Source organism: Cnephaeus nilssonii (genome assembly GCF_951640355.1).
Source record: "Cnephaeus nilssonii genome assembly, chromosome: 8".
Taxonomy (NCBI): domain Eukaryota; kingdom Metazoa; phylum Chordata; class Mammalia; order Chiroptera; family Vespertilionidae; genus Cnephaeus; species Cnephaeus nilssonii.
This window is the reverse complement of record NC_137079.1, coordinates 50210820-50282908: the sequence shown is the minus strand read 5'-3', so window position 1 is coordinate 50282908 and position 72089 is coordinate 50210820. Positions and strand designations below refer to the sequence as shown.

General features: G+C 37.3%; 1 protein-coding gene across 1 annotated transcript; it reads left to right on the top strand.

Annotated features, from left to right (window-relative positions):
- Positions 1–26170: 26170 nt before the first annotated feature.
- Positions 26171–26662, top strand: LOC307104563 (jun dimerization protein 2-like; the record flags this gene model as incomplete). Its single annotated transcript, XM_079779484.1, has 1 exon — positions 26171–26662. The coding sequence occupies one exon, from the start codon at positions 26171–26173 to the stop codon at positions 26660–26662; it is 492 nt and encodes a 163-aa protein (XP_079635610.1).
- Positions 26663–72089: the final 45427 nt, after the last annotated feature.

Below are 72089 nucleotides of genomic sequence, written 5' to 3'. Positions count from 1 at the left end.
CTTGATCTATATAAACATTGAGAAATGATTTTCACAAAGAATGTACTTAAATATCTGTCACTTATGGTACATATAGTATGACTGCTGTATGCAGACCAGTCTATACTAAAAAGTGTATAAATAGATATGGGAATATAGCCTCTGTTCTAGCAGAATGTTTTAATTCATGTATATGCAAGTTTTAATATATACAAAATATATTAGTTCTTATTTTGACATATAAATATTGAAACAAAACAAAAATGGAGTAATAAGTTATAAAATTTAGCATAATATGAAAACTAAAATAATTTGATATACTATCCATATACAAAGTAGTGCACTACTAATTTAGGGACATGACAGGAACAAGCCCACAGGAGAAAATGAAAAAAGTAAAATGATATGCCTCTTTTGAAAAGTCAAAAGAAATTATTCATTATTTAGAAGTGTGAATATTGACCAAGTAAAAGTTTAATCCAACAAACCATGTTTATATGTAATTAAGCCAATATTTATCTTCCAATATTCTCCCTTTCTAACTAAGTTCATCTTTTTCCCTCCTTTCCTGATGAACATAGAATGGCCACATCAGGTCAATCAGAGATTGAATTCAGTCACAATTCTATAAAGATATTTTATAATTCTTTCATCATAGTTTTCAAATATTTCAAAACATTTAATTCCCAATAATACTTTATAACTGAATACAAAGTTAGGTAAAACGTATCCTTTTTTTAAAAAAAGAATGAAACAGTGTGCACCAAAAGGTCGCCAGTTCCCTTTCAGGGCACATGCCCAGGTTGTGAGTTTTGTCTCTGGTCAGAGTGTGTACAGAAGGCAACCCATTGATGTTTCCCTTTCACACTGATGTTTCTCTCTCTCCCTCTTCCTTCCTCTCTTTTTAAAATCAATAAAAATATTTTTTGAAGAAGAATAAAATATTTGTTTCAATGCCCAGTACAATTCAGAGTACACAAGATGCATTTTGTGAACTTTAATCATTCAACAGATATTAATTGGACACACAGTGGTCCACATTTCATGCCAGATAATAGAAATAGACTTATGAAAAACACAGATATGGTTTCTATATTCATGAACCTATGCATTTGCATACCTTGAGGTATTAAATGAACAGTTCCAGGCAATATTTTTTCCAGTCTCATTAGCTTGCTTCAAGCACTCTACATTTTTATCAACACATAATATTGATTAATTAACATAGTTTACATAACAAAATAAATGTTAATATGTAGAAAGGAAATGTGAGTCAACTGAATAAATTATGATTGGGACATAGAGTTTTGGTTTAGTACTGGAGATCAACTACATGGAGCGTAGCATGATATGGCTGAAAGTTTTACAATAATTTACTAATTACTACAAATTTTGAAACTTAAGGTATTCTGATACATTAATGATTAAGCTTTTGCTTGTGGAGATATAGCCTAGTCCAGTTAATCATTCCAGAATCACAGAAGGGATAAGCAGTAAAACACATGAGTTTGAGTCATGTGTCAGGATTGGTGTATAAAATTTTGAACTATATAGTTATACTAGAGGCCCAGTGCAAAAAATTTGTCCACTGGGGGGTTGGTCCCTCAGCTCAGCCTGCACCCTCTTGCAGTCCGGGACCCCTTGGGGGATGTCCAGGATCCCTCACTCCTTAGCACCCACCTGCTTGTTGCTCCTTACCACTCAGCTCACTGCATCTGCCCCCTGGTGGGGAGGGACTGCTGGAGGGCTCCAGGGCATGTTAGGCATGTCTCACTCAGTCCTGATCTGCCAGACCTCAGCAGCAAGCTAACCTATCGGTTGGAGTGTCTGCCCCCTGGTGGTCAGTGCATGTCATAGCAAGCGGTTGAGTGGCCTTAGCATATCATTAGCTGCCGGGATTCTTATCCTAGCATTACAACAGGTTCAGCAATCTGGAGAAAGGCTGTGCATAGACTAAGAAGGAGTCCAAAGAGGAAAGATAGTTTTGAAAGGCATTGGGGGTCAGAGGAGCTTTAGCTAAAGAAGCTAAAGACTCTCCTTGTCTTAGGACCCCTTGCTTTTTATTAACACAATTTGTCCTAAGGCAAGGTGGAGATAATACACTTCAAAGGGTAGGGTACAGAAGCATTGTACAGAAACAGCTGTTCAGGTGTTTGGCCAACAGGAGGCAATAACATGTAGATTGAGATGCTCTGAGCTGTCTGGCAGTACACAATCATCCTATTCAGGTTTGGGGGAAGTGCCTATTAGCCGTTCCAACAGGTAATTAAATGTATTTTATTGATTTTGTACAGAGAGGAAGGGAGAGGGATAGAGAGTTAGAAACACCGATGAGAGAGAAACATCGATCAGCTGCCTCTTGCACACCCCCTACTGGGGATGCACCCGCAACCAAGGTACATGCCCTTGACTGGAATCGAACCTGGGACCCTTGAGTCCACAGGCCAATGCTCTATCCACTGAGCCAAACCAGTTAGGGCCCAACAGGTAATTACATATGTGACTCAGCCCTTGTTGAGCCTCCAAGTTTCATCAACCTTTTGATAAAACTCTTGTAATTATGACATGCTGGAATTGGTTCCTGGCAATTAGCATATTGCACTTTGATTGGTTGAACAGCCAACCAGCTGACCGGACACTTAGCATATTAGGCTTTTATTATATAGGATTACTTCAGTCAAGGTCATTGACTTCTGGGTTTAAAAAAAACTGTTGTTCACAATTATATACTTTTATATGTGTTTTTATTTTAAATTAACATATTTGATTATTTAACTAAAATAATTAAACTAATGAATTTATAATTTTGAAATAGATTTTTATAATTAAAACTCTGTAACTGATTTATACCTCTAGTCATGAGGTTGTAATAAGTACCAGACTAGTCCTTTAATCATAAACAACTAAATAACTAGGTTGAGGTGGGGGAAGCAAAAAGTAAAAGCTTTTACTCGTGGCACAACAGACAGCGCAGGACCATGACCTATGAGATAAGAATGCTACATGAGATAAGCTACATGATTACAGTGACTCTCTGCCAGAGACTTTTCTGAACCACAGCCTGCATGTGAGGACAGGTGCAGCACATAGAATATGTGAGACTTCTTAAGCTGAGATCAGAGTTTTCAATTATTAAGATGTCAAAACACTGCAAGACAAAGTACTGGAGAAGAGGCAGCTAACCAGAGACAAAGGTTTATAAATAAATAAGTGCCTTCCCTTGAGTGTTGGGCTAAATCTCATGCATTCCTACTCCTTGCATGAAAGTAGAGAGAAACAACAACTATTCAGAAAAGAACAACTGTTGGCATAAGAGCAAGTATCCCGGGATTGTGAGATAGTATCTCTGGAACTCCTAACAAGCTAGAATATAATTGTGTTGAAAATAATCAGAATGAAGAGGAACACTGGATATCCTAGAAAACAGTAAAGAACTCAAAAATCAGTAAAGACCACAGAAAGCTCTCAACACACGGCTAACCTAGACCAAAAGGAAACACTACAGACAAGTAAACATCACATATATAATGAACTCTAAAGTAATCCTCAAAAAGATAAACTAATTTTCAAGTAAATTGACTTTATCCTATGATAAAACTCAGCACTTCTGTCTCTCAACTGCATAATCTACACTAATAAAAGAGTAATATGCAAATTGACCGTACCTTTGAGACACCCACCAGCCTATCAGGAGTGAGTATGCAAATTAACCCAACAAAGATGGTGGGTTAATTTGCATATGCAGGTGCCAAGCAGCTGGGGGCAGGGCGGGACACTTGTGTCATCGCCATGGCGACCACGCAGGCATTCCGCACTGCCGCAGCCTCTCCAGGCCTCTGGGCAGCATGGGAAGGCAGAAAGGCGGCTCCGGGCCAGAGAGAAAAGGTGGCTCCAGACGGAGTGAAGGTGATGCTGGCAGCCAGGGGAAGGAAGGCCCATTCTTGCACGGATCTTCGTGCATCGGGCCTTTAGTATCCATAATATTTGGTGTACAATTTAAAATTATTAGACATAAAAAAGAAACAAGAACATGTGACACATAAAATGGAAACATTTTTCAAAAGTAACAGAGCCGGAAGTCAATAAAAGGTTAAAAGAGGAAGCAAGAATTCCAAAGCAGTTATTATTAAGATGATTAAAAGAAAAGATAAACATGTTGAGAGACAAGGATATCAGTAGATGGAACCTATAAAAAGTAATCAAAAGAGTATTCTGTGTAAAATATAAACTCTTTATTTATTTTAGTTTTTGAAAATCACTGTATGGGCCCTAGCTGGTTTGGCTCAGTGGATAGAGCATTAGCCTATGGAGTAAAGGATCAAGGTTGAATTCTGGTCAAGGGCACATGCCCGGGTTGTGAGCTCAATCCTCAGTAGGGGGCATACAGGAGGCAGCCAATCAATAATTCTCTCTCATCGTTGATGTTTCTATCTCTCTCTCTCTCCCTTTCTCTCTGATAGCAACAAAAATAAATCACTAGATGGGATTAATAGCATATTAGACAGTATATAAGAAAACAACTAACTTGATGGCAGAGAAACAGAAATTACAAAAAATGAAGCACAGTTTTGGAAAGAATGGAGGCAATGAACAGAACTTCATTGACTTATGGGAAAATATCATGTAATGACGTAATTTTAGCCACAGGATGATATGTAAGCAGAACAAATTTTCAGAAATTAATTGAAAATGTTCCAATTTTTTGACAACTCTAAAACCACATATTCAAGTAAGTCAACAATCCCCAAGAAGTATAAATATAAAGAAAATCACTCAATAGAAAATTATAATCAAAAGGCCAACAACCACCAGGCTGGTGTGGTACGGAGACTGAGCATCAACCTATGATCCAGGAGGTCACGGTTCAATTCCTGGTCAGGGCACATGCCCGGGTTGTGGGCTCGATCCCCAGTAGAGGGAATTTAGGAGGCAGCCGATCAATGATTCTCTGTAATTGATGTTTCTCTCTCCCTTTCCCTTCTTCTCTGAAATCAAGAAAAATATATTTTTTAAAAAGGCTGACACCAGCCAAAACCGGTTTGGCTCAGTGGATAGAGCGTCAGCCTGCGGACTGAAAGGTATCAGGTTCGATTCCGGTCAAGGGCATGTACCTTGCTTGCGGGCACATTCCCAGTAGGGGGTGTGCAGGAGGCAGCTGATTGATGTTTCTCTCTCGCCGATGTTTCTGGCTCTCTATCCCTCTCCCTTCCTCTCTGTAAAAAATCAATAAAATATATATTTTAAAAATAAATAAATAAATAAATAAAATAAAAAGGCTGACACCAATGATATAAATCACACCTTAAAAACAGAAGAATGAAAATATAGGTCATCAAGTTAACAATTACAAGAAACAAATTTTCATGGAAACTATATAAGCCAAAAGGAAGTGAAATGGTAATCTTAAGAAGCTGATAGAAAACAAAACAAAGATACAAAAAACTAGTCAACCTAGAATTATATTTCAAGTATAAATATTCTTCATATTAAAAGCAAACTATGTACATTTTCAGACAAATGATAATTACAAACATCTATTGTTAACTGTATGGTGCATTATACTGTTTAAAACGTTTCCTAGGTGTAAATACAAAGATTCAGACAAAACTGAGGCATACACAAAAATACGGAAAACACCAGAAATGATTAATATGTCAGTAGTATATAAATACTGTGTCCAGTTTTTATTTATGAAGACAATTAAGTGTGTACAATACAATATAAAATAATAATAAATGAAGAGCACAGGAGGAAACTTTTGGAAGTGATTGATATGTTTTTGCATAGATTGTGGTGATGGTTTCATAGGTTTATATTTATTTTCAAGCTCATCAAGTTGTATACAATAAATATGAACAGTTTTTGTATGCCAGTTGTACTTAATATAATGTCTTTTTAAATTTAAAATCTATGACAATAGCACAAAGGATGAGAACAAGCATTAGCTTCAAAGAATTGCTATGGAATAAGCATTAGCTTCAAAGAATTGCTATTGTAGAAATAAAACTTGACATTGAGTTTTAGGACATTATTGTAATTTCCTGTGCTATAAGACACAGAGGCTTATAGTATTGTTAATACAAGTTTGCATTTACTCTGCTGGTCAGAGTACTAGTAATTTCCCTTAATTATAAAAAGTCCTTATGTTTAGAGCATAATGTACATAAGGACAAAGCAAAATGTTAGCAATTAATCCTTAAGTGGGAAGCCATGGGGGTAGAATGCAGCGTCAATTATTCTACACTAATTCAAATCCCACAAAGGGGCACTATCATCGAGAGGCTCCAAATAACTGGCTTCAAACATAATTAAAATGAGTACAAGCTGTACTGCCTTTGGAGCCCAGTGTGAGCTGCATGAACCATTTGAGACGAATGCTTAGCCTAATCCCACACCAATTGTAAATCATGAACTTTTTCCTGTGAAACTCTATTAAACTGTGGCTTGCTTTTCTAGTGAGAAATTCTAGCATTATCATAATTAAATTATTAAAGAAATGGCATACTAGTATAAAGAAGATAAAAACATTTGTTGAGATTATCAATGATATGTTTTCCATAATAATCTCTCATTGGTGATGGTCTGAGACTTTTGATGAAAATTAGGGCTCATCAACTATCTCCCCTTAAGAAAATAGTTGGTTCTTCCTTATTTATGAGGTAACTTTTTTTAATTTCAGATTTCAAGAGTAGAACTTATTTACTCCGAACACACACTACAGATATGATTTCTTCAATTACTAACACAATATTTTACATATAAAGCTAAAATAAGATTTCTATGAAATTATGCCTGTATAAACATTATGTAATACTAGGGGCCCGGTGCATGAAATTCATGCCCTGGGGAGGGGTCCCTCAGCCCAGCCTGCCCCTTCTCACATACTGGGAGCCCTCAGGGGATGTCCTACTGATGGCTTAAGCCCGCTCCCCATTGGGAGCGGACCTAAGCCGCAGTCTGGCCTCCCTTTGCGGGACGCGACTGGGCTGATCAGGGGAAGGTGCCAGCCCCATCATCCCACTGCTGCAGCCACTGCCAGTCACCGCAGCCGCCAAGGTATTTTCATCAACACGGACTCCAGTCCTCTCACCATGAAAAAATGACAACTTTCTTTAGGCATTTTCAAGATTTGTCTTTCATAGGATATGACATTTCTTTATTTCTTTTTCTTTTTATCATCACCTGAGGATATGTTTCCATTGATTTTTTCCCCTTCCCTCCAATCCCAGGATTGGCCCTTTCCCAAGTCTAAAGCCTCTGCCCCAGGCTTTAGGCTTGGGAAGGGGACCCCCCCACACCCCTCTGATTGCAGGCTCGGCCCCTTCCCAAGCCTAAAGCCTCCACCCGATGGACGGCTGGGAGTGACCTGGGTGCCGAGAAGGTTCCTGGGACCCAGGTATGTATGCAAATTAACTGCCATCTTTGTTGGGTTAATTTGCATACTCACTCTGATTGGCTGTAGGCATAGCAGAGGTATGTCAATTTACATGTTTCTCTATTATTAGATAAGATGTAGATATATTATATGTGACAAATATTTTAATAAACAGAGGTAAAGATTGAGAGAATAGTATGCAGAAAGGACATATTTAAGTGTATGTTTGGTTACTTAAAAAATAATAAGAGAAAAATGAATCAAGAATATAATCATTGCTTTGTTTCTTTTTCTAAAATTTTTGGTCATTGTGTTAGACTTTTAGTGTACTGAAATGAAGTACTGCAAATTGGGTTGGTTATAACAACAGAAATTTTTATATCACAACTTTGTAGGTTAGATGTACAAAATCAAGGTATCAGCAAAGGTCATGCTATCTCTGAGAGTCCAAGAAATAATATTTCCCATGCTTTTCTTTTAGCTTCTGGTGGCTACTGGCAATGCTTGGCATTCCTCACCTTCTAATTTTATCATTCCTATTTCTTCCTCCATTTCACATGGTCATCTTTAATGAGTGTGTGTGTGTGTGTGTCTCCAGATTTTCCTCTTTTTGTAAGGACACCAATCATAATGGATTTAGGTCACACTCTAATCTAGTATGACTTCATCTTAACTTGATTACATCTGCAGAAACCCTATTTTCAAATAAGGTATCATTTAAGGTTCTTGTGGACATAAAATTTTTTTAGGGATAATATTCAACCAGGACAATTGTAAACAATAAAAAAACATAATTTCAATGACATCTCCCATTAAAATATCAATTTTCAACTGGTATGCCACAGAGACATATTGGTGTGCTGCAAGGATTGTTGAAAACATGAAATGCTTTACTATTTAGTCAGGGACACTGACCTCTTTTTCCTTAGATTTTCAAATAAAAAAAAAAAAAAGACAACAGGCAACACAATAGATGTTTGGTGTGAATGAATCAAAATTATACCTATTTTTCTTATTAAATTGGAAAAAAATATTTTTTGGTGTGCTACTGAATTTTAGTAATTACTTTTTGTGTACTATGAGACTAAAAAGGTTAAAAACTCACTGTTTTAGATAATCAATTTTATTCAATTATATAAAACTGAGTCATTTACTCATTTATTTAATTGTTCATTCACAAATACTGGAGAATACCCACAGAGTGATAGTCAATCTGGTAAGCTTCTGCTGATTAAAATAAAAATACAGAAAGAAACAAGAAAAAAAGGAAAGAGAAAATATAGTCAAAGATAAATAAGACAAATACACAATTTATTACTATTTTAAATCTTTAAAAGATCCTCTTTGGTTTTAAAAAATGGATCTCATGCAAGCTGCTAAACATTGGATGTTCCATGACAATAATGTGATTTCTACCAAGAAGGTGTCCCATGCAGGGTTCTCTCTCATTCCATATGAGTCACTTCATTCCCAAATGTTAGCTTCTTGGTTTCTGCCAGTGAAAAAGGAGCAAGGAGAGCAATAACATTCCAATCCTAGTGATACCTGACGATTTGCTGACTTTATGATTGTATTGGGCTAGAAAAACAAGATTACTCAAAATTGTTTCTAAAACATAACACCAAACGTGGGTACTACAGACTATATATACACAAAAAAAGGGGGGGGGACAATAAAAAAGAAATAAAGCAATATCAAACTCTATCACCTACTAAGTTTTCAACTTCAAGTTCTAATATGGAATTATCTAGAGCTAATAAGGCTATTTCTAACTCTTCATATAATGATTGTCTAAATACTAGTATACTGTGAAAATCATTGTATTTGAATGATCTGCAATGACCACTAAACACAGGCATTTTTTGGCCTAAGACTACAAATTTATTGTTTCAGAATCTTTGCTGATAACTATAAGAATTTGTATTTAAGTTACTTCTCTAACAGATTCTCACTATAAGTTTAAGAACTACTGCTATAGCCTATAAATAACATTACTACAAAATAAAATAAATTCTCCAACAAGACATGTTTTAGCATGAAAAATGAAAAGGGGCAAAGGAGATTAAGAAAGAGCAATTAAAATAGTGTTTGAACAACTGCAACCTATATTCATCTCCAGCTTTATATATACCTTTCTCATATATAAATGCAAAAGGAGATTAATCCTGTATATAAATATTGTTAAATAACAAGTAGAAAAGTATCAGCTAGTCTCAGACTAATAAAACAATAAATCCTACAAATCAATTTGGGAAAAGTGAAAATCATGCTCTGACAATTGGGATAAAATTTATTATTGAGTTGCTCTGCATCATAGGTAAGAATATGTCCCTGAGGGGCTATGACTGCTTAATATTGAGATACTACAATATCATCTCATGATACCCTAGGCGTGAGCCCAGGAAATGACTCCACTTCTAAATAAAGGCCCATTGGTACAGACAACCCTTTCTTTCTTTATTATTTAAACAAGGGCACAGCAGTTTTCTATTTATGAATTGGTTTGTGATAATACTTTACAAGATATATAATATAAATATCAGTCTTTTAAATTAATTATATAATGTATTTACAAATTCTGTAATAGTAAATTTTATTTACTGGTAGTTATCAACTGTTTTGCCCTTGATCTCTTCCATTGCATTTTTTTCTACAAATACATTTTTAAAAATGCAAGAGTTTGTAACATAAACAAACGGTCAGATCTGGGTGATATTAATTCTTCTCAAAGGATAAGGCTTCTTGAGGGAATTAATATTTAGAGATGAGGATGGACAGAACAAATGAGAGATAAGTAACTAGAAAATGACATAGTTATTTATTAGACCCAATGACTGCCTTCCTTTTTTGAGTTGAATATCCTCAAAAAATTTAAATGGATAATATATTCTGTTTACAAACAAGCTTGAACCTTCTACTTCAAATTTATGAGCCATCAAGTTCTCTCCACATACCTTTGTGCCCAGAATTTTTTTATTCATGATGAATTATGAAAATAATTTTAATAAATCATTATATAGGCTGTTAGGATCAGAATACATGACAGGTTTGGTACATAAAATATAATTCAAGAAATTTAATCTACTTTAAGCTAAATGATTACAATCACTTCCTGATTTATATGTGGGGTTTTACTGTGGTCTACAGAATTGAAAAGATATTAAACTATATCAAATATTAAATGATGTTAGGTAATATTTAAATATATTTAATGATATTTATAAAATGTTATTTCAAAACAGTAACCCAGATTTTTGTATTATTAGTATATTTTCTTCCAAGAAAAGCTTTTATACAAGTACTAGAGGCCTGTTGCATGAAAATTCGTGCAATAGGCCTTCCTTCCCCTGGCTGCCGGCACCAGTTTTCCTCCAGCACCCGGGACCCAGGCCTTCCCTCTGGCTGCAATGGAGAAGCCAAGTCTCGAGGCCTCTCTGCCCCAGCCACAACGGAGAAGCCAAGGCTCTTCAGTCTTCACTCTTCAATCTTCAGTCTTCACTTGGGCCAGAGCCTTCGGTCTTCACTCTACGCCTGCATATGCAAATTAACCTGCCATCTTTGTTGGGTTAATTTGCATTCTCACTCCTGATTGACTGGTGGGCATCGCGGAGGTATGGTCAATTTGCATATTTCTCTTTTATTAGTGTAGATAATGTAAGCAATTACAAATGTGTTACTATTTTGTTGGATAGATTAAAGGAAGGAAGGAAATTGCTAATCTCTGCCTCCCTTGAGACATACTGTTCAGTAATTCAGGATCGGAGAAAAACAATTTGAAAACTAACACTCTAAAATAAAATTAAATACAGATTGTAAATATGTATTATGAGTGTCTTGTTATACTATAAAAATATGTATGAATGTATGTCTTTCGGAAATATATAACTGTATAGTACCATAAGTCCTTATAAGGTTAGGGTATTTGATCAGATTTATTATTATAAAACCAAAATTTTGTCATACCAAACCTCCCCATGAGTTCAGGTCACAAAAATGTATATTACTATAAATTCACAGATAAGAATATCAAAGCAGAGTTTTACTCTGCCCCTAACATGCACTCTGAATCCCTGGTGTGCCAGATTGGGCTGAGTTGAAGGTTTCTCTTGTTTAGGCTCAAGGCCAGCTTTAGCGCTTTCTTCTCCTTTTGCCAGTAGCACCACATCAATGTGAGAGTAACTGCAACTTTAGTTGCAAAGGGCCATGTGCTCAATGACAGCTCTAAAGGAAATCAGAAGAGGAATTGGAGACTCACCTTTAGCTCAGAGAATGGCAGACCTAATCTAACCACTGTAGGTTTTCTAAATAAGAATAGCTTTCAAGGAATACCTGGTTATAGGCATGATCTTTTTAAAGAGAATATCCATTTGGGAACAAGAGAGTAAAAGAAATACACTTTGACAAGGACCCATAAATGTCACACCTAAAGTTCAAACCTTGAATTTCATTTACTCTAAATAACATTTCTTTTGTTGGGAATGATGTTGAGGTGGGACTATGATGGTGAGGAGTTCCCTAAAAGCATATTATTACCACACAAAACACTGCTTCACAGATTATACAATTTAATTTTTTATTTTAGTATATCTGCAAGTTCAAGATTATAAACCATATTTTCATATAAGAAATAGGCAGATAAGCAGCTTGCTTAAATTTCATAACACTGGCCTTAAAATAAGTTTTATTCTCTGAAAAAATAAATAGTTTAAGTAGAAAATGTAATTTTAAGTCTTCACTTTGTTTTATATCTTTTTTATTATGATTAGAGTTAAATATAAAATGCATACTGAAAAAATGCATAAATAAAAGCATATGGCTCAATAAACTTTCAGGACATGAACCACAACCAATATCAAGAAATAGAACAACTTCAAAATAGCCAGCCACCCTCATGCCTCCTTTTCATCAACCTAACACATCTGCCCAAATTTATACAGCCATAGATTAGTCTGCCTGACCTTGAACATTGAGATTGATACAGTTTGTATTTACGTCTGGCTATTTTTCTCAAATTATATTTTTAAAACATAGCTCTGTATATGATTATAGCAGTATTTTATTCATTTCATTCCTGTACAGCAGCAATTTTCAACCTTTTATTATCTCACTAGAGGCCCGGTGCATGAAATTCATGCACAGGGGGAGGGGGCTTCCTTCAGCCCGGCCTGCAATCTCTTGCAATCCAGGACCGCTGGCTCCTAACCGCTCGCCTGTCTGCCTGATTGCCCCTAACCACTCTGCCTGCCTGCCTCATCACCCCTAACCACTTTCCTGCTTACCTGATTGCCCCTAACTGCTCACCTGCCTGCCTGATCACCCCTAACCACCTCTGCCTTGGCCTCCGCCACCACGGCTTCATCAGGAAGGACATCTGGCTGTCTGGTCTAATTAGCGTATTACGCTTTTACTATTATAGATGACACACATAGACTAATTACAAAATTCAGCGACACACCAAAACATATATATTTTTTGCCAATCTGACATAAAAAATAGGTATACTTTTTATTGATTTACAAAAAAATTTAATAATAAAAATTACTTTCCCTTTTTGCTGCAAAATAACTTTTTAAAAATCAGGTGCCTAATGGGGGATAAGGACACATATGTAATACCTTAAACAATAAAGAAAAAAATAAAAATAGGGATTTTTAAGCATCTATGCCTTTCATGGGAGAATTATGTGTAATAATACTCAATAGAAGAAGCATAGAATACAATTGATATAATTGATACAATTGTATACAATTGATATAACCCAATTTCAAATTAAGAATATAAAGAAAGCACTTGAATATTATTTTTTAAATGATTACAAAATTTATAAATTCATTCCTTCAATATTTTCAGCTTTATTGAGGTATAGTTGACAAATAAAATTGGAATCTATAAAAAAAAAAAAAATCAGGTGCCTAGCCCTGGCCCATGTGCCTCAGTTGGTTGGGAACCATTCTGTGCACCAAAGGATTGCCTGCTCGATTTCCGGTCAAGGGCACTTATCTTGGTTGCAGGCTCAATCCCTGGTAGGGGGACTGTAGGAGGCAGCCCATCGATTTCACACTCTCACATCGATGATTCTCTTTCTCCCTCTCCCTTCTTCTCTATCAAAAACTCAATAAAATATTCTTTGAAAAAAATCAGGTGCCTATACTTGTTTAAAAGAATTTCTGGTACCAAGAATTAATCAGATACAAACTTATTATGTGATGTGACCAGTAAGATGCAACTCAATTATATGCCCTATATGTTTATGAGACAGGGCGACTACTGTTGTGTTGGCTGTTGTCACTTTTTGATTTGGCAATATAAGGGAAAAGTCAGTGCCCTTGACATAATAGTCAGATATTGCATTTTTTAAAAATTATTGTGGCACACCAGTTGAAAGTCACGGCTATGAAGTATTCCATTAAAGAATACAACATAGTTAATTCATTAGTCCTCTGCTGATGGAAACATATATTATTTGCAGTCTGAATAATATAAATAATGCAAAATTTGTAGTTCATCTTTTGCTAAATACATGTATATATTCTGTTGCAAATATGTCTAGGAGTGCAATATGGATTTCATAGGTTATACGTATGTTTAACTTTCATAGATAATGTAAAACCAATTTCCAAGCAATTGTAGCAATATGCACATTCCCACCAGCTCTACTCATAGCTTACATAGCCCTGATTCAGTAAGATTGGAACAGTTATCCTAAAATTTGTGTATGAATCAGTTCATGGTAATGTATTTAACATGCAGTGTCCATCCCAACAAATCAAATCAATGTTATTGGGAAAATGCCAAATAATCTGCACTTTTAAAACAAAATTTCATAAGCTTCTGAGGAATGTGATTTGAGAAAAGTGTACAAAAACTCTAAGTTAAAAAGTTTTGAAATTAGTGTGCTACATCAGAAATCTAGAACCCGAGATACATTATAAATATTTAAATAAAGACATAATCCTACCAATTTCCCCACCAATATAAAATTTAGGATATTACTATGGAGGTACTTCTATAGATTAGTGGGTCTCCTTGATCACGAAGAGTGGGTTCAATAGGGAAACTAAATAAATTTATAGATTCACCAGAATCTAGAACCTCATGGTTCTTCTTTCAAAAAAGACCATGAGACTTGGTATCTGTCTCAATGGCTCATATGTGATTATGATTTTATCTAAAATCTTTACTCTTCTGCATTAATTTTTTTTTTGCTCTGTTTGCAATTTGTTTCCTTGAGGGCTGTGGCAGAGACATTTAGTCACTATTCAAGGTTTATCTCATGTTCTGAACTCTTTTAAGTAAATCAGTACCTTAAGATGGCAGTGTGCCTCCTCTGTTCCCCTCTCTTTCTTCTGTAGCATCCTTGAAGGCCACTTGTTCCAGATGGTGGAACACAAGCTAGCAGACCCTATGGAAGCATAAAGTGCTGGGGAAGAAGACCCCGCCAACAATGAGCGTGCAAAATCAGTGTAGAATTCACTTTAAATAGTGGTTGGGACAAAAGCAAAAATCTGATATATACTAACTAGAGGCCCAGTGCACAAATTCATGCACAGGTGGGGTACGGCCAACCCAGCCCCAATCAGGGTGGATCGCGGCTGGGCCTGTTGAGAGGAGGAGATGGCCAGATGTTGACCAGCCGGCTCACCCTGATCGGGGCGATCAGGGCTGGGCCAGCTGGGGGAAGGGGCCATGGGTGATTGGCTGGAGGGCCCTGCCCCCAATTGGGGTTGGGGGGCCAATTGGGGGCAGGGCCAGCCATGGGGAGGGGCTGTGGGCAGTGGGCCTGCTGGCCTCACCCCCAAATGGGGTGGAGGTGCCAATGTGGGGCCAGTGGCCAGGGGGAGGGGCTACAGGAGGTTGACTGGCCAGCCCTGCCCTCTACTGGGGTGGGGGGTTGTGATCAGGGGCGGGTGGGGGGAGTAGCTGTGGGCCTATCATGGTGGGGTGGGCTGATGGGGGTGGGGTTGGCCAGGGGGCATTTGGCCAGTGGCCCAGCTCTTGATCGGGGTGGGAGAATCTGATCAGGGGCAGGCCAGCAGGGGGAAGGGACTGTGAGGTTGGCCTGTGGCGCCACCCCCTAATGGCTGGGTTCGCTGGCCTCAGTGGGCATCATAGCAACCGGTTGTTATGGTTGTTATGGCCGTTATGGTCACTGGCTTTTTATTTAAATAGATGACTTAGCATTAAGTTTATAGGTGTGAGAAACTGTTATAGAAAATAAGAAATGTGTTCATATAAATTATGTGAGAGCAAAATATTCTTATTTTGCTGCTTATGTTATCTTATGTTAATCAAAACCCCAATTAACTTTTAACTATAAGGGAAGATATTGAAAAAAATAAAGTTAGTAGTATGTATTGATTGTTATTGGTATACTTAGCAAATATTACAAGACAATGATGGGATCATGAAAGAACTGGCTAGCCTGTAATAGGTTGCAGAATTTGTGTGCCTTGCAGAGTTGCAAATGCTGTTTTTAGTAAAGGATGAGTTGAGAAAGTCTTTAATTGGCAATGATTGATCTAATCTGAATGGTCCATGTAATACATTAGTTTAAGGCACAAATAAGCACCCAATATTAAAATAAGTATTGTCAATACTTTGATAAAATATCTGGCTCTGGCTCTGTTACTACAAAGGTGCCACAGAATCAAATATGAAACTGGAGAACAGGTGGTAAGATCCTTGTATTTCCTATTCCTATCAAGTATCACATTTTTAATTTTCAGTTGTATAGTCAGAGACATCCTTTTAAATTTTTTCAAAAATGTTGCAATTTTTGGAGATAAAACTTTTACAAGACCATTTCTCATATCTAATTCTGCCACTTCTCATGTCTGGCAGCATGAGAAGATGTCCCTCAAGATTTATGTCCTCCTGGTGTCAATGTCCTACATAATCCCCAAATCTGTAAAGATGATGAGTTTTACTCCATGATTAGGTTATGTTAGAGGGCACAGTTGGTCCAAGATAGGAAGATTATCTGGGTTGGCCTCATCAAATTACATAAGTCATTTGAAGTCAGAGTGTTGTTCCTGGCTAGAGGAAAAAATGGAAATCAGATAGACAAACTCCAGCTGGCCTGAAAGAAAGCAAACATCCATGCTGTGAACTGCCAATGGAGAGGGATGCCCTTTAGAAACTGAGACTGATCTCAGCACACAGCAAAAAAAAAGGGTAACTTCTATCCCACAATGGCAAAGAAACGAACTTTCCAACAATCTGAATGAAATTGGAAGAGTTATTTTGCTACTTAGTAAAATTTAAAGCACTAAACTAAAATAGATGTCATATTATATGTGAATATAAGCTTGATTTAAGACAAATAAATGCCCACATAATAGTATAAATGACATATTAATGGATTTTATCTGATCACTAAGAAGATGGTGTCTTTTATCGCAAGTAGAATCTCTCAGCTTTCATAGACCCTAAGTATTTTAATGGGATGGGGAGTTTTCTTTCAAAGGTGAATATTCTATCATGGTGTACAATAAAAACATTCTGAGCTGGAAAACACTATTATGGACACTCATCACTTTAAAATATATATGTATTATTTTAAAAATAGATTGTAGAGGAGATAGTCAAATTATTTTACATATGTATTAATACACACATAATTTTTAATATGTAAATTTTTGCATACAGATACGTATACACACACAAAGTTATATGAAAGAGTTTTCTGTAGTTGTACAATGGAATGAAGAAATATTGGGAAAAATTTAATAATGTCATTGCATTATCCCAGAAATAATGATGATCTATACATACATAAGCATGTTTATGAGATTGTGTATGTTTTACCTATGTAAAGTCCCTAGGAAAGCATTTAATTAATGATTTATTCTGAATAAAGTCCTCACCAGTAATTAAGAACAATGAAATCCCTCTTTTATTATTATTTTTAAATTTTTAAAAATTTACTTTAGAGAGAGGAAGGGAGAGGGATAGAGAGATAGAAAGATAAATGGTCTGCCTCCTGCACACCCACTACTGGGGATCCAGCCCACAACTCAGTCATGTGCCCTAACCAAGAATCAAAACGTGACCTCCTGGTTCTTAGGTCGATGCTCAACCACTGAGCCATGCCGGCTGGGCTGAAATTCCTCTTTTAATGATTTATATATTGGTAAAACAGACTGTCCTTAATTTTTATTTTACCAGAAGTTAGAATAACAAGGCAGTGGATGAGTTGCTTGTTTGTTTGTTTGTTTTTGACTGCTAATAGCATACTTTCTAGGTACACAGAACATTAAACACTTGATAACTATTTTTACAGACTATACAGATTAGTTTTTTAAAGACAGAAGATAAAATAAGTTAAAAAGCTCTTTCTTGCTATAGCTTATATGCCTGATTTAAAATAAACATTTTAGTAGTGAAGTTGTCTTCAATAAGTGTGCATTGAATTATGTGACATGCTAATTTATTAGAAACAAGAATCTAAAGTTGTGTCTCAGGCACCTACCTGGAGGCTCTCTTACAAACCTGAGTTATGTATAAGCAGCATTGATCACTTTTGATTTGAAGGAAATCTAGAAAGACAAACAAAAATATCTGGTGAGATATTCTGTGAGAATAAATGCAACATTCACATTTCATTTTATATAATAACGCGAGTGAAGACTAGCTACTTTATATGTATACATCTGTGTGTATGTATATATACCAGGTAGGAATTAACGATAATGATTTTCACAAAATTAACTGGAATTCATTATCAGAAAAAAAAATTCATCTCCGCAGGATAGTATCTAATTTCCTGGGAAGAATTTATAGTCAAATTGTGTTATTAGCACCAGGATATGCTGACACTGGATTATCTGTGCATTTTTATGCCAAAGATAGACATGCCTCCAAGTAGCAAATGCTGATATGTCTGGATACTCAATGTTTTCTGTTCTTTTATCTATGCAGGCTCCATATTTATATCTAAGTCCCTAGGATATATGATCATTTACTCTCTAATATGGGGCATTTGTAAATGTGGCTCAGGCAGATGCTTGAGAACTACTCAAATCAGAGCTTGTCTTTTCTTGTTAGTCTTTGGAAAAATACATGCATACCATGTGAATTAGAACATGCAAGACTACTTAAGAGAGAGACACATGACCATAGCCCTGACATTGAACAAACTGGCCGACATGTGAGTGGCATTCCAAAGGCTAACTAGCCAGCCAACCACCACACATGAACAGCATCATTCACCATGATCAGTTATTATTTCATAAACAATGATAGCTTTAAATCATAAAGGACTGTAATTTAACAATTGATTTTCTGTTCCCCAAAATATACACTGCTCCTGCAACTGTGCCCAAATGGAGATATTTCTGAATTAAAATAGAAGAATAAGTAACACAAATATACAGACAACACTGTCTAAGACAAAATTTCTGATTTAAAGAAACACTAACAAAAAACAAAAAATAAATAAAATAAGACTCTAAGTCATAAAGTACATATAAAGTTAAAAATGTGAGATAATGTAAAAACTAAAGATAAGTAACTATTCAAATTACATTAACCAATGTTACTTAATAAATTTAATTAAAGATAAATATATAAAAATAAGTATGCAATGGTTATTCTGATAAGGGAGAGTCCTCTAATACATTATTTCAGAAGATGAAAGAAAAGAAATGCTAGGTCACAAAGGACTCAAAAATAGGCAAAAATGGTGGAAATGGTGAAGATTCTGTGAAGCCAAATATTTGTTGATATACTATAATTCTGAAAATGTCCAATAAGAGAATATTTAAAAGTTAATTGTCCATTAAAGGGCACTGGATTATAGAGCCAGGATAATGAAGGATTTTTTAAATGATTAGGATATTAGTGTTTTCAGTACTTTATCTGATGCAGAACTCCTGCATAAATTATTGATAAGTCAAAAGTGCTAGAGTGTTTCAGAAATATTTTGTTGAATAGCTCTTTGTTATTGTTGTTTGTTTGTCTTTTAATGTTCTGTGATTAGTAATTGTTAAAACCAAGACATTGGATCCAAAATGGAGTTGCTTATGCTAATCCCTAAGTCATTAAACTTTTGTCACATTTTCTCTTTTTTTTTTTTAATTACTGAAAATGCCTCAGAGCTATACAGGTGAAATGGAAGTTAGAATAAACTGTAGAGCAAATATAAATTCGATAATTAAAATGACTGAGACCTGGGTTTAAATCCTGAGTTTACCACTTTCTAAATGGAAGTATTAGGTAGATATTACATAACCTTTACTAGCATAAGTTTTCTTATTTATGAAGCGTTTACCTCTAAGCTCTTCCATTAAAAGTAATCAATAACTGTGTGCTATGCTTTCATGTACACTAAGGGGAAGCCACAACAGCTGGTCAAGGGATCCATGGTTTAAGTAGGTTGAATTCAGTTTCAGCAGTGGGAAAATGGTTAAAAACTTTAAGTTCAGATTTTTTCAGTTTTGAAGGGAGCCATAAGAGATAAGGTAAAAATGCCTCAGGAACAATCACTAATGAGGCTTTTATAGTAGATAGAGTTTCTCAGTAAATATTTTAATCAGAACTGAGCTTTAGGAAACTTTATCTGGCAATGGGGGAGCAGATGGATAGACACAGGATGGAGAAAATTAAAATGAATTTGTCATTGTTAAGTAATTAGTGATGAGACTACATTTCATATAGTTGAAAAATTTGGGAGCAATTCGTAAATCAGTCAGGGAAGTTCATAGGTAGTTGGGCACTCTTATTGAAAGGCTAGTAAGGAATGGACTGAACTAACAGAAGATTCATTATGCAATAAATATTACTTCATAATCACTATTGTTAGACTCTAAGAATGCAAAGAGAGGGATTTATTTACTGAAACTCTCTTCATACCCTCCCTATTTCTAAAAATTAAATTTAGGGTAATATTGTCTAAATTGGCCGATGGCACAAACCCAGAGAGAATAAATAATAAATCAAATACGGCAAGTTGACAAAATTTTCTTAAAAGCCTGAAATTTAGTAAAACACGTAGTTTAAAAACCGTGCAATTATTAGGTGGAAATAATATGGCTTAAAAGCAGTCTATACTAAGCACAACTTAAGGGCTCACCATTATGATCTGACTGCCAAAACAACAAAAACCTTTTTTAAAACCTTATAGCTACATAGAAAATACTTTTCTTTGATTTGCCCAGAAAAACAAGCAAAATATGAGCAAAGTATATTGTGTGTCTATGTGTCTATGTGTGTCAGAGAGAAGGAGAGACAGAGAGAGAGACAAGGAGAGAGAGACAGAGAGAGAGATTATCTTCAGTATGGTTCTTAGATTTCAATTGAAATGCTATACACAGTTCTGAGAGTCATGATTTAACAAGAACATGGTTAAGCTGGATTTCTTCCAAACAGTAGCCATTAGGGTAGAGAGAGGAAAGCAAGCCTTGTTATGGAAGTTCTAACAGTAAATTCTCTTTAAGCAGGATAAGATTTCAGACAAATACAATTTTAAAGATATTTAAAAGACTCCCGTGACAACCAGGATTTAGTATTTACCTGGGGCTCTGAAGAGTAGATTTATTAGAAAACAGTTGTGGGTGTAATGTCATAAGAGCTTTATAATAATTAGAACTGTCACCTTGATCTAGATCGCTTCAGAAGGTCACCTCCAGGGTGAGGATGGTGAAATACTGATTACTGAGTTGCTGAACGGATAATGAGTAGCAACTTTGAGGAATGTTAAAAGCATGGGAGGATAAGCTAGTGTAGATGATCTTTAGCTTTCCTTTCCTTCCTGTAAATTTATGGTTTTGTAGAAATGGAATGCTTTTGAAATCAACAAGGTAATTGAAATGAACAGTATTTGGTTTATTTTACAACTACTTACGTTACACAGTGTGTGAATCTCATCATTTGAGCATAAATAGAAAAGGTTTCTGTGGCTTTAAAAATAGGCCCTGGAGAACTTTTCTTTGGATATTAATTAGAGATGCCCGGATATTCTCCTCTGATTTAACATGGTTAGATAATTTTTAACACCTTAAAGTGTGATGTATTGGATGGGCTCTGTCAACTTGGTCAAATTAATTATTAGCATTACCTAGAGACCAACAGGGAAAACATTCTGGGCTCAGGTTAAACTCCGCGTCAGAGCAAGACAGAAATACATTCTTATATCTGGCCCGGCAGGCGTGGAGATGCTCAGTTGACTATTTCCAGACAAGGTGAAGTGTCTCATCTGTGAAAACAGTGCTTACCTGCAGGCTCTTGACGACGGCCAAGTGAAGGGAACTGCAGGATGTTAACTTCTCTCCCTGAAACAGGAGAACCCTGAACACCTGCTCGTCTAATCGCGTCTCCTGCAACACTGGCAACCGTCCACAAGGAACATAAAGCTCTGTTTTCACACTTGTGCTGCAGCTGTATTGATAAATTACGCATATTCTTTGTGCGTGTGCATGCTTGAACTTGGCCTATGAATTTCTTATTTACTTACCCTGCCAATTAATTTTATTCTTTAACTCAAATTTTGCTTTAAGATCAATATTAAAATAAATGATATGATTCTGTTCTATTATGTAGGTGTTATATAGAATTCTATTTTATGAAGTATTATAATTTAACTAGAGGCCTGATGCACGAAATTAGTGCAAAGGCCTCAGCCCTCCCAGCCCTGGCTTCACTGAAATGTCGTCCGGAAGGATGTCCGGTTGGACATCCAGTCTAATTAGCATATTACACTTTTATTATAGAAGATTACATTTTCCACTATTAGCGGACAAGTACTTTTTTTGAAGTTTACTTCTACAAACAGTATCACACATCTACTGGAATAAATATTTAACAGATTCCTTAGAAAATAAACTTAAAAGAAAAATGCAAATATATGTAAATATTTTCAAAGTTAGTAGATATTGCCAATTTACTCTCTAATGTCTTTCTTTCTCAGTGGCAGTTACCAGACTTCCTCAAATGCTTGACATTAGATAGGAAATCCAGTTTAATGTATAAACTACTAAAATTGCTAACAAGAATCTCTGGATTTTTATTGATTTAAGAGATAATTTTTAAATTTATCTTTGAGTAGGATGTTTAATCTAGTTTTTGGAAGCTTAATCTATATTTTAAAATTTACATCTTCCTTTTTTGAAAAGAGGAAGGGAGAGGGATAGAGAGCCAGAAACATTGATGAGAGAGAAACATCTATCAGCCGCCTCCTGCACACCTTCTACTGTGGATGTGCCCGCAACCAAGGTACATGCCCCTGACCTTAATCGAACCTGGGACCCTTCAGTCTGCAGGCCAATGCTCTATTCACTGAGCCAAAAACGGTTAGGGCTAGATCTACCTTTTTATTTCAATATTATTTTTAACAAGAATCAGAATTGATAAAATTCTTCTTCAATATCTAATTTGATCATTATAGTGACTTAGACATTTAGTTCTATAACGTTTAACTGACAATGTTGAAATATATTTGTATTAATTTATTAAATTCTATATAGTCATACTTTGTTATTTTCTCATATACAATAGAATTTGAATGGATTATATTTTATATACAAATATTTCAACTATTTCCATTAGTTATATTTTTCTGTTTTATTTTTTCTTCTGTTTTCCCTGACTAGCTTCATGTTTATAATAGCACTATAAAGTAGTTTTATTTAATATGTTTATTTGTTATATTACCTTAATATATTTAATTGAGAGAATTACCTATTATTTGAAGAAGTATTAAAATGTGTCAATAAAACTGCAAAACCTAATACATTTATTTTAAGTACCAGGATCAGTATGTGAGGGGAGGTAGGGGTTCTGTCTTCAAATTGAATTTCTTTAATGGTTTTTCACTATTAAGTTTTGTCTTTTTGACTATTGATACCCTTCCCCACTTTTGTTTGACAATTTTTGCTCACATTTATATTTCCTTTTCCCCCCTGTTTATTCTGTAACTGCTATAGCTGTGCAATCACATTCAATATATAGGACTTTTAATTTTGTTTAAATATTTTACATTTTTAATTATGACTTCTGTTACTCAAGATTTATTTTAGATTATATATGCTTATTTCTAAATTTATAGTTTTATTATACTTTTACTGTACTTGCCTGTTTTTCTATTTAACATTTTTACCCTCAGGGAATATAATTTGTATAACAATTATTTTCCCTTGCATTCTCCTAAAATAGTTTCAAGACTGCACTAGATTTATATTTGTTACAATCTTAATAAGTTCAAAAAATAATCGCTTGTTACATAAAGATTTTTTTTTAATTATCTTTATTATTGAAAGTATTACAGATGCCCCCTCTCCCATTAACACCCTACTTCCCACACCTGCCCCCTCCTAGGCCTTCACCATCCTATTGTCTGTGTCCATGGGTTATGCATATATGCATACAAGTTCTTTGATTAATCTCTTCTTGCTCCCCCCACCACTTCCCTCAGAGAATCATTAGTCTGTTCCATGTTTCCATATCTCTGAATCTATTTTGTTTGTCCATTTATATTGTTCATTAGATTCTACATAGAAGTGAGATCATATGTTATTTGTCTTTCTCTGACTAGCTTATTTAGCTTAGCATAATACTCTCCAGATTCCTCCAAAGGGTAAGAGTTCCTTCTTTTTTCCTTTTTTAAAGAGTCAGTTACTCAGCATAGCCAACTCTTTTTTTTTTAAGCTTTTACTATTTTTTTTATATTAATTTAAGAGAGAAGAAGAGGGAAGAGAAGAGAGATAGAAACATCAATGATGAAAGAGAATCATTGAACTGCTGCCTCCTGCATACCCCATACTGGGGATTGAGCTGGCAACCCAGGCATATGTTCTGACCAGGAATCAAACAAAGACCTCCTGGTCCATGGCTCAATGCTCAACCACTGAGCTACACCAACTGGGGGAGATCTTTCTTTTTTATACCTGCATAGTATTCCACTGTGTAAATATACCACAGCTTTTTTATCCACTCATCAACTGATGGGCACTTGGGCTGTTTTCAGATCTTAGCTATTGTAAATAACACTGCTATGAATATAGGGGTGCATATATCCTTTCTGATTGGTGTTTCAGGATTCTTAGGTTATATTCCTGGAAGTGGGATCACTGGGTTAAATGCCAATTCCATTTTTAATTTTTTGAGGAAACTCCACACTTTTTTTTTGTAATGATTGTACCAGTCTGCATTCCCCCCAGCAGTGTACTAGGGTTCCTTTTTCTCCACACACAGCAATTGGCCAGCAATTGCTGTGTGTTGATTTATTGACGTTAGCCATTCTGGCAGGTGTGAGGTGGTACCTCATTGTTGTTTTAATTTGCAACTCTCTGATGATTAGTGACGTTGAGCATTTTTTCATGTCTCCTGGATATTTGTATATCCTCTTTGGAGAAGTGTCTATTTAGGGCCTCTGCCCATTTTTTAATTGGGTTGTTTGTCTTTCTTTTGTTTAATTGTATGAGTATTTCATATATTTTGGAAATTAACCCCTTGTCAGATGTAACATTTGCTAATATGTTCTCCCATACAGTGGGTTCCCTTTTCATTTTGATGCTGGTTTCTTTTGCTACACAGAAGCTTTTTAATGCAGTCTAATTTGTTTATTTTTTCCTTTGTTTCTCTTGCTCTGGGAGTTGTATCTAAAAATTCTGCTACATGAGATGCCTAATTTTTTTGCTGCCTACGTTTTCTAGGATTTTTATGGTTTCACAGCTTACATATGAGTCTTTTATCCATTTTGCGTTTATTCTTATGTATGGTGTAAGTTGGTGGTCTAGTGTCATTTTTTTGCATGTACCTGTCCAATTTTCCCAACACCATTTATTGAAGAGAATATCTCTGCTTCAAAGTATGCTCTTGCCTCCTTTGTCAAATTAATTGATCATAGTGGCTTGGGTCAATTTCTGGGTTCTCTGTTCTGTTCCATTGATCTATATGCCTGTTCTTGTGCCAGTATCAGGCTGTTTTGAGCACAGGGGCTTTGTACTATAAGTTGATATCTGGTATTGTGATCCCTCCAACTTTGTTCTTCTTTTTCAAGATTGCTGAAGCTATTCGGGATCTTTTTTGGTTTCACATAAATTTTTGAAGTGTTTGTTCTAAAAATGTGAAATATGCCATTGGTAGTTTAGTAGGGATTGCATTGAATCTATAGATTACTTTGGGTACTACGGATCCATTTAATGATGTTAATTCTACCAATCCATAAACACAGTATATTTTTTATTTGTTTATATATGCTCTAGCTCTTTTATCAACATCCTGTAGTTTTCGGAATATGGGTCTTTTACCTTCTTGGTTAAGTTTATTTCTAAGTATCTTATTTTTTTGGTTGCTATGGTAAATAAGATTTATTTTTTAGTTTGTCTTTCTAAGATTTTGTAATCCTATATGATAAAAACTCAGGGACCCTAACAGCATAACGACCAGAATGACCAGAGACCAGAACCACCACAGCCCCTCGCCAGGCTGGCCCTGCACCCCAACAAGTGGTTAGGGGCAATCAGGCAGGCAGACAAGTGGTTAGGGGTGATCAGGTAGGCAGGTGAGCAGTTAGGGGCAATCAGGTAGGCAGACAAGTGGTTAGGGGCAATCAGGTAGGCAGGCGAGTGGTTAGGGGTGATGAGACAGACAGTCAGAGCCCCGCAATCGATTGCCTCAAAGAGGGAGACCCAGGCTACAGCCTGCAGGAGGGATGCTTGGCGGCTGCGACAGGAGGCGCTGGCAGCTGAGGATGCTGTGGGTGGGGCTGGTGCCACTGCGGCTCCTGAGCGGGTATGGTGCCTGCAGCCTGGCCCAGGCCTCAGGGTTGCAGCATCCCCCCCACGACTTCTGCAGGGCTGGACTGCCACTCCTCCTGCTATGATGCCTGGGCAGATCCCGGACCCTTCCATGACTGCGGGCTCTCTGCCAGGGCTCAGTCCCCTGACCGGACTCCCCAGCTCGGCCCTGACTGCAGAGGAGCTGAAATACGCTGACATCCACAACATTGGGGCCACGATCACCCCTTTGCACTTCCTGGAGGTGAAACTGGGCAAGAGGCCTCAACCTGTGAAAAGTGAGCTAGAGGAGGAAGAGGAGCGGAGGAAAGGGCGCCGGGAAAAGAACAAAGTGGTGGCAGCTCCATGCCGGAACTGGAAGAAGGAGCGGAAGGAGTGTCTGCAGCGGGAACCTGAGTGGCTGGAGCTCATGAGTGCGGAGCTGAAAACCCAGATGAAGGAGCTGAAGCAGGAGCGGCAGCAGCTCATCCTGATGCTCAATGGGCATCGCCCCACCTGCATCGTCAGGACCGACAGCATTAAGACCCCCGATTCAGAAGGCATCCCACTGCTGGAGCCGCTGGAGAAGAAGTGACCATGGGCCGGGGGGAAGAGGAGGAGGAGGAGGGGGTCCCAGAGGGCTCTTCCTTGCTGCATGAAAAACTCTTCAATGAGGCTCAGCACAGCCAGCATCAGCCAGGCTTTTTTTGTGAAACTCAGATCAGCCACACCAGGGGAAGAAACCCAGGCTGATGAAACCCAGGACCAAGCGCTGAGACCAAAGTAGTCCTGAGGGGGGCCTGTTCTGCCTGGGGCCAGGCTTGCAGGAGGCAGGACAGAGACTCTGGGATGGAGAGACGCCCAACCAGGCAGCTGTGGGCACTTCTCCAGCCTCTCTGCCAGGGCGCCCACCCAAAGGACCTCTGAGCAGCCAGGAAAAGCCATGAGTTGCAACCAAAATTAGGCTGAGTATGGAACTCAGAGTGAAACTGCAATCTGCCTGCCCCCAGCCCTGATCCTGACCCTGACCCTGATCCTGATACAAGGCTGGAGAAGGGCACAGTGCCAGGCCCTGCTGTACCCACCCACTGTGGTCCAGCTCTGTCCTGCCCAGAGTGGCATCCTCACCGGCCCTGCGGGAGGTGCTGTGGGCATGAGGCACAGGCGCCCTTCCAAAGCACATACTCACTGAACGTTACAGACTGGCTGTCCTGGCAGGGCTTTCAATTGCACATGTTTTTTATACTTTCTTTCTTTTTTTTTTTAAAATATTTTTTACCAAAAAATAGATTTTATACAAGCAATATATAAATGGATTTCTATAATCACTCGATGTGATACAGTATAAATATGCTATGCTTTGTTTGTTACGAACAGATATTCAGTAGTTATGGCCGTTGGGTGTAACTGCTAAGTACTGTAGTCTCTGGGTGTTGGTGGTGGCAGGGGTGGGGTGTGGTGCATTTCTATCCTGGTAAACCCTTCATAGTACTCAGTTCTGTATCGCTCAGTAAACATTACTCTTACTTAAAAAAAAAAAAAAAGAAAGAAAGAAAAGAAAAAGAAAGAAAGAAAGAAAGAAAGAAAGAAAGAAAGAAAGAAAGAAAGAAAGAAAGAGGGAGTCCTAGGCCAGCCAAGCCATTGCACCCCATGCCTGTCGCCTGCAGAGGGAGGCTTCCCGTGGCAGGGGAGAGGGGGGCAGCGCTACACAGATGGCAAGCAGTGGCAGTGGCGGGGGTGGAGGGGGGGGAGCCAGCTGCCTGCAGCTGGGGGAAAGAAAGCCCCGATAGGCCCTGATCTCAGGCCAGGCCTAGCGACCCTACCCGAGGGGTCCAGGATTGTGAGAGGGTGCAGGCCAGGCGAGGGACCCGCCCCCCACCCCAAGTGCACAAACTTTTGTGTACCAGGCCTCTAGTTGTTGTATAAAAATGCCATCCATTTCTGGGTGTTAATTTTGTATCCCGCTACCTTGCCAAATTAATGTATTAAATCTAGTATTTTTGCATGGAGTGTTTAAGATTTTCTATGTACAATATCATGTCATCTGTGAATAATGACATTTTTACATTCTCCTTTCCAATTTGGATGCCTTTAATTTTTCTTGTTGTCTGATCACTATGGCTAGGACTATTACATAAATATTTTTTATTGATTTTTTTTTTTTTTTTTTTTTTTTTTTTTTTTTTTTTTTTACAGAGAGGAAGGGAGCGGGATAGAGAGTTAGAAACATCAATGAGAGAGAAACATCGATCAGCTGCCTCCTGCACACTCCCTACTGGGGATGTGTCCACAACCAAGGTACATTCCCTTGACTGGAATCGAACCTGGGACCTTTCAGTCCACAGGCCAATGCTCTATCCACTGAGCCAAACCGGTTAGGGCATATATTTAATAAAACTTATATTGCTATGTTAACTGTTGCTTGAATTTATTTTTAATATACAGAATATATATTTCTAAATTTTATGATTGTTGATCTATTTCCATTTATTCTTACCATTTTATTTCTGCTTTTTTATTCATTAATTTTCCATCTTGTTTTCTTCTTCTTGTTTTTCATCTCCTAATTCATTTCTACTTTCTAAGATATGCGTTGTCTTTTTCTTTTTATTCTATGGAAGTTTGTTGTTTTCCAAGTCCATAGTCTCCACTTTGTCTTATTTCTCAGCCATCAACTCTTAACATACATCTGGTTCCTATAACCCCATAGTTATTTCATATCAACATACTTGCTATAGATTTAATGTTGATTTTCCCCAAAATTCATATGTAGAAATTGTAACTCCCACTGTGATTGTATTAGGAAGCTTTGACAGATGATTAGATCATTAGGTAGAGACCTCATTAATTTGATTATTGTCTTTATAAAACAGACCCTAGAAAGCTCCTTTGTCCCTTCCATGATGTAAGAACATGATGAAAATCATCAGTCTGCAACCCAGAACAAGGCTCTCACCAGAACTCAATAATTTTAGTACCCTTATCTTGGACATCGAGCCTCCAGAACTGTGATAAAAAAAAATCTCTGTTGTTTATAAGCCACGAGTCTATGTAACTTTGTGATAGCAGCCTGAACTAAATCAACACTATTTTATGATGTAGATGCATTGTAATTTATTCAGTTGTTCTCTCTAATAGGAATTTTCTTAATGGGATAGTAGAACAAGTATTCTTATGTTACATGTTTCCTTAATGTTACTATCCATTTGGATAGGATAAGTTACACAGATTGAATTTTCTCCCTTAATCCTCAAAAGTCCATTTGGTAGCTAAGTTTATAATATTTACCCTATAGCCGTGGGACCAAAGAGACAGGGAAGTTGTGTCTTTTGCATAGTCATGTAGTTCTTCCTCTCCAATTATTTATCAGTGAATGAATAAGAGAATTAATACAACTGATATTTTAAATATTACATATTAATACAGGGTGTCCCAAAAATGTATAAACACTGTGAATAATTATTAATTCCAATGGGTTAGAAACATCAGTTGAGTTATCAGCTGTTAATGAGTGTATACATTTCGGGGGGACAACCCTGCATATTCACTTTTCTTCTCTCTTATGTTACACATCATAGTTCTCAGATACATTACTTGTTCCATTGTAACTGATTTCCAAATCAGAGGTTCCCTACAGGTGTGCCACTGTCAGGAGTAGAGTACACATACATCTCACATCATTGATTCCCCTTAATACCTTGAGGCCCCAGCGAGATCTTTTCAGGGTACAAAAATGCCTCATCTTCTAGTGTACGGTATAAATGCTATTATTTCAGTGTATCTTAATATGACAACATTTAGGAAATTATTTTAGTGATCTGATAAATTTACAAGATTTATGTAGCTGGTGGAAAGTGATACAAATCAGCATAACCATATTTTTTTGGTTAGCCACCTAAATCTGCATGAATTTCCAAACAGTAATATTTTTAAAAGAATATCCCAACCAAATGCACAGTATATTATTTCTAAGAGATTCCCTAACTTTGATTTATCCATCCTTCGATATAGGCTACACTGAGCTAAGTTGGCATTTAATACATTGTTTCACAGAATGGATTTTGACCCTAATTTTTTTAAGATCTACTGTCTATAAATGTGATAGGATGTAATACTGAATGTGTGAAATAGGGAGGGAGCTGAGATCATAAAGACGAGAAAAGTTGTCATAGAACAATTTAAAATAATACACTTCCTGTCCATGGTTTCATTTTGGCCTTCTAAAAGCCATGATGACAGAGCTTTTCTTATTCTCTTCATCACCATAGGTGGGGGGAAAAATGGAGAGAGTCTTGAGTGCCTTTATATGTTAAACATGCAATGATAATCAAAAAAATAAAATGGAATAAGCAGTGCTAAAAGAGTGACTTAAAATAGAATCAGGAGGCTATTGAGTGAGTAGAACCTACTTGCATCTTGGGCCTCAGTTCTCAGAGCTGCTATTAAGTTGCTAAACCTGTTGGTAAATTCAGTTTAAGGCTGAGCCATTAATATCCTGGAACTGCTGTGTGAACATATGTGGACTTTACCTCCTCCTTGTAATATTCACCCCCCCTCATTTTTATATTGGAACTAACCAACTCCTATTAGCCTAGCCAGCAATTCTTTACTAGAATATGCATGAAAAAAAAATGTGCTTTGTGGTTTTGCCTATAAACCCTGCCTTTCTTCATTCTCTCTGGAGCACAGTTTAGGTTGCAACCTGAATCTGTATCTTGTAGATTACAACTCTTTTTGCTCAAATTCATACTTTTTGTTCTTCACTACAGCCTAAACCTTTTATTTGATTAATAGGCAGCAAGCAAGGATCAATATTTCTTTTGGAAGTCTATGACCTTTATGCAAATTTATGTATTTCTAAACAATACCAAAATGAAACACTGTTGGAAGATGATTCTTCTTAGGCTCCACATATTTTATATCTTTTAAGAAGAGACACAGATAAATTAGTTCCTGCTTATCTTTTCAGGAATATCTATATAACAAATAGCCTTGGAAGAGAGAGAGCTTGCCTTTTGCATGAGCAAATGGAAGGCATATTTACTGTCAAGTATAAAAATATAGATTCCATAAGCTCAGTTTTTCTGGTTGTTGTTGTTTTTTTTCATATTTATTGATTTTGAGAGAGAGAGAGAGAGAGAGAGAGAGAGAGAGAGAGAACAAAACATTGATTTGTTGTTCCACTCATTTATGCAATCTTTGGCTGATTCTTGTATGTGCCCTGACTGAGATCAAGGGTCTAACCAACTGAGCTACTTGGTCAGGGCCAGGTTTCTTCTTTAATGCAATTGATTTTGCAGGTGTCACCTTGGCCTCTTTCTCATCACCCTGAGGAAATGGGCTTGGAAAACAGGCACAAGAAAATGCTGGTATTCTGTAACCACTGTTGTTCTGAGTGACAAAATGTTTTGTCCCTGGCACAATTGTCTCATGCCTTCATCCAATATATGTGAAACTATAGCAGACTAACTTGCTAGCTTGCAAATAGGATAAAGCCTCAGATCTTTTGACAAACACTAAATGAAATGGAGTTGATTTATTTATAGACATAATTATATCTATATATATCTATATCTATATATATCTATATATATATAGATATAGATATATAAACAGGGAATATGCTAATTAGCCGGGCATCACGTCGGCTCAGAAGGAGCTGCACACAGATGGGAGGGAGGGGACTGCGTGCGCCCCAGCCCCAGCAGCCGTGGGGAGGCTGGGGCTAGGGGCGGGCCAGAGTGGAGACACAACACACGGAGAGGCTGGGGCTGGGGGAGGGCCGGATCAGAGACACAACACATGGAGAGGCTGGGGCTGGGGGAGGGCTGGATCAGAGACACAACACACAGGAGCGCCTGCTCCCACTCCAGTGGACACAACGCAGCGGCTGGCACTACGTGGGTCAGGCGCAGGTCCCGGCCCCCCACTAGGTGCCTCCTCGCATAGCGGGAGGCGGGGCACCTCCTCACGAAATTTCAATCATGCACCGGGCCTCTAGTAATCATATAAAATGTATTTATGGATGAAAATACACTGCTTTTTTTTTTTTAGATGTTTCTGAGTATATTCAAAGATATAAAATAGTTGAGGAACATACCTTCTTACAAAATGTCTATTCCAAGTTTCAAGATAAAAATGCTAGTGGGAAAAATCTTTAACTGGATTATTTTATAGTGTCTTCTAACATACTGCTGTGTTTATAATTGTCTTTTAACATAACATGAACCTACAAATCCTTGTAACCCCATTATTTAGTTTGCTACCTAAATACTTTAAATAGTTAAAAACTAAAGCATTTTATACATTTATTCTGTGCCTCTATGTTTTAGGTATAGTTTTCTTTGATCTTATAATGAAATTCCTTAGTTACAAAATCCCAGATTGAATGGTAGGAGAGTGATGGAAAGTAATAGAACCTACTTACATAGTCTCCAATATATGTACATGAAAATAGCAGAGCACAAATAAATGGGGCACATCCAAACTAATAGCCTAAAGAATTCATTTAAGGGAGTATTTCCACCCCAGTGGTTAGTACCATAAAAACCAACTCAAATAGCTCTGAACTTTTCAGAGGCAATAGAGGAAAAAGTGCAAAGTTCAAATGAGAACATGTTTGATATTAGCTCTTAAAAATTGATTTAAAAATCTTTCTCCCCATTATGGTTTTAAAAATTGTTACTGTACCACGAAAACAATCACAATCACTGCAATATGTTTGAAGAAACTATTGATTAGAATTTTATATATTTATTATGGTGTTATTTGAGAAATGGTACTTGATTCAGCACTCACATTTTTTCTTTTTCTTTTTCTAAATATATATTTTATTGATTTCAGAGAGGAAAGGAGAGGGAGAGACCTATAGAAAAATCAATGATAAGAGAGAATCATTGATCGGCTGTCTCCTGTATGCTCCCCACTGGGATGGAGCCCAGGCATGTGCCCTGACCAGGAATTGAACCATGACCTCCTGGTTCATGGGTTGAGCTCTACCACTGAACCACACTGGTCAGGTTCTTTTTTTTTTTTAATTTATCTTTATTGTTGAAAGTATTACAGATGTCCTCTTTTTTTTCCTTTCCATTGACTTCTTCCTCCCCACTCCTGCCCCCTCCCCAGGCCTTCACCACACCATTGTCTGTGTCCATGGGTTATGCATATATGCATATAAGGCATATAAGTTATTTAGTTCATCTCTTCCGGCTCCCCTGCACCCTCTTCCTTCTGGGAATTCTCAGTCTGATGCATGTTTCCATGTCTCTGGCTCTATTTTGTTTGTCAGTTTATTTTGTTCATTAGATTCCACATATCAGTGAGATCATGTGATACTTGTCTTTTTCTGACTGGCTTATTTCATTTAGCATGATATTCTCCAGGTCCTTCCATGTTGTCTCAAAGGATAAGAGATCCTTTTTGTCTTTTAAAGCTGCATAGTATTCCATGGTGTAAATGTACCACAGCTTTTTTATCTACTCATGGGCACTTGGACTGTTTCCCTATAATAGTATATTTGGTTCACTAGAAAATGTTATATTTTTCACTTGTTTGATTTGAATAATGCATATGGCCAGTCAAAATCTTCAGGGCTACTAGTTGTAAGTGAAAGTAAAAATAAACAGTACTCTTCACAAGTGAAATAGTTTTAGCTTTTTCTTAATCTTTCATGTTAATAAAAGTGAAATCATGTACATCTGAATGTATCATAGATACCTTTAATAAATAGTTTGTTTTTCCTATGATGACATAAGCAAATTGTCTTTTTCTTAAGTGTGGTAGAATACTACCTCAATTTTAAATATCCATAATTTATGCTTCCAACATGGCAGGTTCGTTTGAAAATCAATACATACATCTATAAGTATATGTGTTCCTAAATGCAAATACATCACATTGCATAAATCAATTTAAATTATACTTTTATATTTTTTAACTAGAGGCCCGGTGCACTAAATTTGTGCACGGAGGGGGGTTGTCCCTCAGCCCAGCCTGTACCCTCTCCAATATGGGACCCCTCGAGGGATGTCCGACTGCCCATTTAGGCCCGATCCTGGTGGGCAGTCGGATCCCTAAACAGGCAGTCGGACATCCCTCTCACAATCCAGGACTGCTGGCTCCCAACTGCTTGCCTGCCTGCCTTCCTGATTGCCCCTAACCGCTTCTGCCTGCCAGCCTGGTCACCCCCTAACCACTCTGCTGCCAGCCTGTTTGCCCCCAACTTCCCTCCTCTGCCGGCCTAGTCACCCCTAACTGCCCTCTCCTGCAGGGTTGATCACCTCCAACTGCCCTCCCTTGCAGGCTGGGTGCCTCCCAACTGCCTTCTCCTGCTGGCCATCTTGTGGTGGCCATCTTGTGTCCACATGGGGGCAGGATCTTTGACCACATGGGGGCAGCTATATTGTATGTTGCAGTGATGATCAATCTGCATATTACTCTTTTATTAGATAGGACAGAGGCCTGGTACAGGGGTGGGAGCCAGCTGGTTTGCCCTGAAGTGTGTCCCGGATCAGGTGGGGGTTCCCTTGGGGCATGGGGCGGCCTGAGCGAGGGGCCTGTGGTGGTTTGCAGGCCGGCCACACCCCCTGGCAACCCAAGCGGAGGCCCTGGTATCTGGAATTTATTTTCCTTCTACAATTGAAACTTTGTAGCCTGGAGCGGAGCAAAGCCTGGGGCTCCCTCCGAGGCTGGCAGCCATTTGTGTTGGGGTTATAATTGAAACTTTGTTGCCTTAAGCGGGTGGGCCCGGCCAGGGTGTGCAGAAAGCTTTGCTTCCCCTGTTGCCGGCAGCAACCCTGGCCTGCTCTCTCAAGCTCCATTCTGCCGCCATTTGTTTGAATTTGTTTACCTTCTATAATTGAAACTTTGTAGCTTGAGTGGAGGCTTAGGCCTGGCAAGGGCAGGCGGAAAGCTTGGCTTCCTCTGTTACCTAGGAAACCTTGCTCTCTGTGGCTGTAGCCATCTTGGTTTGGGTTAATTTGCATGCTCGCTCTGATTTGATGGTGGGTGTGGCTTGTGGGCGTGGCTTGTGGGTGTGTTGGAGGTATGGTCAATTTGCATATTTGTCTATTATTAGATAGGATGTAAGTAAAATGTTATACCATGTAATGATTTAAGAATTAGTTATTTATGAAATAAAATAATGACCTCACTCTGTACAGTATGTTAACTTTTTAGGCTGCCTTAAGAAAGTACCACAAATGGGGTAGCTGCCCTAACTGGTTTGGCTCAGTGGATAGAGCATCGGCCTGTGGACAGAAGGGTCCCAGGTTCGATTCCAGTCAAGGGCATGTACCTTAGTTTCACCACATCCCCAGGAGGGTGTGTGCAGAAGGTGGCTAATCGATGTTTCTCTCTCATCAATGTTTCTAACTCTCTATCTCTTTCCCTTCCTCTGTAAAAAATCAATAAAATATATATATTTTTAAATGGGGTAGCTTAAACATCAGAAATTTATTATCTCACAATTACATAAGTTAGAAGTCCAAAATCAAGATGTCTGTGAGGGAAGGTTTGAATCTATGTCTTTCTCCCTGAAAGCCCAATTTTCCTTATATTTCTTCATACAATCTCCCATCTATGACTGGCTCAAAGTATAGTTCCCTCCTTTTTATTGGGATACCAGTCATATTGGATTAGGACTCACCATAATGAACGTATTTTAAATTGATTATCTCTGTAAAGAACCAATCTTTAAATAAAGTTACATTCTACGGTCCTGGGGATTATGTCTTTAGCGGAAACAAAATTCAACTCATAATAGCCAGTTTGAACCATATAATTCTGGAAAATCAAGACTAATATATAAGTCTAATACAAGCTATCATAAATTAGTGCTGAAGTGAATTATGTGATTTTTACTCATGAGCAAACTGACACTTTAAGAAATAGTGAATTATAATAATTTTTAAGACATCAACTCAATAATATTATGAGATTTTTTGCATTGTAAATATAACATGAGCTTGTTCCTTAATTTTATTTTTTTATTTTAAAAATAATCACAAAGCTCACAACTAGATGGCTTTACCAGTGAATTCTACCAAACATATGTTGTCAAGAGTAATGGACACCAATTCTCCTCAAATTCCTCCAAAAAACTGAAAAGCACAGAACTTTCCAAACTCAATCTATGAGGCCAGCATTGCCCTAATACAAAAGCTATAAAAATAAATGCAATAAATTAAAACTATAGACCATTAGCCCCAATAAACATATGTGCAAAAATACTCAACAAAATATTACCAAACAAAATTTAATAGCACATTGAAAGGATTATATACCATAATCATATGGGATTTATTCCTGGAGTGCAAAGATGGCTCAACATATTAAAATCAATCAATGTGATTCATTACATTAACAGAATGAGGGGAAACACAAACTTCTGAGTATATACTACAGAGAATTAAAATAAGGGCCCCCCTGTCCCCCCAAAATAAATAAATATATATATATATATATATATATATATATATATATATATATATATATATATATACTAGAGGTAATTCATGCACTCAGGGGGTTTCCTTAGCCCGGTCTGTGCTCCCACAGTTAAAGAGCCCTTGGGGGATGTCCAACTGCTGGCTTAGGGGGAGTGGGCCTAAGCTGTCAGTCAGATATCCTTAGCCCTGCCGTGGAGGCAAGAGAGGCTCCCGCCACTGCCACTGCGCTCGCAAGCCGTGAGCCCTGCTGAACGGCGCTCCCCCTGTGGGAGTGTACTGACCACCAGGGGGCAGCTCCTGCACTGAGCATCTGCCCCCTGGTGGTCAGTAAACATGATGTGACCAGTCATTCTGCCATTTGGTCAATTTGCATATTAGCCTTTTATTCTATAGGACTAGAAGCCCAGTGCACGAATTCATGCACCAGTGGGGTCCCTCGGCCTGGCCTGTGGGATTGGGCTGAAACCGATTCTCAGACATCCCCTGAGGGGTCCAGGATTGTGAGAGGGTCAGTCCAGGCCGAGGGACCCCACTGATGCACGATCGGGTCCAGGGAGGGACTCGGAAGGTTGGCCAGCTGGGATGAGACCACGGGCGGGCTTCAGGGCATGTCCAGCCCATCTCGCTCAGTCCTGATCAACCGGACCCCAGCAGCAAGCTAACCTACAGGTTGGAGCGTCTTCCCCCTGGTGGTCAGTGCACATCATAGTGACTGGTCGACCGGTCGACTTTCTGCCCCCTGGTGGTCAGTGCATGCCATAGAGAGCAGTTGAGCAGCCTTAGCATATCATTAGCATATTATACTTTGATTGGTTGAATGGACAACCAGACACTTAGCATACTAGGCTTTTATTAAATAAGATGACATTGTATGAGGACACACCATATTCATAGAGCATTCTTCACAATAGCTAATAAGTGAAAGCAACCCAAATTTCTGTCTATTAACAAATGAGTAAACAAAATATGATATATACACAATGGAATATTACTCAGTGTTCTAAAGAAAGAAAAGTCTGACAGATGCTACAACATGGATGAAACTTGAGGACATTATGTTAAGTAAAATGAGTCAATCACAAAAATAAAAATACTGTATCATTCCATTTATATGGAGTTCCTAGAATAGTCAAATTGCACAAGAATATAAATGTATTTACTGTCAATAAAATGTATAATTAAAATGGCTAATGTGGCAAATACATGTGCACTTTATCATAATGATAAAAAAACATAAAAATTATTTAATAGTAGAAATATTCTAAGCAGTAGTGCTTTGATATAAATATCAATACTGTAGTTGAATTTTACATATTCAAAAATTTATTTTATAATAAAGTCCCATTTAATGTTAAAGAGAGACAACACATTATTTTTCTAATTGCTAATATTAGCAAAATACATATTATATTTGATATTAAATGAAATATGACAGTCCTAGTTATAAAAAAATCCAATATGAAGTTTCTTTTAAAAATATATTGGGGGACTAACCATATTCTATTTTAATGCAATTAATCAAGAAAAAATAAACTGAAAACCCTACATCTGCTAGACTTGTCTTATGCTTAAACTTAAACTATCTTATTAGCATATCTTTAGAAAACAATGATATCTTAAAATAGGAAAAAAACCTATGGATATATCTTTATTTTTTTTAATTATTTATACATATATGTTTTTATATTTATAATCATAAATATTCTCAAGATAATATTTAAAAGTTACCAGTAAATTAGGCACAATAGAAACACAATAACTACTTTTATTAACATTAATAATACAATCAATAAATTTATATTTCTCACTGTAAACTTGCATTAAATTGTTAGGACTACCATTTCAGAGGATGACATATTGTGTAGCTTAAATGACAGAAATTTATTTTCTCACATTTCTTCAGGCTAGAAGTCAGAGATCAAAGTGTAGGAAAGGTTGACTGCTCCGAAGGTTGTGAAGGATCTGTTGCAGGCCTCTTCATTGGCTTGTAGATGATCATCTTCTCCCTGTGTCATCATATCATATTCTGTGTCTCTGTCCAAATTGCCTTTTCTTATAAGCACCCAGTCATATTGGATTAGGACACACCATAATGACCTCATTTTAATCTAATTACCTCTCTAAGGACTGTCTCCAAATACAGTCATATTCTGAGATATTGAGACAATCTTATCTAATAAAAGAGTAATATGCAAATTGACCATCACTCCAACACAAGATGGCGCCCCATGTGGTTAAAGATGGCTGCCCCCATGTGGACACAAGATGGCCTCCACAAGATGGCTGGCAGGAGAGGACAATTGTGGGCAATCATGCCAGCAGGGGAGGGCAGTTGGGAGGCTCCTGGCCTGCAAGGGAGGGCAGTTGGGGGTGACCAGGCCTGGAGGGGAGGGCATTTGGAAGGGACCAGGCTGGCAAGAAAGGGCAGTTAGGGGTTACCGGGCCAGCAGGGGGGGCAGTTGGGGGCAATCGGGCCAGTAGGGGAGTAGTTAGGCATAGATCAGGCTGGCAGGGGAGTGGTTACAGGGTTATCAGGTTGGCAGGCAGAAGCGGTTAGGGGCAATTAAGCAGGCAGGCAGGCGAGCGGTTGGAAGCCAGCAGTCCTGGATTGTGAGAGGAATGTATGACTGCCCGTTTAGGCCCGATCCTAACAGGATCGGGCCTAAACGGGCAGTTGGAAATCCCTCGAGGGGTTCCAGATTAAAGAGGGTGCAGACTGGGCTTAGGGACACCCTTCCCCATGCACGAATTTCATGCACCAGGCCTCTAGTCCTATATAATAAAAGGCCAGCTATCATAAGCGTAATAACCGGAATGACTGCTTGACCAGTTGCTATGAGGTAGGAGGTCGGCAAGGGGAACCGGGTGGCTGTTGGCAGCGGATGGGTGGGACCAGGGCTGGAGAGGGGAACCAGGTAGCTGGCGGCAGTGGCAGGGCGGGACTGGGGACTGGTGAGCAGCGGAAGATGGGCCTGATTGCAGGCTAGACCTAGAGACTCTACCCACACACAATTTCATGTGCTGGGCCTCTAGTGTCATATAACTTTCTAAGGTTACATATTTCAATACATGAAAAACATGAATGTCAAAAAATGGAGGGTTTTAGTAAGGTATGATCACAAGAAACTTCTTAAATTATTATAATTATTATTACTGTTGCTATTTTTATTATGACTATTAAATTTTTTATTAAAAAATTGACTAAGAGTTGTCTGCTTATATATGGAGGATTACCAAATGAAAATCATACCAGCATGTTTTATATTAGATGTGTTGTATATTTTTCTTTTGATTCTATATTGAAATAAAGATGATTTTATATATTTCACTAGTGGCCCAGTGCACGAATTTGTGCACATTGAAAGGTAATTAATTATAAGAAATATTTTAATACCGCTATTTGCCCTTTCTCTATAATAGCAGTGTCAACCAAATTTACTATGGAAAATGACAGATTGAAACACACACGTGCAATTGGCGCCTGTGAGAGCTTTATATGTATCATGCATGCACAAGTCAACTTAGCCTTTTATATATATAGATAAACCTGCTTAATTAGACCTGCTTTCTAATTTAGATAAACTTTTTCCAGCCCAGTGAAGCACCCTAACTTCATTTTCAGGTAATTGTCAGCAACACAGCAGTAAATATCAACATGAAGCAGATTATTATTGTAGATCATGCAGGAAGAACAAAGGGTAAAATATTTAACTGCAGTAGTGTCTGACTATATTCTATGCAGTGAGAAAACCTGAAGTCATTTTTTAAGGTCCACCATTTCTTACTTCTTTTCAGTTGGGAAAAGTTTCTAAGCTTTCTAAATTTCCATTTTCCGGCTAATGAAAAGAAAATAGGATTCCACCAAGTCTCCTATCTACCTACTCCAGGACTTCCATGAGGATCAAATAAGATGAGGCACTGGAAAAGGCTTCACAGGCATTTGATTAAAGTGTAAAATGTTTGTACCTGGCTATAAAGCAAATTGTGTTCCTGGGCTGAAGAAACTCCAAGGAGGCTAGTCTCTACGGAGAGGAAGCCGGGCATTGCTATGTGATGTCATTACCTGGCACCCACAGCCACTCTTACCAGCCTGGGCTGGGCTGGGCTGGGCTATGGGCCGCATTTTATGCCATGGGGTCTTGGCAGCATTGCCTGCGATTTGGTGGGGTGTTGCTCCGGGGTGGAGGCGGGGTTTGTGTTCCACTTGGAGGAACTTGAGTATTTCTCTGTAAATGGCCAGTGCGCCTCATAGCAGCTCCTGCATTGAGCATCTGCCCCTCGTGGTCAATGCATGTCATAGTGATTGGTCAGATGGTCGGACACTTAGCATATTAGCTTTTTATATAGAGAGATTGCTTTTAATTGATTAAAAAATTATTAAGCTCATACTCTGAATAATTAGAAATACTAGAGCAATAGCAAATACTTACATGGAACATACCATGTTCTGGGCAATTTTCCTAACTATTCAATATCCATGTTTTATAGATTAAGGGTTTGTGTTTTTTTTAAGAAGAAATAATCTGACATGGAGGTGTACATCTCTGAGTATCAGGCCCAAAAGAGCAGGATTATTACTAGCTTCTATACATGTAGAGGTACAGGAGATATCTGTAAGGCAAATCAGCCTTGTCCAGAAGTGTGAACTATTTCAATTAACACCTCTTTTGCTTTATATAATAACTTGAAATACAAATCCACCAGTGTGCTCTTATCCCTTCAAATAAGTCACTAAAGAACATGTTCCTGGAAGGGTCATTAACATTAACACCCACTAATCTTAAGAAATGTAATGTCAGCACAGGGCCTGTACCAGATTGTACCTATAATTTGGAATAAAGTCAGTGCTAATATCTTGGAGACATACTTATTGTTTCATTTACTTTTTCATCTATTTTTTTTTAATTTTTCTCATACAAGAACTTATTTCTATAGTGTTAAACCCCAGTTGTAACATAATCCACATGATTGCAGGACTAGGTAATAACCTATCATTACATATTTTTTGCAATTTAGCTAACAGAATGGAGGCAGAGACAGAAGTTGTTATAAATATAAACTATATTTTTGAACTACCCTTTAAAAAAGTGTTACAGCCATAGAGTATGGGTTCCAGAACTGTCAGTAGTAAAATTTCTTTACAATATTAACTGCCATATTTGACTCTAAGAAATATAATCTTTCACAACAGAATCCTAATAATAGACCACACAAAGCTCAATGTTCAATATGTCTAATTATCTGCAATTATAATTTGAAGGCTTTGGCAGGATTATTAATTTAAGCTGAATTAAAATATAATATACAGTAGCAACACTTAACCTAGTAAGTTTCAAAGAAGTCAATGTCACAATTCAGTAACCTTCTTTAAAGATAATTATTTCCCATTATGTTCTAGAATGGCCAATTAGAGGATATTTTAACAAACATTAAAAGGTCAAAAATCATAGGAATTTTACTGTCATATCCTTCTTTTCTTAACAACGCTAACTTTAAAACTTCACGCAAATAAGAATATCTCCTCATAAATAAATAAATAACACTACAAAATATTTTAAAATGTTCTTTCTTAGTTATATTGAAAGAGGAGATGTGTGTATTTGTATGTGTTTATTGATGTTTTTCCTTGCTTATTTCTTCTGTGATATAAGTTGACTGAAACATTGCATGAGATTTAATACTGTTAACATAAAAAAAAAAAAAAAACATTGAAACCTGTTAAGAATTTTTGTGAGTTTATTTGAGCCAAACTGTTGACATACCCCGGGAAGCAGAACCTCAACAAATTGAGATAATGCTTCAGAGAATGGAGGGTTACATTTGTATTTATACATTGCAATCAAAGGAAAGGGATATAGTGGGTTACATGAAATCCATTGGTGACAAACTAGAAAGGCGGGAGAAAGCAAAGTGGAGAAACCCCTGGGATTGGATAAAAAAAAAAATGATAGACACATACTTAGGGGGGGGTGCAGGAACAATTAACATGATAATGAAGGAATTTGTGGTATCTGTCCTGGCACCCAGCACATTTGATTTTGCCCCAGGGGGTCCAGAAAAAGGAAAGTTACAAGTAACCCAGACATTTCAAAGGATATGTTATTATAGATGCAAAAAGACAGATAGGTTCAGTTAAGGTAAAGGCTGACCTTGTCAGTGAAGATACCGGCCTAGGACATAACTGCCCACCATAACTGCTTTTGGTTAAAGTTTAATTTCATACCATCCTGTGTGGTTACTTTAGGTCTCTGAGTTTGCAAGACTGCCATGCAGGCCTCCCCTGAGCTTGTCAGGTTAGCATGTGGCCCCTTTCATCCACACATCCCCCTTTTGGTCATAAATCAATCCAAAGGATGCACTGATGACCAACTTTTTGATTGGATAATGGAGTCCCACAGTGCTAGGAAGGCTCATTCCTAAGATGTCTCAGTGTCAGCATGTCTTGCTGAATAGGTGGACCACTGGGGATGGGGCAAGACCATAACTTTAGATGGCTTTTGAGGTTGAATCATTATTATTCGAAAAAGGGCAGGTAAATGGGAGGCAGTCAGATCCTATATGTCCTTGTTAAAAGTATTCTGGTTCATTTCTAATTTTGGAGCTACCATGATCTGAGCCTTTTTGCTGTTTGTCAAGTTTTGTTTTTCTGCATCTAGTATAAATTTACATACCAGGAATAAAAGTAACAATACTAAACCAGTAACATTGATTAGGAACAGAAAATGTCTATTAGGAGAAAAGGAATGATCTGAGGGAAAACGAGTATCTGCTATTATCCAGAAGTTCCAATTTTTCTTCTGGGAAGTTAATTTTATCCATTCCTATATTTAGACAATATTCATCTAAAATACTCATCTAGATTAGATCTATATATTATTTTTACCAGGGGAATTATTAGCAAAGTGTTCTTGGAGAGGTTTGTCCAAAGTAGGTCCTTTATAAAAGATATAGTCTAAAAATATACCAAAGCTTATATTGATAGTGGGGAAAAAAAACAACACACAACCAAACAAACAAAAAAAAAACCCATTAACTTCATTATCATAGGTGATAATCAGAATATCACTGTCTAGTAGGTGGGAAATTTTTCATGTCTAATAGGGAAAGGGGTCTAGAGAGACAGATATTGTTTCCAGTAGGAAACCATAAGGAGGATAATGGCAGTATAAAAATCATTTTTATATACAGTAGGTCCTTGGGTTACGTTGGAGATCCTTTCCTATGGCGCGACGTAACGTGATTTTTGCCATAAGTCAGAACCCACCTACTTAAGCACCTACTCACTCACATGGAGCACATACACAGCAGTAATGAAGTGAAACAGTAAAAAAAAAATTAAAAGAAAGATAACAATTCCTGACCTTTACTTGTGGTAAATAAATAATAAAAAACATAAAGCACATATGTACATACGTCAAAATGATGGAACTTTTATTTTTTTATAAGTAAATAGGAGATGGCAACGTAACCACGAAACGACATACGTCGAGTCCGACGTAACCCGAGGACTGCCTGTACATTCAATCATTAACAATTAGGCGATATAAGAACAACATTTGAACAGCATCAATTTGTGAACATACAGGCCTTGTTGATGTCTTGGGATGGCTGTCTACCTCCTCCGTAGTCGGCAGCTTCTCATCCTTGAGATAAAGGCCAGTGTCAGAGACAGGGGCAAATGTCCATTTGTGGTCCATATCAGGTAAGGCAAATGTCCTTAACCTGTTAAGGTAAGGTCCCTTTAACAGTGTTGGAGAGAGTCTTTCATTAATGTATTTCCCAAAAGACAAAAATCTCCAAGTTGTTGTAGTCCTTGAATTTTGTCTCCTGGGAGTGCTGTGTAATGAATGTTATTAATTTGTTAGTTCCTACAATGCAGAATGTCTGCTTTTTACCTTTCCTTATATTTGGGAAACAAAAGATTTAAAAGTCAACAATATTTTAAACAGAGTCATAAGAATAACTATTCTCAATTCATTTAGTCCCATCATTATTTTTGTTTATCCTGATTATTTGCCAGTAGTTTTTTGAATTCAGTTATTCCTTGAAGGTCTATAAATCTTCATCCAGTTCAAAGATATGACCTGTTTAGAAGCCTGCAATTTAAAGTCAGAGTCCTTTTCATGGATTTTTCTAAAGATATAATATACCTACAAATGCATCAGAGGAAAGCAACGGCTGTCCATGAATGACAAAATTTAAAAGTGGCATGGTTATAGATTTGATAAAAAAAAAAAACTTTGTTTTCTATAAAATATAACATTCCAAGACAACAATTTCTTGGTAAATAATAATTCCTGTAAAATGACATAGAGAATAATATAAAATTTGTATACTTTTAGATTCAATTATAATTTCAGCATATAAAGAATAAATAATAGGTAAGATTTTAAAATGAGGCACATGGCTTATTGCAAGCAGTGTATTGAGCATTGAAAATAATTCATAAACTCCCAATATGTGAAATGCAAATACCCAGAGTATCACTGGCAGTCGCCCTCACAGGGATTCATGACTCTTGGCTTGCCTGGTGTCCCTGACTGAAAACATGCTACCCCGCTGAAGTTTTCCTGTTTGAACTTGGCTCTGAATCTTTGCAAGTTCCTTTCTGAAGCAGACTGAAATTCCTATAATATTCCTTTTAACAAAATATATGTATATAAATAGAATATAGTTACTAATTTTTATTTGAAAAAGCTTCCCATGTAGTGTCAAGCATATTAAATTGGCCTAATTTAGTTCAAAAATATTTCTTTTAAGAAGAGAGAATAAATCCTTGAGTCATTCCAGGGCCCTTGAAATGGCCCAAAGCTATCTCTTGGTTAAAGTCATGAAATTTAACTTGGAAAGACTGTCAAATATACACAACCAAAAGATTATATTGCACACTCTTTGTAATTATTCTAAAAGACATCAATTAAGCTTAAACTGGTTTTAGTATTAAAAAGTTGGTTTGGATTATAGAATTAATCCTCCCTTTTTTTCCCTCAGGTCAATAAAATATTATCCTAGGTTGAAATTTTACCACATGTAATACACAGACACACATAAGCATAAAGACTATAATATATTTTGAACTACTAATTTTTCCAGAGAAAAAGCAAGAATTATTTTCCTCAAAAATGAATTTCTGTACTTCATGCATTCTATTATCACAACCATATAATTTCTCCCAACTTAGTTTGAACTTTTAACTCTTAGAAGCCTCAAATTTTTAAGTGGCAAGTTAAATACTTAGCATTTCTCAGTTTAGTAATATTTTCACATTTTTAAGGATATATTTCAAATAAAATACAACACTTATTTAATTGATAGATTCAAATCTGTCCTCTAGATTTTTCACATGAGGAAAACTCAGATTAATATTTCAGTATTCTGCTATTTCAAAATACCTAGATATTTAATAATTTTTATTATTTAATTCAGCAAACTTCAAAGTTTTAAGTTACCAAAGACTTTTGAAAACTATGTTTAGGCATATATAATTTAGGCACTGATAAATATATCATATATATGTGATATATATATACACTGAGTGGCCAGATTATTATGATCTCTGAATGCATAATAATCTGGCCACTTAGTGTATATCCTATATAATAAAAGGCTAATATGCAAATTGTCCTCTCAACCAGGAGTTCGACCAGCAGGCAGGCCAGCCAATTCCCCCCGGCCAGGCTGGCTGGAGCCCACCCATGCACGAATTCATGCACCTGGCCTCTAATATATTTATACTGAGTGGCCAGATTATTATTTGTTCAGAGATCATAATAATTTGGCCACTCAGTGTATATACGCTTCATTTTAGTTATATATATTACTTAACAACTTTGAGATTTTAAAGCCAATTATTACATAAATCATTTTCTTAACCAATTTTGTAACAAGGATAACTCAACAGCCTTCAGTGACTTTAATGTGAAAGTACTATTTTTATTTTCCTTTATAAAACAGGACTGTCCCCCCGCCCCCCTTCACTGTAAGAGGGTACTTCTATAGATCTGTTCCTCCCAGTGTTATGGGGGAAAAATAGAACATTGGGGACTAGTTATGGTCATGGGAAATATTAATTATGCTGTTAACCATGATTGCCCTTTGTGTTCAAAGAAAGGATGTACTAACCTGGCTGGGAGTCATATGCCCCTGGGACCTTGGAGTCAACCTTGGAATGTGGTCCATTCTTATTCAAGAACTACATTATCATGGAAGGATTAACTTTGTTGCCCAACCAGCCTTTACTGGTATAGTTCACTTCCCCATGCCTGTAATCCCTACTTCCTCCTGCAATCTTTGTCCCCATATTCATAAACAAGGGAAGAACAAACCAAAATTCATAAAAGATAGAAAGCCCAAATTATATTGCAGACAAACAGATAGAAATCTCACTAGCTGTTTCTAGTGGCTGAACCCTGAGAGGGAGAGCAAGAAGAGCCCCCAAGATTAAGAATTCTTGCCCTAACCGCTTTGGCTCAGTGGATAGAGTGTCGGCCTGCGGACTGAAGGGTCCCAGGTTTGATTCTGGCAAGGGCATGCACCTTGGTTGCAGGCACATCTCCAGTAGGGAGTGTGCAGGAGGCAGCTGATCGATGTTTCTCTCTCATCGATGTTTCTAACTCTCTATCCCTCTCCCTCTCCTTCTCCCTTCCTCTCTGTAAAAAATCAATAAAATATATTAAAAAAAAATTCTTGGCAGTTGCTGGGACATTCTTGCAATCTCTCTCATGCTTTCAACCCCACCACCCACAACTAGACTTCCCCAAAGTGGGACTTGCCTCTTCTTTAAACAAATTAAACAACAACAAGGAGACACAAAACATCAACATTCTCATACAGGTGCGCAAAACACACTAAAAGTTTACACCAGAGAATGTCCAGCATTAAAAATTACCAAAGCATTGTCTTTTGTCCCTGGTTCGGGAACTGCCCCTCTCTAGAATTTCAGTATTTTCCCAATGGACTATTCAAAAAATGGGCTGGGGCCTTTTCTAGTTGCCTCTACCTCCCTTTGTCTGGGGCAGTGGTCAGAAAACCGTAGCTCGCGAGCCACATGCGGCTCTTTGGCCCTTTGAGTGTGGCTCTTCCATAAAATACCACATGTGGGCACACACTTACAGTGCGATTGAAACTTCATGGCCCATGTGCAGTAGTCAGTTTTCTGCCTGGGGGAGTCTATTTTGAAGAAGTGGCGTTAGAACACTCAAGGGGCCAAAGAGCTGCATGTGGCTTGCGAGCCGCAGTTTGCCAACCACTGGTCTGGGGGAATCTTCCTAGGACATGTGCCCTCGGCCATGTGTCTCCCCACCACCACATTCTGTTTGCTCTGGGGAAATTCAGTAATGGCCTAGCCACCTATTTCTTCCCTATGGAGATAAATCAGAGACATGTTTCCTACAGGGAGGAAAATGGGGTGTAGACATTTATTAACTTCAGAATGACAGTCTCTAAAATATATTATTAATTTCTGTCTCCTTGGAAGAATTTTTTTTCTATGCTTTTCCTTAGAAGCTTCTAATTTCCAAATGAAGATATGCTTTCCATATACTCATTCAGTTTAATTTCAGAACCGGCATTTTCTAATTCCTGCATGCAAAATGTTAATGTAGGTACCCAAAACAAACTGCCTTTTGGCCACTTCTCAGTTAATATTTTCTAGTTAAGTCTTCCCATTCCTGGAAAGTACTCGCAAGTAAAGGCTTCCTATCAGGAGTATTAAATGAGGGCTGGGGTTTTGGGAGCTTCTGGCCTTGTAGGCACAATTTCCCATGTTAATTTATATATATATATATATATATATATATATATATATATATATATATATATATATCTGTAGTCTGAGCAACTTTCTATACACGCTATATAGTGGGTGAAGTGTGGCCTCAGTTTCTCTCCTGGATGTCTAAAACCACAGGAAAGGTTTGGGGCCTGGCCAGACCAAGCCTTATGGTGGCCTCCTATATGAGCCATTTAGTTAAATTACAGTTGCGTTGGGACTTCACTGTGGGGCCCCATGCATTTCTGACACTTCCCCAAAGATTGTTAGTCACCTAAGAACACCCCAGAATCAGACTGGAGGGAGGATGTGCCCCTTTATCTTCAGAGCTGAATGAATTCAGCTCATTTATATGGCAAAGGTTATTTTTGCTCAGACTCTCAGCAAATCCAATTGAAAAGCCAAAATAAAAACCAGCCACCCATTTTTTTCCTCCACTTCCGCCTTAGCCTGGGTTCTGTCAACCCTTAACCTGGGTTCTGTCAACCCTGGTTCCAACTCAAGGATTTTAAAACACAGCTCAAATAAAGTCAGACCCTCTACCAAAACAAGGGAAGGTCCTGGATCCAAGAGACAACTCACCCAAGTTCACCCAATGGGCAGAGAACCGGCGGGCTCAATGTGCCCTTTGCTGGATCCTAGCACCAAGTCCAAGTCCAAGGGATGGTCCTGGGTGAGCTTCTTTGGAATCCTGCCAACTACACCAAGTAATGTTATTGTAAAAAAACCATTGAAACCTGTAAAGAATTTTTGTGAGTTTATTTGAGGCAAACTGTTGACATACCCAGGGAAGCAGAACCTCAATGAATTAAGATAATGCTCCAGAGAATGGCGGGTTACATTTGTATTTATCCATTGCAATCAAAGGAAAGGGACATAGGTGTATTACATGAAATCCACTGGTGACAGACTAGAGAGGTGGGAGAAAGCAAAGTGGGGAAACCCCTGGGATTGGATAAAAAGTAAAATGACAGACACATACTTAGGTGGGTGCAGGAACAATTAACATGATAATGAAGGGATTTGTGGTATCTGTCCTGGCGCCCAGCACATTTGGTTTTGCCCCAAGGGGTCCGGAAAAAAGGAAAGTTACAAGTTACCCAGACATTATAAAGGGTATGTTATCATAGATGCAAAAAGACAGATAGGCTCAGTTAAGGTAAAGGTTGACCTTGTCAGTGAAGATACGGGCCTAGGATATAACACTCACCATAACTGCTTTTAGTTAAAGTTTAATTTCAGACCATCCTTTGTGGTTACTTTAGGTCCCTGAGTTTGCAAGACTGCCATGCAGGCCTCCCCTGAGCTTGTCAGGTTAGCATGTGGCCCATTTCGTCCACAATACTTAATGTAAGATCATTGGTATGGTTGCAGACAATGAAAATTTGGTTAAATTGCATTAAAATGTATTCATTACTCTCCTCTTTAAACATAAGAGTAGTTTATGAAAGCTAATTATTATTTTTTTGGTTATGATTTTTTTTTGGCTTAAAACTTAAAGTGTTGAATTTTTTTCAGATACAGATATTTATTGATTTGTCACACCGTTGTGTTTGAAATATTGAATGGGATAAATGTATCTCAGAACCTAATTCAAGAGGCCAGTGGTTCTATCCCTTGAATTGAGGTTATCTTCATTTAAAAAAAATTGTATATACATACCAAATAACAAAAAGAAATCTGAAGTAAATTTACAAAATGTAGTAAATATTAATCGTGCCTAGTAATAATATCACATTTTGATTAGGATGTCTATCCAGACAAATTATGTACTCAAAGCAGAATTCTGGATTATTTCATTGGTATTTGAAGAATCATGTGTAGGTGACTTTCTGCACTGGGATACTCACCTACTTTGTTTCACTGCAGTTTGCATAGTTGAGAATACTGCTAAGATTTTTCATGGCAGTTGAGACAACTTACTGGGACGCTGCACTACATATCAGCTAATTGGACCACTAATGAGCTGAGTGACTTTTTAATAGCAACTGCCTACAAACCACCCAGTGTGATTGCAGATGGCTTCTGAAGAGTTAGTCACTTTAGAACAAACATTTCTTATTTTTTTAATATGTCAATAATGTAAGTACAAGATGGAAAAAAATTGAAAAGCAGCCCAGCATCCTGCAATACAGCTGAAATCTTGATCTCTTGTTTTATGTGGTATATTATTAAAATAGGCAAAATTACTGTAAAATCACCAAATTTATATAAAAATTTTACTTCTCTTTGTTAATATGAATTATTTCTCCACGAAAGCTGAAAGTTTCATAATTTTCTCTATCTCAAAAATATTTTTAATTGCACAGATACACCTTCACTATTTCAAAAGGTTCCAGTTATGAGAAGCACAGTACACTTAATGACAAATAGTTTTTTCAAAAATAATTTTTATAGATGCTTTCTACTTCCTTCATCAAATGCTTGCACTTAGGTTTATATATTCCTAAAATAAATCCAGCGCACTCAGCTTCATTTGGGTAGATTTCTTTAATCTCACAAACATCTTTTAAATTTAAATTTCTGGTTTTTAAAATAACTATTTGGTGCCTCCAACTATGGTAATCTTCGTTTGCTGAGAGCACTCTACTGGTCTTGTCACTAAGAAGGGAGCCATATGGCTATTGTATTTTTTAAAGTATTTCTGGGGACTGATATGTCCACTCAATTTACCCCAGCCTAATTCAACCACATTAATCCAAAGAAGATAATCTCTTTTTTCAACAGTGATGATTGGACAGATGTTACAGAGATCTAAGTCTCTTCAGGACAGTGAGATTTAAGAACAGGTCGGCCAATGGTCTTCTGGGAGAATAATTCCCTCTTTCTTAAGAGATTTACAGGAAGTAACTCTCTCTTTACTACTGAATGTAAATGAAGTGCATGCAGCCAGCAATCATGCCAGAGCTAACCATATTAGGGCCACAAGAAGAATAGATTTAGGATGAGATCAAACTGTGCGACAAAAACAAGAGTGGGAATAGCGGTTATATGAGAAATCTTTGTACTATCTCCTCATGTTTGCTATAAACCTAAAACTTCTCTAAAAAATGTCATAATGAAAAAAAAAATAGGCTATTGAGGATACATGTAGTTTGCACATCTCTCTTCTGCAAATATAAGATACAATATACGTCCTTACAGCTTAAATCAATTTAAGTTAGATTTTATGTTAGTTCTGTGTATGCATATCTTATTTTGTTTAGGATCTCTGCTTTTGAGATCCCCCATGCTAGAGCATTCATTTTTTATATATAGTAGGGTATTATTTCATTATATGAAATACCACAATTTGGCTTATTAATTCTTCTATTTGTGGATAGTTGGGTTAGCACTAGCTTTTGATCTATCAATAACTGTATAATATCCTTATGCCATCTTTTTCTTTATTTATGATTCTACTAGAGGCCCAGTGCATGAAATGGGTGGGTCCCTAGCGGCTGCCAGCTGTCAGCCGGGGCCTTCCTTTGTTCCACACTGCCCCTTGGTGGTCAGCACACGTCATAGTGAGTGATTGAACTCCTGGTCAGTTGAACTCCTGAGGGGACACTTTGCATTCTATAGGCTTTTGTATATATAGATTTCTATTATTTCCAGGTCATAATGAAGCTTTATATTTAATTTAATAAGAAGCTGCAATTTTTTTTTTTCTAAATGAATATACCATTATACAATACAGCTAACAATATAAGATAGTTCCAGTTCATCCACGTGCTCATGAACATCTGACATGGTCAGTTCTTTAAAAGAATGTTGGCCCTTCTAGTGGGTGTGAAATGGTAACTCACTTCATGTATATTAATGTTGAACATCACTGCCCATGAGCTTATTAGCCATTTCCTTTTTTCGTTTTTTAATCTTTATCTAAGGATATTTTTTTAATTGATTTTAGAGAGAGAGAGAGAGAGAGATGTAGAGAGAAACATTGATTGGCTATTGGCTGCCTCCCTATTCAATTGACCAGGGACCAAACCCACAACCTGGGTATGTGCCCTGACTGGGAATCAAATCTGCAACCTTTTGGTGTAAAGGATGATGCTCCAACCAACTGAGCCATCCAGCCAAGGCTTATTAGCCATTTCTATACATTTGCTTTTGAAATGACAGTTGTTTATTAATTTAACTATACAAATGTTTTATTGATTAATAGCATTTTTATACAATTATGATATAAATTATTTCTAAGGTATACGTATTAGGAATATTATCTCCTGGAACATGGCTTGTCTTTTAATACTCTAGTTTTTATGAATATAAGATTTAAATTTGATGAAGTTTTATTATCATTTTCTCATTTTTCCATGTAGTGATTTTCATGGACTTTATAAAAAATCTTTACTTTTCTCAAGGTCTCAAATAATGCTCTAATATTTAGTTCTATAACTTTCAGAGGTTTTGCCTTCACTTTTATTTTAATGTTTCAGCTCAAATTAATTTTTATTCATGGCCTGAGATAATGGTCAAAGTTTATTTTTCTATATAATTATCTCTTGTTTAAGTATCATTTATGGAGAAGATGTTCCTCCTACCTCCTATCCCCTGTAAAATGTCTGGTTACCTTTGTGAAAATTTAATTGACTTTATATGTGAGGATTTTTTATGGATTCTCTCTTCTATTAAATTTATTGACTTTTAAAAATTCTCACACCATTATTACACTCTCATGATTATTGTGACTTAAAGTATTGAAATCAGATTAATATATCATTAAGTCACAATATGATACTTTACCATTTAATTTAATTCACATTTTTTCCTTCTGAAAGCTAAATCTTTTGTTGACAGGGTATGCTTATTGCATTTCTCCATGTAAGTATTTTTACATAGTATGCTTTATATTATTTTGTTGAGTGATGGAAATTTTGTAAAGTAAAAGACATTTCATTTATAATAAGCTATCTCTTCTGCTGAAAAAAATGATGGATAAGAATTATCAATGGACACATCTTACAAAATGCATTAAGTAGAGTTTGTGGGATGAATTTTATGAATTCCATTGATTGTAGGTGTGAAAATTAAAGGAGCTTGTATGAAGGTTTACTCAAAATCTCTCACAATTCAAAAAAGCTTTTCATGTTTTTTCCCTCCTCTTTAATTCAAAGGTCACTCTGCCCCAGGAATTAGATTTTAAAAAATATTTGAACCATTAGTTTAGTTTTTAACTATTCATACAGGTTATTTTGAGTTAAAGATGCATAATTTAAATGTAGCATTGAACAAAGAAAATAATTTGCCTTCTTTTTAGACTTACAGGTATTTTACAAACATGTAATTTAATTTAAAATATATACATATTTTAAATATCTATTGAATCTCTGTCACTTTTGCTCTCACTCTGTCTCTCTTAGTTTGTTGGTAGTAGTAGAGTGATTAAAAAACATACTTTGCTGGTGATGTTAATGACAAATGATTAATTTATTTCCCATAGCAATTCTTAATATTTTCAGAGATTTTTTTATCATATTTCACATTGACCAAACTAAGTGTAAACAGCATACATATCTTAAACTAACTATAATTTAATTTCATACTTTTTAGACATTATAGATTAAACAATTTTCTTTAAAATTTTCTCTGGAATATCACAATAATTTTGACACAAAGTTAATTGGCCATCTTCAGTTTATCTAGTTTGATTCTCATATATTTAACTCATTTAAATTATCTTCTTTTTCTTATAGAACTCACATCCTTCTTTTGTCATTGTATTGTTATAGCAACCTGTAATTAGAATGATATGATTTTATTGACCTCATAATTTCCTAATTTTAGCATAGATATTTCTCCATATCTCTATCAAGCACAGACATGGCATCAGAAAGTTATTTCCTGTGTCTTTATTTCAGATAATTTAATGAATAAAATCATTATAAAATGGCCAGGTAATAATAATTAATTATTTAGGCCTTAATTTGTTTTCATTTAATTCTGCAAGAATATGTAATAGTGTTTACTCTGTCTTTGGCAGGATTTACTTTTAATCCAATGCTTATAATTATTTCAAGGACATTTAAAATGCCATGAGTTTATACTCTGGTTTCTCTTCAGATCGCATAAATCTTTCGCCTTTTAAAATGCCATGAGTTTAATATGAAACATAAAATGTTTACATATCTTTATGTTTATAACTTAAATGTATTTTAAAATCATATCATTCTAACTTATTACTGCGTATAATACAAATGGCTTTTCATTAACCACTCATATCTTTATTCTCTGTTCATTTGACTTAGTTTTGTTCTATTTATATGTTGAAACCATATTATAAATCAACATCTAATTATGCCTTCTGGGAGTACATTTTGGACCGCTTAACCTTGATATAAATAAACAAAATTTCTACAATCCTACTGTCTTTCAAAATATACACATGAAATATTCTGAAGTAATAATACCATATTGAGATGACTAATATATGGTTGCCAAAAGAACTCAGACACTAAACTATAATTTATCGGATGTTAGGGTGTACTTTTATTTTCTGCAATCAGTGTCAGATCCTGAGAAATATTTTTTAAGAAAAATGTCATGATTCATTTCCTGATAAAGAAAACATGCTTTAAAAACAGCACACTGCTTTGTGAAAAACTGGGATCAATGATAATAATTAGCTTTTGATTAGTAGGAGTGAATTTACTTGCCAAAACACAAAATCTAAATTTAGAAATACTCTACTACTAAATTTATTAAAGTGTAAAACTGATCATATATGTTAATCCCCAAATCTTGGAAAACTAGCACCTGTTTACTGATAATTTTACAATTAGCATTGACCATACATGGAAATGTATGAAGACAAATAATCAATTTGCACAAATTGCTTATATGCTTTGTAGAAAACTTCGAATAAACAGATTTATCTAATTTTCCAAACTTACTGGGTAACCGTTTTTCAATAATTGATGTAAGTGAGGCAAGTTGATAATGATGTAAAACACAATAGATTGAACTGATTACTTTTTTTTTAACACATTTGATTCAAAAAGAATTTAAAAAAAACATGTTTAAAATACACATTTGTAAACCTGATTATGTAGTTAAAAACGATATTAATATATATTAACACTCCTAGAGGATTGGTGGAGTCACATACAAAGAATGACATATGCAATACCAAAAAATGATAAAACAGAAATAATGGATGGTGATTAAAACAACAACAACAACAACACACACACACACAAACAAACAAAAAACAATAACAACACTGAAAAGACACAGAAAGGAAAATATAAGAGATATGCAAGTTTATAAGAAGGAGAGCATTGAAGGCTAGGATAGAATACTATTTGTTTTTAAAATGAAATATAATACAAGACTGTTATATAAATAACATGGTATTCAGAAAGGGAATATATAAAAGAAATTAGAGTAAGAAGCTTTGTTTAGCTGGAAAACAATGAGAAATACTGATGCAAGAGAGTTAGACAATGAAATAGCTGAATTTTAGAAATTTCTGGACTGAAGAAATCAGATTTCTGGACAAAAAATTATTTTAATTATTTAAACTTTTAACTTGTATACAAAGTATATATTCAGTATATATTTTAAGTACATAAAAAGTATATTTTTACAATGCAATTAATTTATCCAAAAATATCACATATAAACAGATCCAAAACTAGTAAAACAATATATTTTAGTCTTTCCAAAGATACTGTTATTCCTTTACTAATGCCTTCTCTTTTTCCCCCCCTATTAATGGAACCAAGTTTTCTAACTGTATAATTTTATTTTGGGCCGTTTTGGGACTTTATTTAAATAAATTTATAAATTAGATGTTTGTGACTACCTTGCTGAACTTGTCATGTTTAAGACATAACTATGTTGTTGCATGTAGGTATTATCTGTTCATTTGTATTGCTGTATTTTTTATCTCAAATTTTAAAATATACTTTAATGTTATTGGGCATTTGTGTGGCTTCTGGCTTGATGCTATTGTAAATATTCTTGTACATCTTTCAGTATTCAAGTACATGCATCATTAAACACATATCTAGGAGTCCAACTGCTTTGTCAGTGAATTTGTATACGTTAAACATTAGTAGATTCTGTGCAATTTATTACCATAGTTGACCAATTTACATTCCCAACAAGAATGAATAAATATTACCATCTATTCTCCACTCTGAAACTTGAAAATAAGTGCTGTCTCTCATATTATCCTATAATGGTTTTTTATTTTTATTTTACTTTTACTCTTTTATTTATAGGGAACTTCATTATAAGACTAGTTTTACTCTTCATAGTAGTAAATTAGACTAGAGTTGCTTTATTGAAAATACTGTTCTTTCTGCACTTCCCTGAAATGTCATTTTTCTATAAATGAAGTAAATGTGTGTGTTGGTCATTTTTTTTTAATTTCTATGATAGTTCATTGTTCAGATTTCCTTATTGTAAATTACTGTAATTTTGAGATTGTGTTGTTTTCCATTAGAGCTGGTCCTTCCAAATATAAAGTTACTTGTTATCCTTTATATTTCCATATACATTTTCAATTGATTTTATCTAATTTTACACATACATATATACATTTACATGCAAGCACATATACTGTGGGGTTTTTATTGAGATGGCACACAATATCTAAACTAATATTTATAAAAATGAAATCTTTGTTATTAAATATTCTAATTTGTAACATGCTTCCATTTATTTAGGTCTCCTTTAGTTTTGTTTTTTAACATTCTAAAATTTATAAAGTTTTTCTCACCACTTTTAGGTGTTCTTATTGTTATTTCATATTTTGGTGCTATTGTAAACAGCATTTTATAAAATCTCAGATTCTTTTTTGACTTTTTATTGCTGATATTTTAAAAAGCTATTAACTTTTTATTTAAAATGTGTGATCATTGTGTATTAATGGTACATACATTTAAATACTAAATAAAAATTAATGCATTATGTCTTGTTAAATGATCATATTTATTTTAATAAATTTTCAGAAGATCCTTATCTATATACACAATCATAAGTTGTGTTATAAATTTACCATGCCTGTCACCTTACCCTTTGTGGAAAAACATTTTTCAGAAATATGACCAGGCCCTAGCTGGTTTGGCTCAGTGGATAGAGCGTCAGCCTGTGGACTGAAGGGCCCTAGGTTCGATTCTGGTCAAGGGCACATGCCTGAGGGCTTGATTCCCAGTAGGGTGTGTGCAGGAGGCAGCCAATACCGTATTTTCCATTGTATAAGACGACTTTTTAACCCAGGAAAATCTTATACGCCCAGTCATCTTATACGCTGGAAAATACGGTAAATAATTTTCTCTCAGCATTGATGTTTCTATCTCTCTCTCGCTCTTCCTTCCTTTCTGAAATCAATAACAATATTAAAAAAAAAAGAAATATGACTTAAACAAAAAAACACATTATTACGTGGGAGGGGAAAAAGCAAATTTCTTTGTAAATCAAACTACTTCCATACCACTTCCAGAATAAATCAGTGAATAAGTTAAATACATTCTAAGATTATAGAGCATAATTATAGAATAATTCTAAGCATCTCTCCATTTCTTCTCATCTTTTCCAGGAAATAAAATGATTAATGTGATAATTAAAATTATGATGTAGGAATATTGACACAGGAGTCCCACAATGACTTCCATATTAACCCTGGTTCCAGCTGATGGCCCTGCAAATTCTTTTTTTATTGTCCATGGCAACAAACTCCTAACTAGTTTCAAGCTTGTCAACATTATCATCAGAGATACAGGAAATCTGAAATCTGAGAGATTAATAACTTAGTCTTTTGGCCTAACCGAGGAGTATCAGATATGAAAAGTAAATATCCTAATATATAAGCAAATTATATAAATGCCTTGGGAAATTTTTATTTATTTCAATCATTTATAAAACTTTGGTATGGTGCTCTATTATCTTATTTTATGTGGTATAGTTCTGTGCAAGTATAAAATTTAAAAACATTTATATATGTACTAGAGGCCCAGTGCACAAATTCATGCACCAGTGGGGTCCCTTGTGCTGGCCTGTGGGGACCAGTGGACCTCAGCGCCACGGCAGCCCGGCCTTCTTGCCAGCTCTTCAGGCTCCAGCCCGCTGTCCACACCGGTCCCGCACATCACAAAGTAGTGCGGGAAGCCACAGGTGGCCAGGGAAGAGCCTGAGGCCGGGCTGTGCACCACACCACTCCTGCTCATCCCGGCCCCACTGCGCCTGCCACCTCTGCTGCTCAAGCACACAGAGGGAGTGTCCACGGGAGATGCACTCACTTGCCATCAGCCATCTGTCTGTCAGCTGAACAGCGTTTCCACTGTGGGAGGGCACTGACCACCTGGGGGCAGCTCCTGCATTGAGCATCTGCCCCCTGGTGGTCAGTGCGTGTTATAGCTACTAGCTGGTCATCTAGTGGCCCAGGTCGTATGGTTGCTTAGGATTTTATATATATAGGTAATGATTGTCTTCATGTGCAAAGGTTTCCTATATAAAAAAAGACCAAAAAGAAGATTAAGGATGCTGTATCTGATGAATTACAATTTTTGCAAACCTCATAGAATATAATAATGTTGAGCTCTCTGTACTGTCCTATTAATCTATGTGTTTACTATTCCACCCATACCTATCTAGATTGCTATAGTTTTAAAGCCTTATTAGCAATCAATTTTCAGTGTTGCATTGGTTATGTTGAGCCTTTTGCCTTTCCATATATTCTTCAGAACAAGGCTGTTGATATTAAATAAGCTGCTAAAATTTTGATGAAGAGTACATTGAATATCTAAACCAAGTATTTAATTTAGATTTCTTCACTCTATGTAGGTGGTCTGTTAAATGTTCTCAGTAGTGGAGCTAAGTTGTATGTACTAGATCTCATGGTGTTTACAATATTGGATTTATCCTATATAATAAAAGCCTAATATGCAAATTGTCCCCTCGGTTGGTTGTTCGACCAGGAGTTCAACCAGGAGCCCGGGAGTTTGACCACTCACTATGACATGTGCTGACCACTGGGATGCGGCACAGAACATGGCAGTCATCGGCTATGCGGCATTGGCAGTGGGCAGCAGTGGAGGCACAGCTGGCCCCAATGGGCCCCAATGAGAGCGGAACCACGGTGGGATGGTGGAGCTGGTGAGCGGATGGCACTGGGCCAAGGCAGGTGCAAGCGGGGGGGTGGGGGAAGGGGGCCTGATCGCCCCACCGATTGCTCTGCAGACAGCAACCAGTGGCAACGGTGGGTGCAGGGCCGCCACCAGGCTCCCAGGTGCTGAGGGAGCTGGGCAGGGGGCCCGGCCCCAATTGATTGTCCCTCAGGTGGGATGGTGGAGCAGGTGAGGGGACAGCACCAGGCTAAGGCGGGGTGCCAGGTGCGGCTGTGGGGCTGCAAGGCTGGGGGCGCCAGCTGAGACCCAATTTCCACAAGCCACCCCAAGGGACCCCTCCCATGCATGAATTTGCACACTGGGCCTCTAGTAATTAATAAAACAGTATGAACTTAGAAAACTACAGTTGTGATTTGATTTCTACATTATTCACTCATTAGTTATGTGATCCTAGCCAGACTACTTAAGCCATCTGAGCCACAGGAAAACCCTTACAACTGGAGATTACACTAATGACTTATGTGTTAATTAATTAATGCCATATTATATTTCCTGATATATTTAAGTATTTCAATGTTTGGGTTGGTGAAGTAAAAGTAAGAGTTGTACATATAATAAAAGTGGGTATTGGTATTAGCAATAGTAGAAGTGTTGCTTTTTTTATTAAAAAAAATTAGTAACAGATTATTTTGCATTTTATAGTCTAACTAGTGGCCCAGCGCACGAAATTTGTGCATGGGAGGGGTGTCCCTTAGCCCGGCCTACACTCTCTCCAATCTGGGACCCCTCGGGGAATGTTCGACTGCTGGTTTAGGCCCAATCCCACAGGGCAGTTGGACTAGCAGTAGGACATCCTTCTCAAGATCTGGGACTGCTGGCTCCTGCCTGCCTGCCTGATTGCCCCTAACCACTCTGCCTGCTGGCCTGCTCACCCCCAACTGCGCCCCTGCCAGCCTGACTGCCCCCGACTGCCCCCCCACCATCCTGATCACCCCCAACTGACCTCCCCTCCTGGCCTGATCGCCCCTAACTGCCTCTGCCTTGGCCCTGCCACCATGGCTTTGTCTGGAAGGTCTCCCAGGCTAATTAGCATATTATCCTTTTATTAGTATAGATTAGGTACCTTTTAAGATCCTCTGGATGGGGATAACTTCAAACCAAGTTGCAAATAGTCAAAGCTTTAACAGAAACTTAATAATAAAATAGAAACCCAAAATAAATTTATATATCCAAATGAATTTTCTACAACAAAATCTTTCATAAAACTTTATCTACCCAGGAAATTCTCCTTACTCATTCTCAACTGAATGATGCATCTCTTCTAACTTACCTTTTATTATTTGGAGGGCAGCTCATTACTCAGAATGTATTTCAAGCTTACTCAATGGAAATTCTTACTTGGCACTGATAACTCTGGCAATTCTCTGATTTATATACTTACTGTCAGGCATTGAGCCTGCTGACAGCAAATACAGTTTTCAGTGGTCACAGTAGTAGAGAACTCCACTTGATGGGATATTAACAGTTTTAGTCATAAGTGAGAATTAACGACTTGTTCAGATTGTCTTAAAATGTATCTTCATGTGGATCTCTCACAGCCAGGAAATTATGCAAAACATCTGAAATAATGGAAGAGACATGGAATCACTGAATGGTACCAAAAAGATGAGACTGTGTTATGTATTCTATTATTGCTATTATTTTAAATATATGTGCGAGGTCATGCAATAATTTTTCTACTTGAAAATGTAGCATACATATTGCATATTAAAATAAATATGCAAAGTTGGAAAACATAACACTACTCATAATAAATAATTGGAATCATATTTGTAATGTAACATAAGAAGTCTATATAAAGGAATAAATCTAAAACTTAATAGAATTCAATTTGAAAATATGATTCAATATAAAATTTGTCACATTAAAAAAGTTTAACTTTTAAATAATTTTAGTAATAATAGCAAACTTTATATGGATTTGAACATGTTTTTTATCATATTTTATCCCTGAAGTTTTCATCTAAAATCCTTAAGCTCGATAAAATACATACTTATAGTGTTCTGCTCTGAATACAACTATATATTATCAATTTAAGCAGCTTTACAACATCGTGTATAAATCATTAATTTAAAAATGACTTGCCCTGGCCAGGTGTCTCAATAGGTTTGGAGAGTCATCCCTTATACCAAAAAGGTTGCAGGTTTGATTCCAGTCAGGGCACAAAATGAGGTTGCAGGTTCAATCCCCAGTCAGTCATGTATGGGAGGTAACCAATCGATGTTTCTCTTTCACACTAATGTCTGTCTCTCTCTCTCTCTCTCTGTCTCTCTGTCTCTCTCTCCCTCTCGCTCTCTCTCTCTCGCTCTCTGTCACCTCTCACTCTCTATTTCCCTTCCCTGCTTTCCAAAATCAATGAAAATATCCCGGAGTGAGGATTAAACACAAAGAAACTAAAAATTTTTTAAAAATTGCTTAAAAATTATAAAGTAATATACTCATTGAGGACATTTGCAATGCTTAATTTTTCAGACTGGCAACACAATTAATTAAGTTGAAAATAAGGTATGTGCATTCAAATTTATAGAAGCAATGTGGGGAAATGTGTGGTTTAAGTTTGTCTAAACTTGAAGTGTTGTTAACAGATTTAAACAGAGGTAAATGAGAGTGAGATTTTATTCTGGAATTCAGGATAAATTTCTAAGCAGTTGTTTTAGATTTGGGAATTGTAAAAACATCTGTGGCAAATAAAAGCAGGCATTGATAGTTCCCCTAAGTGTATGTGAAGAGTGAAACATAATGAAGTCCCTGGGACATTTTTTAATTATTTAAGGAGCATTAGAGGAAAGTAAATTTCCAATAAGAAAATTGTCAGCCAAGTAGAATAGGGAGAGAACGGTTTCCTGAATGCATTGGAAAAGGGATTTTGAAATCGAGGTGGCTGTCAATGGGCTACAAAAAGGTAAAATAAGTTTAAAACAAAGAGAATTACAGAAGAGTTGTACTTTCTAGATAAATTAGGTAAGTGCAGCAGGAAACTGGACCTTGGTATTAAAAAAGTATTCAAGAGTAGAGAGAAATAAAGTCCATGTGAAAGGGTGTCAAATATGGAGAGCCAACCTAAACTGCCTAGAGATTGAATTCCATAATGTGCAGTATAATCAGGAAGATTATTTCACTGATCCAGGGAAGTGAGATTTGGAAATCATACGCAGGCTATAATCAGATGTGGAGAGTTAACAAGATGCCTAAGCTGGAAATGTACATATTAATTAATTCTCCAGTGTATTTTAACAAATACTTATTGCTTCATTTCTTTTTACATTTACATTCAGTATTTTTTAAAGATTCTCATTTTCCAAAGCATCAATAAACTTATTTAATGTATAAAAACATGTATGAATATAATTACATGATAATGTAGACAACTCAACAAATACTTGTTTTGAATAAATACCTAATGCAGGAATAATATAACTTTTTTCTAATATAACTCTCTTCATAAAAATTAAATGAAAATATCTACCCTTAAAACACAAAAACTTAAAAGGATGTAATCCTAGGGCTCAATTTTATAAAAAAACTAGAGGCCTGGTGCATGAATTTGTGCATGGGTGGGGTTCCTAGGCTTGGCCAGTGATCAGGGCCGATCGGGGCTGCCTCACCTTGTCCTGATTGGGGCCTATTTTGGGGCCAGCTGTCCGGGAGGAGGCACCGTGGGAAGTTGGCTGGCCATGGGAGGTTGGCTGTAGGAGCCCACTGACCACCAGAGAGAAGCTCCTGCATTGAGCGTTTGCCCCCTCGTGGTCAGTGCACATCATAGCAACTGGTTGTTCGGTGACTGGTCGTAAGGGTCGCTTAGGCTTTTATATATATAGATTCTGGAAATTTTACTATCAATCTAAAGTGAACACTTTCAAAAATTCTAACTCAGCCATTCCAATTTCAAAGTAGAATATTTAATTTTCTTACTTTACAGAAAGTCAACTACTAATAACATGCTATTTGAACTATTTATATGTCACATTTTCTTTATTCTGGGCTGTTACCAGGGGCCTATGCTGGACTATGATTTAACTGTTTATTGGCACATATTCTACAGTAGCCAACATATTAAGTTGGATATTAAATAATGTGTTATAATACAATTAAATAATGTATACTTTCAGGTTACTCACAGGGTTGACATTTAATACAGTTATTCTTTTCAATTTTTATTGGTCCAACTGTACTAATTTTATATTACATATATTCTGAGTCATAAACTTACTTATTCTTTAGATGCACTCTTTAGAAATTAGTCTAATTTTTTTATTCAACCACCACATATAGTTTAGTGTAACAGGGCTAAGTAAAAATGTAATTAAAATCATTTTATAGTAAAGATTTTTATTTGAAAAGTTAAAAGTTCAGTAACTAAATATTCAATGACTTTGTTGAAATATTTTATTTAGATATTCTGGAATTTGAAAAAGTCAAGTTGCTTTTAAAACAAACATACCTTATATATTTTTTTCTTATTTCATTTTTTTACATTGGTGAATCATCTTCATAGTTAAAGGTATAATTGGAATTATAAATTAATAAATTCTATGGCAAGAGCTATCACTGTTTAAAAAATTAGAAGTTGGTGAAAAGTATAAAAAATAAAGGTTAATGGAATTATAATGTCAAATTAACATTTTTTTCAATTAGTGAACTTCATTAGTGCTAATTTCTACATGATTTATGGTCACTGGAGACAAAATTAAATGGCAATTGTTGAATAAGACTTGTTAAAGAAAACAGGTTTCTTCTCATATTTTAAGTAGATAATTTAGATATGTTCCCAGATAAAATATTTTAAGATTTTTAAAAAATAAATGTTATAAAACAGTTTAAAGAGACTTGTTCTGTAATTTCAAAAAGTATTTTCACTTAATTATATTTAAGTAGTAAATGCAATATACAGAATATCCTTAAATTCATGTGCAAATGCAAGATATAATTATCATGACATTTCCTTTAGGAAGATAGTTAGCAAAACTTGTTATTTAGTTCAGTGTGTATATTAAAAAAGGTTGTCATGACAATGAGAAGAGATTAATATTGTGTAAATCTTATTTTAAGAATAAATGTGCAGCTTAAAAAATAAATGACTATAATATGTCATACACACTAGCATTGAACTTTGCCTAAATAATTTGACTTAACAACAAAAAACCCAAGGGTACAGAGTATCATACCAGAATTTTCAATGTGATGTACAAAGTGATATTCTGCTATGAGTGGATATTTTGGTGTATTGAAGATCTAGAAATCTTACCTCTGAAGAGATTTTTAATACATTCTTCAGTTCCCCAGGAAATTAAGGAATCATATATTTGGAAAGTGTGGACTCCTATAGGCTATGCCGGATTTCAACCTTAAAAGATTGCATTAGCATAATAATGGAGGACTTAAAACATAACTGTCTTAAGATTTCATCATTTAACACATATGTATTTCCTTTCCTAAGCTCACATGGCAAGTACCTGGAGACATAATGCTTTTCTTAAAACAATGATATGAAATAATACTAACCTCTGACCTGTTGTTTCTCTGTTAAGTTTTATATGGTCTGAAGTGAAACAAGATAAACAACGCCAATATGTGGGTGTTTGTAAAATGACCTTCATGACCAGAACTGGTAATGATGTTATGCTGTGACTTGAGGCTGATGGTAGATGTTGATGGCAGTGTTTTACACATGCATTTGCTTGGTAAAACAAAATAATGTATTCACAAATTTAAAGAATGATACCAACAAAACGAAACAATATTTTTTTTGCTCTCAAAGCAACTACTGCTTTTGTATCCACACACAAAATTTTTGGTTGTTGTTAATCCTCGCCAGGGGATATTTTTCCATTGATTTGTGGGAAGAGTGTAAGAGAGAGGGTAAGACAGAAATAAACATCCATGTGAGAGAAACACATGGATTGGTTGCCTCCTGCACAAGCCCCTACTAGGGCTGGGGAGAAGCCTACAACCATGGTATGTGTCCTTGACTGGAATCGAACCTGGGACCCTTTGGTCCTTAGGCCAAAGCTGTATCCACTGAGCCAAAACAGCTATGGCCACACCGTACAATTTTACTAAACAAACTTACCATATTAAATCCCATGCATATGTGGATGAAAAGGGGCCACATGCTAACTCAGGGAAGGCCTGTGTGGTGGCCTTGCAAACTCATAGACCTAAAGTAACCACAAAGTATAGACTGAAATTAAAACTTTTTATTTAAAAAGCAGTTTATGGTGGGTAGTTATGTCCTAATACCTTTCCTGACAAAGATCAACTTCCATCTTTGCTGAGCCTGTCTTTTTGCATCTAAGATTAACTTCCCTGTTTAACTTCTCTTTTACAGGACCCCTCAGGGCACAACAAATGGCACCAGGGTGCAGACCACAAGTTCCCTCATTGTTAGTTATCTTATTAATTGTTGACTGTTCCTGTACCCACCTATGTAAAATAAGTATGTGTCTATTGATACTGAATTTTTGGACTGGAACCCGGATTCCTTGTCCACCAGAATCAAAGAATGAATCCACAGACAGAAAGTGGGATAGCAAAGGTGCAGATTTATTGAAGAACAAGTGCAGAGTCCCATGTAGGGAGGGGGAAGAGTCCACTGAGTTCCTTTTCCCTATGGCTTATATAGATAGGCTGCAGATCCTGGTGCCTTGATATCCCCTCTGATTGGTCACTATTCCCTGAGACTGGTTACTATAGTAAATCCTGGGCTCAAAGGTGGAACCTCACATGGCACGTGTGAGGTTCCCGCTCCTCCTTCCTTATTGTTTTCTTATTCACTTTGGGCTTCTTTCTCTTTATTTTGTAAAAATAGACCTTTCTTGGCTACTTCCAGTTCCTTTGTCTCATGGAAATGTAACTGTACCTGGCTTCCTTGTGTTATGGAAATGTACCTTCTCCCAGTCTGCAGCCCTGTGTTTTTTCCATGGACCCCAATTCTAAAAATTCCCTAAGCCTGACTATATCCCCCTAAAATTCCTGCTTCAGTCCCCCCTCCAATAAGGGGACCCTGTGTCTTTCTGGCTGCTTTCTGCTAGCAAAGGGGTTGTCGTTTGGGGCAGCAGTCAGGGTCCCATGAGAAGTGGGTGGTCTAGGGGTCCACGGAAGATGGATGTAGTGGCTTCCATTTGCTGTTCCATGCGGAGGACCAGTTGCAGCTTTAGGGCTTCTAAATGGGAGAATATGAAACATAACAAGCAATGGTTAAAGATGAGTAATAATGAAACAGTATAAACCAAAGCCTGACTGAGGGAGTGGTTTTGGTTGGTAGTAGTGGTAGCATAAGTTGTCCTATAGACCAAGATTTAACACATTTTACTCTGAATTGGGCTGAGGAATTTGGGGAACCAGGATGGCTTGAGAAATTTACTGTATCAGGGTTACAGAGAGGGGCTGTAAGTAGGAGTATCTTGTGGTGTTTCTGGTCCCAGTAAGGACAGAGAAGGTCTCCTCCAGGTATCAACCTAGACTTTAGATGACACTTATAAAAAGACAGAACAAGAATTGTTAAAGATATTAAAATACTGATTATTTAGAAATTCCAGAGTATGTTACTCATCTAGCACTCATTGTCTTCCCAAAATTCCTTTGAAAGAGAAGTTTCCGGTCCTTTAGAGGCTCACATGAGTAGAAATTTGGTGATCTAATTGATGGCAACGCAGCTTCATCTTCCTCCTGTGCTGGCATTCGAGGCTCACTGGAGACGGACGAATTTAGGAGTTGACGCTGCTGACCTGAGGGGAGACTTAAAGACGGTGCCTGTAAAAAGGCTTTTTGAGCTGTTCAAAGACCTGCCTAAAAAATGAGGGCTATTCCCGAAAGCTCTGGAGCAGTATTGACCATATTAGTTGACTGCTTTAATTATTAAAATCTTTTAAAGGTGAATAGGAACTGTGAGTTAGGAGATAGGGGTATATAGAAAAGGCATCCTTGAGATCTAGGACTATAAACCACTTTGTGTCCTCTGGAGTCTGGACAAGTAAAGCATAAGGGTTAAGGACGCTTGGCTGGATAGGAATCACTGCCTTATTTGCTAGTTACTAGTCCTCCCCCTCTATTAGACTCTTGTACCCCTAAGATGGGGTATTATAAGGACTATGTCAAGGTTTCAATAAACCTTAGGCCTCCAAAATAGATCGCCTATTAGAATATTGAGTCCTTCTAGAGCCTCAGGGTTGAGGGGACAGTGTTTCTGATGTGAATGTGAGGCTTTTTTGCAGGGTCAGGAAGGCATGGGAGAGGAACAACTTACCCCAGCTATGCCCTAAAGGCTGAGAAAAAGATCTCTTTTTTGGCTTCCCAGACATGCCTGTAACAGCTATAGCCTCTGAGGATGGTTTAAGGCTTACCCGGGGCTCCTGGGTGGGAATAATGACAGTCCTGTGAGGAGCTGGGTTGGGAGACCCCAGCCCCATCAGTCTTACTGGGCCAGCTGGGTCGCCAGCCCTGACCCAAGAGACTTCTGTCCCTGGGGGGCAGTCCGATTTCCAGTGGTTTCCTCGGCAGGGCTCCGGGGGTCTACCATGGCCCTTGGGACAACTCCGGCGCATATGTCCAACCTGACCACACTTGTGACAAGTGACTGGGACTGTCCATCTGCCTCCGGGCTCTGTCTGGGGGCTCCTGTTTTCCCGAAGCATGGCACTAAGAGCCTTGGCTTTGGCCTGCCTTCCCTTGTTTCTCCCTTTTCCTCATTCTGGTCTCCATTATAGAACACAGAGGTGGTAACTTTTGGGAGATTTTTAAAGTACTCTTGGGACTAATAGCCAATTCTTGCAACCTCCTGATACCTGGGATAACCTGAGTGATAAATCTGTCCTTTAAAATTAGTTGTCCCAATTCTGAATTCGGGGTAATATTGATATGCTTAACCAAAAGCCTCCTTGAGCCTTCCGAAAAGGCCGAGGGGTTTGTTATCCCCTTGATTAATGGTAGTTAATTTAGAGTAATTAACAGGCTTTGTTTTACCACATTTGAGATTAAATACTTGAATGAGGTTTTGGAAGACTTCAATATATTTGTCAGGGTCTTCTGAGAACTTTCCTAGGTCAATTTTAATTTGTCTCAGGCCCCGAGGTAAGAAGGGGATCTGGGCTAAAGTATGGCCAGATCCTTCATCTGTCTTGGGGCAAGCTAATGTTGGCTCAGCCCTGGGTGGGGGCGCGGCCTCCACCTTCTCCCTCGGTGGACTTGGTTTGTTATTTCCAGGATAGAGGGATTTACTTTACATTTTTTATATAAATCTGGCCTGTCTCTTAGGGTAAAGAAAGTTTGGACAAATGGGACTTCTGACCATTTCCTATTTTTCCTACAGAAAAGATCTAATTGTAGGATGGTGTTATACCTGAGGCTTCCCTCTGAGGGCCAGCTCTCCCCGTTTGCTAGTTGGTATTGAGGCCAAACCTGAGTGCAGAAAATAATCAGGTACTTTCTTTTTAAGGTTTGTGGGTTAAACTTATCCCAGTTCTTGAGGATACATCCTAATGGACTGTCTTTTTGTAATGTAAAAAACATGCTTCCCATCTGAAAGAAGAAAAAAAGAAAAAGGAAGAAAAAGACGTGCACAAGGACCCACCTTGTCGAAGTGCGGCCGAAGACAGGTTGCCGGGTGGACTAGCCATACTGACCACACCGCGGTGATGACCCGAGCTCACACAGAGGCCATCCGCGTGCCTCCCGTGTGTTAGAGAGTGGGAATTTTTGAGCATGCTTCCTCCTAGTCGACTTGGCCGTAAATCCCAGCTGCAACTCACAAAATAGCCCATGAGAACAGGATGCCAGTAAGCCTTACAAAATAGATCACTATCAACTTTCCTGAGAACGGGATGCAGTTACTTACTCCACCAGGTGCCAGGACCCGGTAAATAACATACTGACGTTACTTAAGAAAAACTGCTTTGTTTTAAATTGTTTGATCTGCAAAAACAGGATGTAGTGAATGTGTTTAAAAACTGTCTTTCACAAAGGGTCGGGGCTGCTCTCTGGTCTCCCTGCGTGAAGAGAGAGAGCAGTCCCTGCCGGCTATTAAAGGCTCCCTAAATTTTAATTTGGTCTGGACTCCAGTGGTCGTTCACTCGTGTTTGCTCCACAACACCGTGGAAGCATGCATACCCTATGTCTCGCTCTCAGGTCCTTTGTGATTTAAAAGGACCTGAACAACTGTATTGTTTTGAATTACCCACTGAACGGGATGGGTTGGAGTGCTTGCTGACCTGAATTTCCGAGAGAACTTGAGAGAGTTCATACAGTACCCAGAACCCTGGTTTGGCCAATATCCAGTGATCCGGGTAAAGCACCAACACTCCAGTCCCACCCCTTGTATGTCCCCATCATTGAAGGATTTATCCTCTGCCTGATTTTATATTTTAAAATTCCTGCTCACTGGCTTAACTTTTAGTTTCTACTGACCCTTAATTTCTGCTGTTTTATTTTCAAAACTTAAGAATGTTACCTTCTTTTATTTATTTTTTATTTTTTTATAAATATATTTTATTGATTTTCTTCACAGAGAGGAAGGGAGAGGGACAGAGTTAGAAACATCAATAAGACAGAAACATCGATCAGTTGCCTCTTGCACACCCCTCACTGGGGATATGCCTGCAACCAAGGCACATGCCCCTGACCGGAACCTGGGACCCTTCAATCCACAGGCCGACACTCTATCCACTGAGCCAAACCGGTCAGGGCAATGTTACCTTCTTTTAAACTGGGCAACCAACTTGGTTGCTTCACCTGCTGGGAGAGAGACATGCTAGTTGACTTTGCAGGGAACTACAAAGGCATACCTTCCTAGTTTTCATTAATGGTGAATATTGGTGGAAGAGATTTTTAAACTTTAAGCTTCTTTTATTCAGGTATGCTAGGAAAGGGGTGCCGTAATTTCCTGAAGTTTTACAAAACACCTTTTAGTTCAACTATGACCTGCTTAGAAGCCTGTAATTTCGAGTAAATTAGAGTCCTTTCCATGGACTTAAATGCACCAAAGTAAGGCAATGGCTTAAATGCACCAAAGTAAGGCAATGGCTGTCCAATGACAAAATTCAAAAGTGGCATGGTTCTAGATTTGTTTAAAATGCAATTGATAAAACCTCTGCTGAGACCACAACTTTCTAGTACAACAAACAATTTGTATGTAACATGTGGCACATGGCTTATTGCAGATGACGCATTAAAGCATTGAAAACAATTTATAAATCCCAATAAGAGAAATGCAAAACCCCAGAATGTCACTGGCAGACTCAGAGAATTGTCACACTTGTCCTTTTTCCCTGACTGAAAGTTCCCTGTTTGAACTTGGTTCTGCATGAGTTTTTTTTCTGAAGTAGACTAAAACCTTTATGACATTCAAAGTATATGTATTTAAATAAAACATTGCTATTAATTTTTATTTCGTAGAGTTTCCTCATGCAACTTCAAGTATATTGCAATGGTCTAATTTAGTTCAAATATATTTCCTTTTAGGGAGAAAGAATAAATCTTTGTATTATCTCAGGGCTCTTGAGACATTACAAAGATATCCTTCAGTTAAATTCTTGAAGTATTACGTTCGGAAAAGCTGTCAAGTATACCCAATTTAGAGATCATTAAAACTTGAACCGGTTTTTAACATTAAAGATTTGGTCTTGACCACACAATTAATTATTTTCAATCTGGCCATTAAGTTTTTATATGATTTACTTAGAATGTCAGAGAAACTGCTGGGAGGACACGCCTACTGCCCGCCCAGTTCCTTGTCGCCTTGCCCCCAAGGGCGCAGAAGCCACAAAGCTGTGGTCACCTCGTGGATAACCTTGTTCCCTCTTCGGCATGGCCTGCACGGGTTTGTGACCTCACAGGCAGGCGTGGACCGCCCAGTACCCATTGCTGCCAATGCTGCCTGCAGGAGGTTTCAATGGACTCTTCCCCGCCCTGCCGCCACCTTTGGAACCAAAGGCCGCTTGTCTGAGTAAAAATGCTCTTTTTTCCTTTCCCCTCATCGCCCCGGGTGGGGAAGACAATCATACTTCCCTGGGTTAACATATGCAACCTTCACAAATTTACACCTTCAAATTAACTTCAGAATCTTAAAATCTTAACCTAGCAGAACAACCTCAGGTCCTGAGTGACACATGAAGCCTACACAGAACAGAGACAGAGTGCTTTCTATCTTCATAAAGACGGAGAAGAGCAAACCAAGCTAGCAATCAGCCACCGAAGTACTATTACAGACAGAGAGACTCTCACGATTCAAACCCTGCCACATGCTCCTCCTGTCCACAAGCAGCTGAGCCCCGGCAAATTGGGGCGTTCCCCATCTTTACACAGACTGACTCAAACATCAACATGAAACATTAACAGAAACACTCTCATACACAATATTTACAAGTGCGCACAATCCACAGACACTTCACAAAGCACCCCATTAATAGCCATGTCTCTCGTCCCGGGTATGGGACTGGCCCTCCCCAGAACCTCAGCATTTTCCAATGGACCATTTTGGCCATGTGGCTTGCCTAATTGCCTGGCATTCCCCGTGTGTCGTTTTCGCCATTTTCCAAAGAAAAACCATCTCCGGCCTATTCTATAGCATCCATGAAGAGGTGGGGCTCAGGCCAAAGGCCACCCAGAGTTGAGTGGGGCGCCTCCCCTTGAACTAGCATTTCCTCTACACGGGTATAGAAAAGTCCCAGAAGCATCCCGTAATTTATGAGG